This window comes from Nyctereutes procyonoides, unplaced genomic scaffold (assembly GCF_905146905.1).
Source record: "Nyctereutes procyonoides isolate TBG_1078 unplaced genomic scaffold, NYPRO_anot_genome, whole genome shotgun sequence".
Taxonomy (NCBI): domain Eukaryota; kingdom Metazoa; phylum Chordata; class Mammalia; order Carnivora; family Canidae; genus Nyctereutes; species Nyctereutes procyonoides.
Genome location: NW_026575044.1, coordinates 30,430,262 through 30,502,350, shown reverse-complemented (window position 1 = coordinate 30,502,350; position 72,089 = coordinate 30,430,262). Strand labels below are relative to the sequence as shown.

Here is a 72,089-nt window from a genome sequence, read left to right as displayed (position 1 = left end):
TGTCACCCACTCCCCCACCCCTCACTCAGGGCACACATCCATGAGTGACACTTTGTAGAGCCACTGTGCCCACGCACAGGATGTGATACACATGGAATGCGATTTTCATCCTACTTCTGAAAGTCAGAGAGCACTTTCCAGGGTGAGTCTCCGAAAATTGGTAACAGGTTTTCCTCCAGAAAATTGCAGGGCGAGTTGAACTCAATCTATTTTAAGAAAATTCCCTTAAAAGTTTCGATTCTTAAAAAAAAAAAAAAAAAAAAGTTTTGATTCTTAAAAAGCCAAAAGACTACATTTCTGGCTCTCCAAGTTATACATATCTTAAAATTATGTCCCTGAGGTCACAATATGAGATATTTTATACCATTTCTGCTTGGAAATACACATCAGAAATATGAATGAGATCATGCACAACATTGCAGTCAGTTTAGAGCTGTGAGTAACACGACGGTTCCAAAAGAAGACCTAGGTTCTCTATCAACTGGTACCAGGTAAAGCTTTTCAAATGTATTGTAGAATTGTGCAATGTGTCCTAATTCCTTCATCAGATTCTGGATTTCACATGCACTGATCAAAGGGCAAGAAGGGACATAAAATCTAATAGTTGAAATGGAATTAAAAGCTACAATATTCCAGCTAAGTGATAGTTTAGCCTCTGCTTGGTTGCCTCTAATGATCGAGTACCAAAGCGAAGATCTAATTCACATCTTAGCTTGAGCTGAAATATGCCTCCTCATGACTTCTACCCCTTGTTTTCTAGAGCAATATACCAAAAATACTATCTCCTTTTACATATGCAAAAAGAGCTAGCTACTATGTGCCCTTATAATCTGCTCTTCTCTAAACTAAAAATGTACATCTCTTTAACAGTTCCATTTCGGAAAAGTTTCTTTTCGATTTTCCCCTCACATCTCTGAAAATATTCTCATTTGTCTGGGTTGCTCTAAAAATGCACTGTTAGAATTGACTAGTGCTCCAGATGTGGTCTGGTCAGTACAAAGTACAACGCAATTATCATCTTCCATCATTTGGAGGGTTTACTTTATTTTTTACATATTTATTTTTAAAGTTTATTTTTCTTTAGTAATCTCTACCATCAACATGGGTTTCAAACTCACAACCCGGAGAACAAGAGTCATGTGCTCCTCTGACTGAGTCAGCCTCACACCCCTGGAGAGTATACTTTTTATTTATTTTTATTTATTTATTTTTTATATTTTTAATTTTTTAGAGTATACTTTTTAAATGTCATTTAACAAGTAGGAATTTTTCTAAAATTAAAATTTTATAGTGACTGTCATGTATGTGCAGGCACTCCAAAAGTATTTCTGAATGTTGTTAAAAGAATGGAGAGTATATTTTGCTTATTTTGCTTATTTTGGTTTTTTGTTTTGTTTGTGTGTGTATGTGTGTGCATGCACATATGTGTTTTAAAGAAAACCTGCAGAATATATGGTTAAAGTTTATGGGACACTTAATTTTGTGTCCACTTTCTCAGTATATTTGATATTCACTTTTAACATGGTATTACACCCTTTTTAAGGAATGGCTGCATTAACATCGGTAACCACTTTCACTTAATTTTGAGTCAGTCTATCACTGCTCAGAAGTGATTCTTGCCTGTGCAAAATTCCACTGGACAGGACTTCTTCAGAGCATGAATATAATAAAAACTGAGACCAGCTGTTGTATGGTGGCAGCACTTATAGATATTATGGGCCTTCTCCAAGGGAGCAAGGGGGATATTATTGGGGAAGCTTTCCAGATAGAAAACTAGCATGATCCATTTTCTGATGTAAATATGAGTCACAGATTTATTTATTTATTTTTGAGCAGAGCAGATGTTTCAGTAAAATGAAAAGTTTTCTGTAGTAATAATAGTGCAAATATATCCTCAGGTGCAAGAAATATCCTTCTCAAAATTCACTTGGGCCAAGATTGGACAGAGTTCAGAATCACCATTTTGTCCAAGCAGGTGATTGCTGGGAAGGAGATGTAAAAATTATTTGTTCACAATCATATCTCTAGCAGCCGATATGATGCCTGGCAAAGAGCAGACTCTCAAAAAAATTGGAAACTAAAGCAAGAAAGTAGGATGGGGGGAAAGGTTGGAGAGAAGTTTCAGGATTACTGTGAAGATTAAGAACACCAGATGAAGACCCAAATACTGGTGCAAAATGGGACCTCCAAAATCAGTGTCTAGCCTCCTTATTTTGGATATCATAACTGCAGACATAGAGGAGTTAAATCACTCATCCAAGGTTACAGTGTCTCAATCTAGTTAGTTACTACATCATTCCTAGATGCTAGGACTTGGCTCTTAAGCTAATGCTCCTTATGTAATACCAGCAAAGCTGCAAAAGAAATTATTAAGGGAAGGCCCTGGGTTCTTGCATTCTGGCCCCAGACTAGTTACTTACCATGTCTGGATTCGAGGAATCTTGAGGAGAGGTCTTAGCTCCCTTTGTAATATTCAGGGCTAGACAGAAGTAGATCAAATTCAGGGACAGGACTTAGCACTCTCAAAGAAGACAACCTCCCCACAGAAACTAGAGGCCACGACAACACAGATGAAACTGTGCTTCTCCCCCAACCAGTACTGGAGGATGTGAATGCTACCTCTGGAATACAGAGAAAAATTTCTGCAACCAATCTTTGGGAGATGTTTACAAGCTTCACTGCAAGACTTCATATACTAATGTGAGTTTTGAATCTCCAAAAAGCAAATTGGTTCTCAGACTTTTCAAATGTATTTGGCCACAAATCTCTTTTTCTTAAAATTTAATGGACTAATTGTCTGAAGGAGTACACTTGGGGAAATGGTTTTCAATTTTTTTTTCCTGTGACTTCAATGAGGGATATATTTCATGTCAGAACCCAGTACACATACACTTGTGAATGCAAAACTGAAACAAATGTTTTAGAAAACAATATTTACCTCTTCTATGATTGTACGGTGCCTATTTTCTATTCTACTTTTCTTGCATTCTGATGTATCCTGGATTTTCATGAGCTTGAAAATAAATGGGTGTCACAACCTACCTGTGGGTCACAACTTGCAGTCAAAAACTCCTGCCCTAACAGGTACTGGTGTGGGATTTAGTCATTTCTCCTCCCCTGTATCCTTTTCAGCTTCCTCTTACCTGTAAGCTGTGAAGTACTGAATCTAACTAAGATCTACCTAGGATTGATCCAAATGGGGTTAGATAATCCTCAGCCATTTCATCATGGCTATAAGGAAGCATACCTTGAGGGAAGCATAATTCAGAAAGCCTGGAAACAGAATGATCATAGTATCCAAGAGACCTCAATGTCATCTTTTGACATATGAAGTGAAAAGAGAGGATCTTAAAAAAAAAAAGAAAAGAAAAGAAAAAAGAGGATCTTTTCAATGAATAAAAGAAGACATAGAATTTTGTATATAGTATGCTCACATCTATACAGAAAGGGCTTTATACATACATCTATATGCCTGAGGTGCATAGAGTATGTTGGAGAACACCCCATAAAGTGGCCACAGTGGTATGTCATTGGTGGGTGTTAATGTGTGTGTATGGGGGGGGCCTCTCTTTTCACCGTGTGTTGTTTTGTATTGTTTTAATTTTTTTTACCATAAACATGTATTACTTTTTCAAAACTAATAATATACAACTAGTTGGATAAATAAGCATATTTTTATGAGAGATGAGAAAATCTGAAAGACCAAGAAACTTCCAGTGTTGCTTTTGTACGGCACTGCTAGCAATGGCATCTATGGGAAATAAAACGATAGCTCTAGGTTCAGATCTTAAAGGCATATGTATGTGCTGTAGTGATTGACCTTATTAACAAAAACCATCTGTGCCTAGGGTATGTGTTCTCTATTCTACTTCTTTCAAAAACATATGGCATTAAAATATATATATAGGAAGAGGGCTTTAAATATATTTCCTCAGGACAATGCAAGTTTTCTGTTTTGCCTACAACAGAGTAGAAGCACCAGTGACAGAGAAAAACCAAGAAGCTGAAGAAGAGGACTACTCTGAGAGAGCAGGCCTCCAAGAGGAGAGGGGGCTACCCATGTTTTGGGAAATGCAAGAGGGGTAACAGCAGTGGGTTTTCAAACTTTAATATCCATGCGAATCATCAGGGGAAGTCTTTAAAAAACTTTTTTAAAAAGATTTTATTTATTTATTATTAGAGAACAAGAAAGCAGGAGCAGACAGTAGAGGGAGAAGGAGAAGCAGACTCCCCACTGAACGGGGCTCAATCCCAGGACCTCAGGATCATGACCTGAGCTGAAGGCACATACTTAATTGACTGAGCCACCCAGGCACCCCTAAAATTTTTAAATTGCTAAAAAAAACACCTGCATGCAGAGATTGATATAGTGAGTCTTAGGAGTCTTGGAATCAATTCCCGTTTCTGAAGACTCTGAGATAAGGCTCAAGAAAAGGGAAGCATGACAATCCCCTTGAGAAACACACACACAACCAAGACAAAACAAAAACAAAAAAAAAAACAAAAAGATCATTTCTGCTATATATATTACTGACACATGGACTGCTTATAAAAGAAAAAGGTCTATTCTTCTCCTGAAGATTGTTAAGCTGGGAAAGTAGATTTTCTTAATTGAGTTAATACATGTAAAGAACAATGCCTGGCACAGAATATGGGTAAGTTTTTTTTAGGAAAAATAAAACAACAGTTGTTATGTAGATGAATCAACTCTATAAATGATGTACGGATGGACTACAAGATCTCATATTATGAGGAACATATTTTCATAACTTAGATTTCTAGATCTAAGAATGCTAATTTTCCAGACAATGAACCAAGCTATACGGTGTCTGAATAGCTTCTGAGGGCACCTGGGTGGCTCTGTTGGTTAAGCAGCTGCCTTGGGCTCTGGTCATGATCCCGGAATCCTGGGATGGAGCCCCACAACAGGCTCCCTGCTCAGGGGAAGTCTACTTCTCCCTCTCCTTTTGTCCCTCTCCACCGCTCCTACCCTTTCTTGTGCTTGCTATCTCTCTCTCTCTCTCTTTCACTATCTCTCGTAACAAACAAACAAACAACTTCTGATACTAATTCCACTTTGGGGCAGGGACCGGTTCACTACACCAACAAGCAAGTCTTGGGACACCAGCTGGATGTCAACTTGGTTCTGACCTATCTACAAGGAGATTGCATCAGACCCCACATGTTAAATTTTTTTTTATTTTATTTTTTTATGATAGTCTCACACACACACACACACACACGAGAGAGAGGCAGAGACATAGGCAGAGGGAGAAGCAGGCTCCATGCACCGGGAACCCGACGTGGGATTCGATCCCTGGTCTCCAGGATCGCGCCCTGGGCCAAAGGCAGGCGCCAAACCGCTGCGCCACCCAGGGTTCCCCAGACCCTACAGGTTAAAGGTTTAGTCCAACATAGACATTACTGATGAACCCAAATGGCCAGTGATGATTGATTCGACCTCCAGCTTTTCTCCCCTTCTCCAAGGTTGGGAGTGGCAACCGGCTAGCTTCCTTAGGGACTTTTCCAAGTCACTTCATTAACATAACAAAAGACACTTTAATTGCCCTCATCACTTAGAAAATCTCAAGCATTTCAGGAGCTCTGTGCAAGGGAGATAAAGACCAAATATATATTTCTTATTATAAATCACAATATTAGAGTGACCAGTTCTTTAAAATTAATGATACAGTCCTATTTAAAACAGTTGTAAAGAAAATGTGCAATTAGTTTAAAACTTGCATCTAAATTGTCATCAATGGAGGTGCCTGGGTTAAGCGTTAAGCATCTGCCTTTGGTTAAGCATCTGCCTTGGGCTTAGGCTATGATCCCAGGGTCCTGGGATCCAGGGCCTCGCATCAGGCTTCTGCTCAGTGGGAAATACGCTTGTGCCTCTCCCTCGGTCTGCCGCTCCCCCTGCTTGTGTGCTCTCTCTCTCCCTGTCAAATAAATAAATAAAATCTTAAAAACAAAATAAAAACAAATTGTCACCAATGGCACATTACAAGCAACAACAGTATTAAAAGTACATCTTCACAAACAGGCAAATGTACCTCTATGATTCTTTTCCTTAATCTCAACAGATTGTTTTCAGTTTTATTTTGTTTTCATTTGCAAAGTTGATGAATACCCAGGCACTGATCCCAGTTTGGGTTTAAACTTTGTCCTAAATGCTTGAATAATGTCCCAGATTCTGTCTCTTTTTTAAAGCAACAGCCTTTCTGCCCAGAGTCACTCCTCCAACAGATGTGAGTTTCTAAGTTGACAAAACCTGGAATAGAGCCACCAGTAGCTTCTGAATTGACAAAACCTGGAGACTCAATCAGCGATTCTAGTTTCCTTGAGAGTTTCCAAACCTGCGTAGATAATATTGACTTTTATCAAATTCTTTCCACTCCCAAGAGAAGAGGTTCATTCAGTAAATATGCCATACTCATATTTTAGAGGATGGGGAAAAAGTCGGCCTTCAAAAATGTTCAGAACGGTTCAAACTGGCCCAGCATCCTTTGGGAGTCCTTCCTTCCCTTGAGCCCTGCTCACAGATGACTTCAAAAAATATATAGGCATCTTCACCTTTATAGCACCCCTTTCAACAGGTTGTCTAGTTTAAACTTTGTTTAAAGCTAGTGAAAAGGAATTTACTACCTCACAGAACCTCTCTGTTTTTAGGAAACTTAGTAGTTAGAAGAACTTTGCTAGCATTCCTTCTAAATGTGCCCAAGGGTGCTTACCCAGGTCCATGTGTATTTTGAAGAAAACTGGAGTAAGCACATCTCCTTTCAGGTTGCAGCTTTTCAGCTTTATGGAGACAGCTGTGATATTCCTTTCTACCATCTTTGTCTTTTCGCTGGTTCCTGCAGGTGAGAAGGAATTATGTATTGGCATTTACTATAAATGTGAATCTAGTTGTACTTACTCTATACAGAGACTCAACAACCAAAAAATCTCTAGAAGACACAGAGAATTAGAATGCATTTGCCATCTAATGGGAATTTTACCTTAAAGGAGGCATGTATACGGCACCTGGGTGGCTCAGTCAGTAAAGCATCAGCCTTCGGTTCAGTTCATGATCCCAGGGTCCTGGGATGGGCCCCCAATGGGCCTCCCTGCCCAGTGGGGAGCCTGCTTCTCCCTCTCTCTCTGCTGCTCTCCCTGCTTGTACTTGTGCTCTCTCTCTCTCTCTCTCTCTCCCTATCAAATAAATAAATAAAACCCTTAAAAAAAAGAAGCTTATATAATCTGTCCATTTTCAACAGGTACCCTTGGGTGGATCATTTTTAGTGGGATTCTTTTGTTTTTCTAATAATATGTGTATATAGGTGAGCATGTGCCTGTAATTTTTTTTATGTCCCTGTAATTTTTTAATGAAATAAAAACAACACGTGGTGTGGCACCTGGAGATGGCTATTTGTTGAGCACCGACTCTTGGTTTCCATTCTTTTGATCTCAGGGTTGTGAGATGGAGCCCCATGTCAGGCTCCACACTAAGTGTGGAATCTGCTTAAGATTCTTTCTGCCGTTTCCTCACGTTCCCTCTCTCTCTCTAAAATAAATAAATCATTAAAAAAAAAAAAAACATGTGGGGGCTGAAGTTTTGGCTGAATGAGGGCAGATAATAAGTTTTATGGGATATGTAATTCTCACAAATGGTCCACCAGGTTTTGAGTTTCTTGAAGGCGAGGACTATGTCTTATTCCTCTTGGGATATGCTACTATATACCTATTATAATACCATGCACAAAGTTGTCCTCAATAAATGCTTATTGAATTGACTTTATTTGAATTTCTAGCAGTGGAGAGATCACCAAAGAGTAATACAGACCAGGAAAAGGGGACTGAACTTACTTCAAGGAACCTTGATCTTTTAACTGGACTCTTCTGATCGTATCCTCCTATTTAGCAGAAATACCCTCAAGGAGATGAAACTAAACTGATAAGCAAGCATGTCTAGGGACCACCGCCACCCCCACCTTAAAAACTCTACCTTTTGAAGTATCAGTATTCTGAGAACCCAAAAGCAATGACTTTATGTGTATCATAATTGACATTCTTCCCCTTCAAGTTAACGTGTGTTTTTAATATGGCTTTTTAGGGAAAGTGCTTTTAACTCAGGGAGGAATTACAGTGACAGGCAAAGATCTCTTGGGAAGTTTTGGGGTCAAGTGGTACCTAGAAGTAGGAGTCAGAAAAACCCAAGTTCTTAACTTGGCAGAGAGATGAGGAGACCCCCAGGAGAAGAGTTGGGGTAGGTGGGAATTTGCTTAGGAATCCCAGCCAAGGCAACACTGGTTTGCTGGACCTCCCAAAAGCATTCTGACCCAATGACCTACTTCGTGCAAGGCTGGGAGTGCTGTAGATAACAGCATACGTGGAAATGGTAGAGTTCTCTAAGTGCAAAGCACCTGCATCTATGTGCTTTTATTTGAGGACTGTTTGTACTTTAACTTGATAATTAGTTAACAGCTGCACTTGCCCTATCACATGGAAACATGACTATTTTCTCAGACTAAAACAGGTACTAATCTTGGGATGTGGCCAAACCCACTTCTCTGGGAAAGGGGTGGGAGATTCTGACTTCTGATAACTCTTATTATCAAACAAGAGTCCAGCCGGAAGGGCAAAGGACAGCGTCCTCAGGTAAGGCAATCAATGTCTGGGATATCTGTCTTTTGGTGGTGACCTCTACTCACCAACCAGCCTGGATTTCAGTGACAGACTCTTTGTCTTCAAGGAAAGAACAAACAAACAAACATAAAACAAAGTTCCAGTACCAGGAGAAGGATGGATAGTTAGTCTAGAATAGTACTGTGTGATGCCTGTTGTTTTAAGTATAAATAGCATCCTCAATAGGTTCCTACTTAGGACGATAAATCATGTCATTCTTGGCTTGGAATGCTTGGGAGGATACCAAGAAAACAACTTTTGCAACAGGAACCAAGGCAGAAGCTATCTTTAAAAATTGGGAGAAAGAGGGCCTGAAATGGGAACTGTGGCCCAGGATCACCTGTGGGGGCTTGAGATTACTGGCAATCTCAGAGTCGGTACTAATCACATCACATCAGAAGACCAATAGGGTCTTATTTACACAGAAGGAGCTTCTCTGCCCTCTCTGAACACAACATGCCTGCAATCCTTCAAAATGCATAGTCTTCTCATGTTGTGTTTATCTGTCAGCCTCATAGCTGAGAATGACTGGTATTTACTTAGCATATTAAAGTAATGCTAACTATGCCTAAAGAAGAGAAAGTTTTGCCTTGAGTATTTTTTCCACATCTATGAGCAAGACACTGTATGAACTTCATAATATGGATATCTCAAGTTGCTTATAATCTAATTGGAAAGTTAAGAAGTTATGAGTTTTAAATAGGAGTCTAAGACAGGAACAGAAGAGTTATCACAACACAGTGCCTGATTAATAGTCGAACCAGTTGTGCTAGCTGTGGTTTTGATGACAGTTCAGAGAGAGAGCAACCACTTCAGGCTGAGATGAAAGAAAACTTATGAAGGAAGTAGGACTTCCCATTTATTAAGTACTTGTCAGGCATTTTCACATATGGAATCTAATATCTCAGAACAACCTTATGAAATGGGTATTAGTACCCATAATCTATAGAGGAGGAAACCTAGGATTAGAAGGTTTAAGCAACTTGTCATGAGTCACTTGGCCAAGAAACTGAAGAGAGAGCTGAAACCCATGTGTCTGTAAAGGAAAAAAACAAAATAAAACATATTCCTTCTATGTCTCCCCTACTCTCGATTTTCAATGACAATGTTACCTCACTTATGACACCAGATGCATGGGTTTTCCATATACTAAGCAATTCTGGGACATCAGCTGGTGTCCCACAATTTTACTGAATTCTGACAGTATCGACCTGGGAAGTGTCAGATCCCAAAGGTTAGGGGCTGTCAAATAACAAAAAACAATTTAGTCACAATTTGAAGTCCAGTGCCTCCCAAACAGTGGAGCACTCTTCCCAAGGGCTGTTTGGGAAAGAGTGATTTTTATAAGATGTTAGAACAGGCAACATGGAAAGAGGGCATGATTGGCTAGGAGGTTGGGGATTTCCTTATAAGGCTAACAGGCCAATCAGAATAAGGAAAAAGTATTTGGCTTAAGTTGATTGGCTGAGGTTGCATATCTGACCTTATCTAGAACAAGGCAATAATTAGTTTCTTGGCAATTGGGGATTGCCTAGGTGGATTTATCTATAATCACCATTCTAGAAGAGCAATCATCAGGGACATGAAAACTATCTAAGTTTTAATTTGCTGGTGTGGCACCCCAGGCAGGAGCAGCTCCATCTTGGGCCTAGAGATTTATTTCAACAGGTCTCAGTTCCACAAGACTGGCCCTGACTCCCACTTCACTTGCCAATCACAAGTCCAGGTTGCTACCTTTGCTTCTATCTGACCAACTATAAATCGGAGTTTCCCACAACCCCTCCTTGGGCTTGATTCATTTGCCAGAGCAGCTCAGAGAACTCAGGAAAACAATGTATGTATTAAATTACTAGTTTATTTCAAAAAGACAGAACTCACAAAGAGCCGGATGGTGGAGATGCATAAGGCAAGGTATGTGGGAAGGGGCGCAGAGCTTCCCTGCCCTCTCTGAACACACCACTCTCTCCAATCCTCCACATGTTTACCAACCTGAAAGCTCTCCAAACCCTGTCCTTTTGGGTGGAGACTTCATGACATAGGCATGATTGATTAAATGGTTGACCACTGGCAACTGATTCAACATACAGCCCCTCTCCCCTTCCTGGAGATTGGAGGGTGAGATTAAAAGTTCCATCCCATAACCATGATTGGTTCCCCTGGCAACCATCCTTAGAGTAACATGTCTGTGTTTATGTCATCTCAGTAACATAAACTTGTGTGTGATTGAAAGGGTCTTGTTATGAATAACAAGATACTCCTTTCAGTTTTATGGCTCTGGACCTATTTCAGGAACCAAGAATGAAAGACCAAGTGCTATGACAAAAGATGCTCCCAGTGCTCGTGTCGTTTAGGAAATGCAAAGACTTTTGGAAGGTCTGTGAAATGGAAGCAAGGATGAAGACCAAATCTATATCTCCCATTATAAATCACAGCATCGTGGCTATCTTACTTCAACATTTCTATTTTTGTCCATCAAGAGAGTCACAAAATCCAATCAGAGGCCTCCAGTCAGGTTGAACAGTGTGAACAAGTGCTAGGAGACCTAATAGTGTAAGGTGTGTTTGGAGTTACAAGCAGCTAGATTTGACAGGTGTGGAGATTTCAGGAAAGTAGAAGGGTGGCATCCCAACAAAGAAGTTAAGTAAAGAGCACTTAAAAGGCCTTTAGAAAGTAAGGAATTTTTTAAAGTTTTTTTTTAAGATTTTATTTATTTATTCATGAGAGACACACAGAGAGAGGCAGAGACATAGGCAGAGGGAGAAGTAGGCTTCATGGAGGGAGCCTGATGCAGGACTTGATCCCGGGACTCTGGGATCAAGCTCTGAGCCGAAGGCAGATACTCAACTGCTGAGCCACACAAGAGTCCCAGAATTTATAAAAGTTTTCAAGTAGCAGTCAAAGAACACTGAAGAACCTTCACATTTGAGCCTGTCCCTCCATTCCTGCAGCCGATGGTGGGGCATGGAGCTCAGGGTCTTGGGTTGTCCACGCAGGTTGCAAGTCCAGGGAAAGGTATCTGCTATTGAAAGAGGAAACAGTCCAAAATTAGAAGGAACAGATAAACTGCAAACTAGAAGAGCAAAGAAGAGACACTAGTGTCATAGAGTTTAAAGAACAAGGGCTTTAGAGTTTAAAATCTTGACTCTCCCACTCATTATATAGATGACCTTGGCTGTTCACTTAACATCTCAGACTCAGTTTCCTATTTGTAAAATGTACCTACTTTACCATATGCTTTGTGGTTGACTTCCCCCAAATTCTTTTTACCTCAGCTGATCTATCTGAGATAATCATAAGAATCCCATTCTCCTTGCTAATGATAAGCCAGGGATGATGGTGAAGGAGATATGAAAGACTGTGGACTGAAATTTTGTGGGAACAAAATTCATATGTTAAAGCCCTGCCCTACAATATTTCAAACAGCATGTAGGTAGCCCCCACTACCACCAGCACTCATTCCATGTAACCAGGGAATTTAGCTTCAGAACACAGCAGACATATAAAATTGCACAGAATTGCAGAGGAATGGAAACAGAACCCTGAACAAACCTTACCTGAAGCCAGTAGTATTTTTGCACTTTTGAAAATATGAACCAATACAATTTCTTATTGTTTCAGCAGGTTTTTTTTTGAGGGTAAAAATCACATAACAAAAGTAAAGACCTTACTCCAGCATATGGTACATATAAATAATAGCTATTATTATTTTAGGCAGGCAACTGGTTTGTAAGTCCCCCAATATAGTGGTCATGCCTGGGAGATCTATCTGGATATAGAGAAATTGCTACAGAAGGGTTATGATGCACAGAACGACTATGGAAAAGGAAAGAACACTGGAATAAGAGACAGATAACTGACCTGGGATTTGCCCCTGGCAAAGCAGATTTAGATTCTGGTTGACAGTGAGGAAATCAGCAAAAGGAGCAAAATAGAACTAACATAAATGGTGAGACCTGCAGTCTCTTTCCTAATTTCCATTTTTCAGCTAGTTTTCCTATTGCCCTGGCAAATCAAACAGCCAGCTCTGCTTTAGAAATTTCCTGAAGCCTTTCTTTGCCGTCGCTGGATTTCCCTTTATTAGTTTCTATAAACTCTGCTCTGCTGTTTAAATGTTTATACAACTTACACAGGTAAAAATGGTATAAGTAAAGGAGTTCATTTAATTCTTCTTCATTTGTACTTTCCTTTAGATTCAAATGGCTTAATTACAGATTTAAAGCAAAAACAATAAAACATCTGAAAATTATTTCAAAACCACATTGTTTACTCGATGGTAAGCAGTTTCTACCCAAAACCAAAGTAGCCAGGAAGATAGTTGCTCTAGGCCACTGAACAGCTCTTCCTTGAATTGTTGTAGCTGGTAATTAAGCTGGTATACATGATCCGATTGTTAGTGTTTTCTATTTTTATCAGTTGCTCTTCTAAGTTCTGAAAGCTGTTCAGTCCTTGAACTACTTATGAAACCATTTCCTTGTTTTTAAGAAGCATGTAAAACAGATTAAATTAGCTATTATAATCCTAAAACAAAAATTAAGGAAATGTACAGGTTTGACTGCAAGGATATTCATTGCAGCATTATTTATAATAGCAAAAAAGGAAGTAACCACATATCCAGTAATAGGGGATTAGTTAAATCAATTATGGTATATGCATAAAATACCATTAAAATATGCAGTAAAACTATACAAAATCTCATGTGTCCATGAATAACAAGATGAGCAAATGAAAATATTCTATATAATTATATGCATTAATATAGAATCAGTGATGTAAACAACAGAGACGGGGTTTTTAATAAAAAAACATAAGTAAAGGGCACCTGGGTGACTAGTCAGTTATACATCTGACTCTTGATTTCGACTTAGGTCATAATCTCAGGGTCATGAGATTGAGCTCAGCATCGGGCCTAGCACTGAGCATGGAGCCTGCTTGGGATTGTCTCTCTCTCGCTCTCTCTCTCCCTCTGCCCCCTACCCACACACTAGCACATGCTCTCTCAAATTAATTAATTAATTAATTAATTAATTAATGCATGTGTAGATAAGGATACCAGACAAACAACCCTGTGTTAGAGAATTGGAGCAGCCCTGCAAGGGTATGAAGCAGCCGCCAGCAAAGATTGCAAATCTGATGAACAAGGTACTGTGAAGCAATGATAGTGCCCAGTGGGAATAGATCTGTTGCAAGCATATGTGGAAACTTCATGATAACCTCCAGAAGTACTGATGATCCTAGAGGAAGGGGTGGAAGAGCACTGATTGCACAGCTGAGAATCAGTGAAATTGTTAATATATTTCCATGTGCTTATAAACAGATAAGACTTTGGAAAACTTGACACCTTTTTACTTTTCCCATAAGGAATAGTTTTCACTACACAACACAGCTGACATATTTATATACCTTAAAAAGCAAACTATTTTCAATCACTTTCAAATAATTTAGAAGTCTTCATTTGCTTATAGAGTATATTGATGTTAATATTATCATTCCATTTCTCAAAAACTTACTGTATTCCTGCATTTTGTGCTAAGTATATAGATAGATGAGAGAAGAAAAAGTTGCATTTCAAGCAGAGCCCATTTTAAAAATATTATAGGGGCACCTGGGTGGTTCAGATGTTTAAGTAACTACCTCCGGCTCAGGTCTTGATCTCAGGGTCCTGGGATCAAGCTCTGCATCGAACCCCACATTGGGCTCCCTACTCAGCAGGAGCCTGCTTCTTCCTCTCCCTCTGCCACTCCTCCTGCTTTGTGCTCTCTCTCCCTCTCTCAAATAAATTTTCAAAATTCTAATCTTTAAAAAAATAAAAATATCAGTAAATATGGAGTACCTGTGAGTGCCTAGATACAAGGAATTTCCACTTGCTATTTAACAAACTTTCATCATGTTCTTACCATGTTTAAGACCTGCTAGATTTTAGGTCTGTAAGGTTGAATGAGATCGGGTCCCTAACTGAGAGACAGACAAGGCACTTGATAATTGCGTTTTAGCTAACCCTTGACATTAATGATTTCAAAATCAGAATTTCTGAAATGAACAATGAGCCATCATATAATAGTCATATAAGTAAGGCCAAAGAATTAATTTGCTAATTATTCCTCTCTGCTGTTGACATAATCCCCTGTTGAGCCTTACTTCAACCTTACTCAAGAATAGATCATTTCCCTTAAGCAATCTTTTTAGGCTAAAAATACAACTGTGGATTCTTGAGTGTGACTGGAGGAGATTAGCTTGCAAATTTTTCAAAATTCATTAGTGCTTTATAAATTTTGCCTCTTCAACGAGTTGATCCAGTTAAATTGCTAAGGGGCAATAACTTGGCAACTCTCCACTTCGGTTACTTCAGCTTCCCACTGGATGGCAGTCACATGCTTGAGAAACTGACGACCTACATAAGGGTATGCCCAACCTCATAAACTCTTCCCCTTCCTCAATTATTTTTTTTTAATTTTTATTTATTTATGATAGTCACACACACACACAGAGAGAGAGAGAGAGAGAGAGAGAGAGAGGCAGAGACACAGGCAGAGGGAGAAGCAGGCCCCATGCACCGGGAGCCCGACGTGGGACTCTATCCCGGTCTCCAGGATCGCGCCCTGGGCCAAAGGCAGGCGCCAAACCGCTGCGCCACCCAGGGATCCCTCTTCCTCAATTATTATTTTTTTCTTCCTCAATTATTTATTCAAGATTCCAGGCCTAAGTTATTTAGACCATTCTTACTCTAAGTCTGGATGTGACTTAATTTAAACCAATAAGGGAAGTTGGTTGTAGGACTTTTGGGGAAGTGTTTTTTAATATCTTATGACCATTCAATCTCAGGTCAAGTAATTCTATGACCTGGAAAGCCTACCATCAGGAAATAAGTGACTTAATAGATGTAGCCCTTAGGTAAGGATATCTATGCTGATGTTCACCCCAGATATGGCCAAGGAGGACATTGGATAGAAGAGATCCTCCCAGAGGACAGAAGTAGGGCTGGAAGAAGCAATAGAAAGGGCAATCTTCTTGGGGGCACAACTGCAGGCTGCCAGTGTGGTTCACCAAGGATGTCACCACTCTGCATGGCAGGGAGCTTTTGCTCTTCCTGCCCAACAGGATAGGATATATGTTTAGAAGCATGTATTGTGGGCAGCCCCGGTGGCACAGTGGTTTAGCGCTGCTTGCAGCCTGGGGTGTGATCCTGGAGACCCGAGATCAAGCCCCACATTGGGCTCCCTGCTTGGAGCCTGCTTGTGTCTCTGCATCTCTATGAATAAATAAATAAGATCTTAAAAAAAAAAAAAGAATAGAACTGTGTGTTGCTGCCCAGGCTTTGACTTTACAACTTTTCTTTTTAAAGCTTTTATTTATTTATTTATTCATGAGAGACACAGAAGCAGAGACAGAGGGAGAAGTGCGCTCCCTGCGGAAGCCCAATGCTGGACTCAATCCCACTTTTTTTTATTTTTAAAGATTTTATTATTTATTCACGAAAGACACAGAGAGAGAGGCAGAGACATAGGCAGAGGGAGAAGCAGGCTCCCTGCAGGGAGCCCAATGTGGGACTCAATCTCCAGAACTCCAGGATCACGCCCTGAGCTGAAAGCAGATGCTCAACCGCTCAACCTGAGCCACCCAGGCGTCGCTCACACCCACTTTTTAATCAGTTATCTTGTTCTTTGTATACTGGGGTGTGGGGATGATTTATCATTCAGATGCAGCCCCCCGGGGAGCTATAGCTGGAATTGATAAAGATGATAGCACAATGCCCAGATTGCTGAAGCTGGTGCTGATACCATAACCGAATGTCTTTGAGTTGACTCCTCTCTTAAGTGGGTTGCATAGAAAAGATGCATGCAGTGGGTGCTGCAGTGCCACTCAGATCTCCCCCTCTGCGACCCAAGTGCTCATTCCAGGCGTGATGTCACACCCTATGTGACACCCTATGTGACACCCTATGTGAACCTATGGGTTCATAGACAGGTCTCACCCTAGAAATTGTCCTGCTTCCATATTACATCTGTCCTCAAGGGAAGCCTGCAACCAACATTACTTATGCCCCGGGGGTGGGCAGGGTGGGTGGTAGGGAGGTGGAGTGAGGGACAGTATAAAGGCTTCAAAGAAGGACAACTCCCTGCCCCCCTCTCCCTTTGGACTCTGTTACAACTGCATCACAACTCAACTTCTCCCTCTGCCCAATCCCGTTCTCACTTGCTTTGGTTGATCCCAAAGTACTGCCTGATAACTTTACTGTACCTAAATTCCTGTCTCAGAGTCCAGTTCCTGGGAATTCAACCTCAGATAATAAATGATAATGACAATAATGTTAGGAAATACTTAGGGCTTACTTGTACCAGTCACTCTTCAAAATGATTCACATATATTAGCTCACTTAATTCTCACAACCCATCGTTAACCCTGTCTTATGGATGAAGAGAATGGGGCACAGAGAGGTTAAGCAGGCTGTCAAAGGTCATACAGCTGGTAAGTGTCCAAACTGGGATCCAAGGCGAGGCACTCTGCTTTGAGTGTTCTGTTTTGCCTCTCAACCACTCAGGTAGTACTTATTACATGCCAACCATTTCCTACCCAGTACCACTGCTGAGAAACTCAGGGCCAAGAAAAAATATCAAGTTGCTGCAAGAAGCAGATCACGCCCGATAAAGCTTGGCAGCAGGCTCAGCTTGCACATGGCTAAAAGGATTACCCACTCTGGGAGCTCCCTGGCTCCTCCCTGGCCTCCCTGGCTGTCTCAGAAGGGGCGGTCATCAGCTATATCAAGGGCACTCAGTGCAGACCGAAGATTCCAGGGCTTTCTTTAAGCAAAGAATGTGACAGGGGCAGCTGCTGCTGAAGACAGGAAGAAGACTCAAAGGGAAACCAGAAATCTGAAAACTCTCAGGCAGTCTGGCTCTACAGCCAGTGCTGTTCACATCCATCACTTCTTAGCAGGGAAGAGGAAGGCACCTGCTTAAGGATGCTAGTGAGCCCAAGGGACCTTGAACAGACAATGGGGAAGAAACTCTATCATCTGTCCCACCCCTGCCCTACAGTAGCAGACAGAGTCTTCATAGTCTCCATCCTGCATCCAACATTCCAGATGTTGGTTCAGGAACTCCGTCTTCACCTGAGCACGTGCCTCTGCCCTGGCCATAGGCATCAGTAGCATGACCTGAGGACCCTGAAAAAGCACCGGAGACAGTAGGAAAGCCTCCTTGAAGTCATAGGTGGCAGTTATCTTGCTATTTGCCTAAGAAGAAGATGGGCATGACGGGAGCAAGACAAAAGGAAAGGGTGCTGCTGCCTCTGGATTAACTCACCCCAGCAGCCCACACTTGCTCTGGGCTTGTAGCTACAGGAGCCGGCATGACTCCTTCCCGGTTCAGGTTCAGTGGGTGTGAGTCAGATTGTCCTTGCTCACAGCAGATCACAGGGGCATCTGCACACTGCACGCCCACCCGCTCCCCTCCAGACCTATTGACGTGTTCATGAGACAAACAGCTGGGGAGATGCTTGGAGCATTTATATATATATATAATATATATATAAAATATTAGTTCAGACACTGTGGCAAGTGACAGGAGCCAACCGTAGCTCCCTTAAGCAGAAGAGAGACCTTTTGGGAAAGTCGACACAGTTCACAGAACCCAGGGACAGAGAGTCACAGCTGGGCCTCAGGAATAAAATAAAGCTGGGGAGAGTCCAAGGGGCCTCAATCTCCATCTCTCTCCCATGCTTCTGCCTTTTTCTCACCACCCTGAGGCTTTCCTCTCTGTCCTGCAGCCACAATGAGGAACAGGAGTTCCTGAGGCTCCTGAGTCTCACATGCTCTAGCTGAAGCAGAGAGAAGTGCATTCATTTCCTCTCCTCCCTCTTTTCCTCCCTCCATCTCGAGCTTTTGAAATCTCTCTGCCCAAACTTCAAAATTCCTCAAGGGGCAAACTTCTGAGCCCAGCTTGGGTCAGGTGGCCACCCTTGAACTAATAAACAGTGGCTGGTGGCTGGAGGGAGGTGTGTTGGGTACAAGGTCACCTCTTAGGAAAGTAGTTATTCTTGCTGAACTGAAAGGAGAGGGTGGGTGGGGCAATAATAAATGGAAAAGAATTTTGCAGCGATATTCACAGGAACCACAAAGGAAGGGAATACGAGAAAATGAAAACAGCTTTACCAGGGCTATGGGATGATTTACAACATTATTCTTCTCAATTTTGCATTTTAGGACAGAATATATAGTGCCCTACAAGCACATGTCTGCACTCCAGCTCCACTACTTACAGGCCGCGTGACCTCGTGCCAGTTACTTAACTTAAAATGGAGAAAATAATACCTGTCCAAGGGCGAAGGATGAATGAGTTACAATAACAAGAGAATAAACAATCCAACTTTAAAAATGGGTAGAAGATTTAAATAGACATTTTTCCAGAGGAGGTATCCAGATGGCGAACAGACACATGAAAAATGCACAACAGACACATGAAAAATGCTCAACATCAGTCATTGGAGGACTGCAAATCAAAACCACAATGAGATATCATCTCAGACCTGTCAGAATGGCTATTATCAAAGAGACAAGAAGTAACAAGTGTTGGTGAGGATGCAGAGGAAAAGGAACCTTTGTGCCCTGCTAGTGGGAATGCAAACTGATGCAGCCACAATGGAACAGGATTGAAGTTCCAGAAAAAATTAAAAATAGAACTACTATAAGATCTAGCAATTCCACTTCTGAGTATGTATCCAAAGAAAATTAAAACACCTATTTGAAAAGATATATGCACCTCTATGTTCATTGGCATTATTCACAGTGGCCAAGATATGGAAACAACCTCAGTGTCTGTCCACGGATGGATGAATGGATAAAGAAGGTGTCATTGGGGCACCTGGGTGGCTCAGTCAGTTAAGTGTCTGACTCTTCAGCCCAGTCTTGATCTCAGGGTTGGGAGTTCAAGCCCTGCATTGGGCTCCACACTGGGGGTGGAGCCTACTTAAAAAAAAATGTCACACACACACACTGGTATAACTAGTCAGCCATTGGAAAAAAAAAAAAAGAAATCTTGCCATCTGCAGCAACATAAATGGACTCAGAGGGTAATTTGCTAAGTGAAATAAGTCAGAGAAGACAACAACTGCATGATTTCATTTATGAGTGTGCAATCTAAAATAAACAAAACAAATGAACAAACAAAACCCATAGATACAGAGAATAGATCGGTTGTTGTGGGAGAGGGGGCATGAAATGGGTGAAGGAGATCAAGAGGTATAAACTTCCAGGCATAAAATAAATAAGTCATGTATAGCATGGGGACTATAGTCAACGATAAAGTATTGCAAATTTGAAAGTTGCTAAGAGGGGCATCTGGCTGGCTCAGTCAGTAAAACATGTGACTTGTGATCTCAGGGTTGTGAATTCAACCCCCATGTTGGGCATTGACAAGAAAGAAAGAAAGAAAGAAAGAAAGAAAGAAAGAAAGAAAGAAAGAAAGAAAGAAAGAAAGAAAGAAAAAGAAAGAAAGAAAGAAAGAAAAAGAAAGAAAGAGAATGAAGGAAAGGAGGGAGGGAGGGAGGGAGGAAAATGCTAAGAAAACAAATCCTAAAAGTTCTGTCTCAAGAAAAAACATTTTTGGGGATCCCTGGGTGGCGCAGCGGTTTGGCGCCTGCCTTTGGCCCGGGGCGCGATCCTGGAGACCCGGGATCGAATCCCACGTCAGGCTCCCGGTGCATGGAGACTGCTTCTCCCTCTGCCTGTGTCTCTGCCTCTCTCTCTCTCTCTCTGTGTGACTATCATAAATAAATAATAATTAAAAAAAAGAAAAAAAAAAGAAAAAAATTTTGAGACTGTGTATGGTGACAGAAAATGTCTATTGTGGTGATTATTCCAGAATGTATACAAATGTCAAATCATTATATCATACATCTGAAACTAATAAGTTGTTGTATGTCAATTATACTTCAATAAAAAAAAGTAATGAACTTCGCATTTTACTGGCACAGAGTAAGTGCCTAAGGTTAAGTAGTAACCTTAAGTTAACCATAAGTTAACCATAAGTAGTACCTAAGGTTATTTATAAATTTTATTTAAGTGGTTAAAATACTATTCCAAAAACTAAGAAGTGAAAGGGGGAAATTTTCTGTGCTTTTTCTAAACCAAGTCATAAATCATGGGCACTGTGAGAAACGGTCTTTGCTAGGCCTGTAGGGATGAGATCAAGTAGGATGCTTTTCTTTACTGTGGAAGTCGTGGTTCACAAGACTTGAGGCTCACAGTGCTGCATTGCTGTATTGATTAACTGTGAAGGAATTTTTTTCACAGAAGACTTGACAGTAGCAAAACCATTAGCAGCGTCTCCTTGAAAGCCATCTGGTATTGATTTTTCCACTGTCTCCTGAAAGAGGATTCTCCAGAGCCTTAAAGTAAAGAAAATAATGATTTTTTTCCCTTACCTCTGCAATTGCTGACCTACAGTTATCTGATTTTCTGGATTCACTTTGATAACACAGAGAACAGCTAGGTACAGGGTACTGCTCTGCAGTATAAAAGGGGATTATTACTGAGTTATTAAGCCTTATATGGGCCAGGGGCAAGGTGGTTCATTATAAATGTTTTGTTTAGTTTTTATTCCAACAATTTTGTGTTTAGGGTAGAGTTAATCTTTGATTAATGTTAATTTTATGTTACTCTAACAGACACATCATTCCATTTAAAGTCCTCTTGTCCTTTGCACTACTGCTCCTCTACAGATCACTATTAATAACTTCAGGTTTTGGCCAACCTTTTGGATATTCATTCTCATTCGGCAGTGGAGCTCCAGATAATTCTCTAAAATAAATCTAATAAAGCAATATTGTCATTAAGTCTTCTGACTTTGTTAGTTTATGTATTATGGTTAGCAATTGTGCATAAAGGTTAAATATAAGGCAAACTTAGAGCTGCTTATTTTTCTTTAAGTGGAATGTCTGTGATTAGACTCATATGTAAATTATATAACTTAATAACTTCCAATTTGACAGACCGTAATGATGTGTTTCTGATCATGAAATTGTTCACCATACACATGTTGACATTTTAATAGCAGCCAGTTTCATATGTTGAATGGTAGGCAGCCAGTTTTATGATGGAATCAATAGAAAAAGAAAATAGGCCAATACAATTCATTAGAGCTATATACATATATTAAAAAATAATCATGGCAAATTCTTAACATGCTGTATCCAATTGCCCAGTGCCATGAAGAAGGATTTATGGATTTAAGTTAATTCTCTTTGTATGACCTTTTCTATAATCTTGGATATTGTGCTTTTAATAAACTCTTATTACCAGTGATGACATGTTGTTTTGGTATATTGTACGGAGATTGGAGAAATTCTACTCTTTTAGTAATCCCAGTTAAAGTCGTAAAATTAATAAACTTAATCCAATGTCCATTAATTCACAACATCTGTTCCTTCAACAGCTTTTGCTCATTGTAAAGAGACAGAGTGTCTCCATCCAGCCATCACCCCACCTGACCCAGCGGAGCACCAGCTGTGAGAAAGGTTTATGCACCTCTGGAGGGTTCCCTCACTGCATGTCACCATCCCGTCTGGTCCATGGGTTTGCACCTACTTTCGCCTGCGGCCCCAAATTCCCACGTAGACAATGTCTCTCCACCCTGCCCCACTTTTCCAACTGTTTAAACAAAGACCAAATATAAACAGGGAGCGGGGTTGGGGGGGAAGGAACACAAACAACACACATAATGAATTTGCTTTAACACTTTCTTATAGGCAATTTGTGGTTGACGTCAACATCTGAGGACACCGTAATTCTTTCGCATGGTACAACTGATGTGGGTTTTTTTTTTTATTTTTATTTATTTATTCATGAGAAACACAGAGAGAGAGAGGCAGAGACCTAGGCAGAAGGAGAAGCAGGCTCCCTCCTGGGAGCCTGATATGGGACTCAATCCCAGGACCCTGGGATCATGACCTGAGTCAAAGGCAGAGGCTCAACCACTGAGTCACCCAGGCGCCCCTGCATTTTGATATAATGTCAAAAAATGATGCCCATAACTCTTACCACTATGCTATTTTTAAAGAGAAGTTGATCTTTTAGTTTAAGTCACAGAAGAATAGCTCTTACCACTAAGCTTCCCAGAAATCTCTGCATAAAGTCTATACACTAATTGTCCACTCCAGATCATTGGAGTTAAACCTCTAGTATAATTTCTGTATGTTTATTTTTCAAATGACCTATGTTTCCAATTTTGAGGGCATTGGCTAGAACTAAACGGTATGTTAGGCCTCTTTATATGCTTGAGTTTTCTATTTGTAAAATCAGTATCATAAGATTTGCAGCTGCTTTATTCCAGGGATATCTTCAATATTATGAGATACTTTAAGTTACCTATATTGTGCCTTAAAAAATCAAGTCTGCCAATTTTCACCATATCCTATGTTATTTTCTGGGATTTCGGAATTCAGAATGTTAAACTTTTAACACATTTTAAAAAACAAGCAGCATAAACAGAACAGACTCAGTCCTACCTATATATCTGATCGTAGGATGGAAAAACTTGGTACCATGTTTGTATAGTGGTCAGAAGCAAAGACTTTTAGGAGGCTGAAACAACATGGTTTCAAATTCTGTTTCTCCTGTGTAAAGAGTGTTTGGCTTTGGGCAAGTTTCTCTCTGAGCTTAAATTTTGAAAAGAGGATAAGAAAAAAAATGTCATAAACATTAAACTATATACACACATATGTACATAAATACGCATGTATATATATGTGGTTCAATTGTTACATTATCAACACATATGTACTCGACCATATACATATTCTAGCATTAAACATTGTGTATGACCCATAGTAATCAATCAAAATAGTATCTGTTATTCTTTTATTTATTATCTGTAAGCTTAAAGAAATCTTCCATGATAGAATCATATCCTACATACACTCCTATATACTGATAAAATATATTTTCACCACCTCCCTAAGTGAAAAAACATCTTTTATCTATATTATTTGCTTATAGTGGTAGCATGGGAAGCAATCACGTTTTTTGGAATAACACTGAAGCATAAACTTTCTCCTGTGATAAAAGATGGCTAGTTGTATAGATAATAGAAGGATGTCCAATGGCAAACTATTTATATAATTATTGGTGTTGTGCAAAATCACAAAAAAGATCATATATTTGTATGCGATTAATCACAAACTATTTTGCTATATTGCTTCTAATTTTGTTTTATTTTTATTTTTTAAAAGATTTTACTTCTATATTTTTTTGAGAGAGAGATAAAGCGCAAGTGTGAGAGGCAGGGGGAGAAGCAGACTCCCTGCCGAGCCTGACATAGGGCTCCATCCTGGAACCCCAGGATCATGACTTGAGCCAAAGGCAGACGCTTAACTGCCTGTGCCACCCAGGCATCCCTCTAATTTTGTTTTAAACTGCTAGTTAGGGACACCTGGGTGGCTCAATCAGTTAAGCATCTGCCTTCAGCTTGGGTCATGATCCCAGGATCCGGGCATGGACCCCCGCATAGGGCTCCCTGCTCAGTGGGGAGTCTGCTTCTCCCTTTCTCTTTGCTGCTCTCCCTGCTTGTGCTTTCACCTGCTTTCTCCGTCAAATAAATAAATAAAATCTTAAAAACAACAACAACAACAACAATAAAACAAACTGCTATTTGAATAGGGGCACCTGGCTGGCTCAATCCATAGAGCAGATGACTCTTGATCTCCAGATCATGAGTTCAAGCCCCACAATGGGTGTAGCGATTACTTTTTAAATTTTTTTTAAATTTTTTTATTTAGTTATGATAGTCACAGAGAGAGAGAGAGGCAGAGACACAGGCAGAGGGAGAAGCAGGCTCCATGCACCGGAAGCCCGACGTGGGATTCGATCCCGGGTTTCCAGGATCGCGCCCTGGGCCAAAGGCAGGCACCAAACTGCTGCGCCACCGAGGGATCCCTACTTTTTAAATTTTTAATAAAAACATAAACTATTGTTTAAATCATTTATTGTTACTTTTTTTTTCACCCTTTGTGATCTCATCTCCCTAAATAGCTTACATCTTTCCAAGTACTTAGTGATGTAATTTTTCTTTCAAATGTGTCCATTTGAAATGCTGAAGGATGCAATTTGAATGCTTTCACCTCGTTGGGAATGTTTACTTATCTGCAAGATGAGAGGACTAGGTCAGATGCCTTCTGTGACCCTTTCCTGTTGTAAGCATGCCATGACTTCGCCGTCATTGAAGTAAATCACTCTAAATGCGGATTTGGTTCAATCATCACACAGTCATGCTGCCCACTAAAGGTCACAGAAGTATTCCCTGAGTCATTCCTGGAGTAATCCAGATGCTTGGAAGATATGCTGCAGTGGGACTGTTCACGACTCCAGAAAACTGCAATGCGAAGAATGAAATGGGGGTAGCAGTCCCCCAAATGCTATCTGGGAAACCTGCGATGACTAGGAGTGAGACCAGCTAGAGAAAAACTGAGGACAATATTCACATTTGAAAAACCAATTATACTGAAACCAAGGCAGAAGATCCAGGCACTTGACTGGTTCCTCTGATTGAACTCCTGGGTCTTATATTCAATAGGGTTTCATTTATGATGATGTCCCTCTCCCCTTAAGAAGAGACTAGTGCCTCATTATATTATCAAACAGCAGATGGTGGACATGTGCTAAGTAAGCACTATTAGAGATCACTTCTTGGATATTTATATTTCTGTAGAACACTATGAATCTTTGTTACTCTCCATAGGTTAATGAATAGGAAGTTTTTAATGGTCTTGGTAAATTCAGAAGCATATGTGTTTCCGTGCCAGGGTATTAACCAGGGTAATAATGTCTCCAGTATTGAGGAGGCATGGTCATGATGGTGAACAGATGACATTAGGAATGAATGTAACTCTCTCCTCCTACCTGATATCTCTGCTCTTGTCAGAGTAACCCGAAGCATCTGCTGCTTGCCCATTGTGTAAAATCACATTTCTCAAAGAATGGCTCATTGGCTTCGGAATCAGAATCAACTGAGAGACTTAAAAATGCAGCTTCAAAAAAAAAAAAAAATGCAGCTCCTGGGCTGGATCAGTCTGTAGAGCATATGATTCTTGATCTCAGGGTTGTGAGTTTGAGCCCCACATGGGGCATGGAGCCTACTTTTTAAAAAAAAAAATGCAGGTTCTGTAGCTTATCCCAGCCCACTGAATTAAAATATTGGAATGGGGTCATTTTAACAAGGTACTCTGGTGATTCTGATGCTAGATTAAGTTAGAGAACTCTTGACATAAACAGAGTGACTTGTCAGAATTGCAGACACTGCCATGTCATTCTTCTAGCTAGCCCCTAATTGGCTCCATCACATCACAAAGCAAGCTGAAAAAGTTTAACCTGCATACAGCTTTCATAAAAAATTGTAACCTGTATACAACTTTCACCTCTGCTCAGGACTCTGGTTCTTTTTCTCCCCATCTTAAAATTCCAGCAACAAGGAAATGTTTGTAGGCTCTTCAGACAGAGCATACTGCTTCTTTCCTTCTTGTCTGTGTTCACTAAGTCCCCTCTTTCTAGAATGCTCTGCCTTTCTCTCCTTCATTCCCCTAATCTGTAATGTTCTTTGTTTCCCCTCTTCCTTTGTTATATCTCCCCTGGGATAAGTCAGCACCATTGCTCTTTCTCTGTCTACACATGTGTTTTATCAAATTATAAATAAATGTAATGCCACTTTTCCGTCCATCTTACCTACTAGACTACGGAAGTCCTTGAGGACACAGGAGAAATATGTCCTCAAGAAAAAATTATAAATTTTGAATAAGTTAATCAAGAAAAAAGGAGGTATTGGTAAGATGCTGCATAGCTTGAAGAGAAAAAGGACATGTGTCAACTACATTTAGGAAGGACAGACACCAGGGAAGCTGCAGATGACAGCAACAGGGACTCTCACCCGTGCCAGGGGAGTGCCCATGAGAGGTAAAAAGCAGGCCCTGTGATGGGCAGCCCCACCAGGGTCATGTGGCAGGATGAAAGGAAAATTTCTCCAAAGAAAGAGTGTGTGGTGCTGTCACAGAAGAAGAGGAGAGGCTTGGCAGACAAAAAACAACAGCTGTCCACCTCACTGAGTCTTGCGCCTGATTATGCCCCCAGTGTCTCCGGCAAAACTTGCCACAGAGCAGGTTCTCACTGCATCTGGAGAATAAATGACATCAGAGAGAGAACTAATACTACCTGCCAGGCAATGAGCAAAGGGTTTAGGTGTTATTGCAGTCAAACTCTCACCAATCTACAAGTAAACATTACCTGTGTTTTTCAACTGAAGAAACTAAAACCAAAGCAGTAACATGCCAAGGTCACTCAGTGATCCTAGAAAAAGTTAGGATCCTGAAAATATACTGTACTGCCTTCCTTCAGTGAGAAATATATCATGGTTTTTCTCCATGAGAAATACACCTTATATTAATTTTTGTTTTGTTTAATAACATCTCTTTCTTCATCAGCATCCTTTTTTTAGTGACAGTGTCTTAGAGATACCTCCATGTTATCCACAATAGAGGAAGGCCAGTACTGCACGAAGTTCAAAGACATTAAGAATCCAATTTCCTGGGTTGGACTTCCAGCTAAAATCAGGATTTTAGTTATGTATGTCCTAGGGATATTATGAGGATTAAATTAGTTAACACATATAAAGCCCTTAGACTAATATCTAATATACAGTTAAGTGCTAAAAATTTTTTACTTGTTCTTTTTGACTATTACATTGCCTTCCACAGCATATATGTACTACAATATATTTAATCGATTATTCCTCTGTGAAAGGAAATTTTGTTGTTTGCAAATATATGGTGTTTATAGATATTGCTACAAAGAACATTCTTGATTATGCCTCCTTGTGCGCTTTGTCCACTCAATGGTTTGAGGAGTAGAATTGTTGAGTTAAAGGACATATGTACATAAAAATTACAAATTTATATCCATTGCAAATGGCTATACACAGTACAAATGTCAAAATGAGCTAAAGATTATATAATAAAAGTCTTTCCTCCCACTCCATGTGATATCAGAGATGTTGATCATAAGGTTTTGAAATTTCCTTTACACTAATATATACTTCTAATGCTTTCTAGTACCTAGAATCTGGATTGTGAATTTATTTCTGGCTGATACCATCATCACCATCATCATTATTGTCACCTTCATAAGTTGATTAAGAGTCTTATATATAATATCAGATGCTTAATTTTTACCTAGCTTTCCTTATTCCATTATCCTGTTTTATTTTATTTAATTTTGTCTTATTCTTTTCCATGATTCTTAGTACTTCCTATCTCTACACAAGCTCCGTAGTGAAAAGCACATGGGTTTTATTGACTTACTCTTTTGAAAAGATTTACTTATTTATTTTAGAGACAGCGAGCATGAACATGCACATGCATGCGCGCACAGTTGCAAGCAAGGGGAGCAGAATGAGACAGAGTAGACTCCCTGCTGAGCGGGGAGCCCTGTCCCACCACCCTGAGAGCACAACCTGAGCCAAAAGCAAGAGTGAGATGCTTAACTGACTGACCGACCCAGGCATTCCAAATACATGGATTTTACAATAAAAGAAGATCTAGAATTAAAATATTGTGCTACTTACTTGCTATGTGACCTTTGCTAAGTTCAATTCCCTGAGCCTTTAAAATGGGAACAATAACATATACCTTGCGAGATTAGTATTGAGTTACATATATAAATGTATGTGCCAGCTCCTACACATCAGGTACTTTATATCTATTATCTCTAACTCTTGAAGTAGTCACCAGCAAGATAAAGAGGAAGGCAAACGCAGCAGGTGATGAGAAAATCAAGGAAATAATATGAAATGGATGTGGTGTACATAATCACCAAACCTAGACCTGAACTTTGAGTTGGAGGAAGTTGAGAGTGGAGGGTATTGACAGGAAGTGTTCAAGCAAAGCAGAAAAGCCTGTGCAAAGGCCCTGAGGTCAGAGAGAACTTAGTTACTCAAGGAATTGAAAGAAGTAGAGAAATATAGGATCATGGAGAATAAAGGAGAGAGTGATAGCAGGTGAGGAAAAAATGGTTATTTTGGAAGGCCCTGTTGTCAGCCTAGCCAATCGCCTTGTCCTCATCTTTCTTGGTAAAAGAACCCCCAGGTGTATTGTTCAGATAGCACTTCATCTTTTGCTAGTGATTGGTTTAAGGATGGTCATGGGACTCAATATGGACCAATGAGATATAAGGGGAAATCTGCAAAAAAAAAGGTCTCCAGGTCAGGGCTCATTCCATTAAGCATCTGCCTTCAGCTCAGGTCCTGATCCCAGGGTCCTGAGATGGATTCCTGCCATCGTGCTCCCTGCTCAGTGGGAAACCAGCTTCTCCCTCTCCCTCTGCCTGCTGCTCTACCTGCTTGTGCTCTATCTCTCTCTGTCAAATAAATAAATAAAATCTTTTTTAAGAAGGGAAGATCTCTAGGAAACATTTGCCTCCCATAAAAAGATAGAAGGAGAAGCCCCATCTTTCCTTTCTGGTCTTGGAGATTGTTTTATATAGATGTGATTGTTGCAGCTGTTCTTGCCACAAAGGAAGACAGTGCTGACACATGGGATGGCAAGAGGCTAGACACTTGAGGATATCACTGAACTACTGAATCAACTCTGGACATGCTCACTTCTGGACTAATTCGCTTATTAGATAATAAATAACCTTTTTTTCAGATTTTGTTTATTTATTTGACAGAGAGCGAGCCAGAGAGCAGGAGAGCAGCAGAGCAAACAGGAGAAGCAGGGAGCCCAATGTGGGATTCAATCCCAAGACCTCAGGATCATGACTTTTTTTTTTCCAATGGCATTTTATTTTTTCTTTTCAACATCCTGTTCTGCAGCTTCCTTGGCCCTTTTTTCCCCGGATGCCAGAGAGCCAGACATCGGCACGGGTCATGCGGAGGCTGGTGAACACGCCTTGAAGTTCTTCTCCTCTGTGATGACTCTGGCCGTCTCCTTCTTATATGGGCATGACTGGTCCTGTCAGCTGTGTCGCCAGTTGAGCTGAACCAACTGAGCCACCCAGGTGCCCCGATAATAAATATCCTTATGATTAAGGCAGATTTAATTGAACTTCCCTATGACCGAAGGCATCCTAACTGATTATATTTATTGAAAGAGAAGGATCACACAAGACATTGTAGATCATATCAAAGATCTGGAATTTAATTCTAAGGGTTATGGGGATCCATTAAAAGCTTTAAGCATGGGGTGAATTTTGCTTTTCAAAAGATTTACAGTGTTGATAATAGATTGGACAAAAGCAAGAGTGGAAGCAAGTATAGCAGATAGAAACTATTACAAGTCACAGAAAGAATGTAATGATTTAAAATATGTGGTGACCATTGGAATAGAGAAAAATGAATCTATCCGAGAGTTACTGAAAGATACACTGGAGGCAGAATTGTGATTATGATTGTGATCAATTCAATGTGAATAAGGAAGGGGAGGAAATCAAGATGGCTTCCAGGCATCTGGATTGAGCCACCAGCTAGACCGTAGCGCCATTTACTAAGAGTAGGATAAACAACTGGAGGAAGTAGAACAGGTGGGAGATTACTATAACATTCAACTGTAATGTTGAAATGAAGGTGCCTGAAGCAACCAGGTGGTTATGTCAAGTAAGCAGTTGGGCATTTGAGTGGCCCAGAGTAGAGATAAAGACTTAGAAGTCTTTGGAATCAAGATGGTAACAGAATCCATATAAGTTTTGAGATTTTTAGGGAGGGAACAAGGAATGAGAAAATGTCCTAAGACAGAATCCTAGGACCTCCAGAACTTAGCTTCTCCGTAACGAAGAAGAGGCCAGTGAAGGAGACAGAGAAGAATTGCCAGAAAGAAAGAGGGAATGCCAAAGAATTTTTACAAGGAGGGAGTGCTCAATACCAACAAATGCAGTTGAGAGGTCAAGGAAGAAAAAGACTTAAAAAGATTCTATCAGATTTAGCCACATGAAGGCCACTGATAAACACTGGTGATGAAGCCAGATGGAAGTGGATTGGTCAATTCAGAACCCAGGTTGGACTGGGTAAAGAGAGCATAATTAAGAAACGGAGACATAGATGGCAGAGAAGCAGGTCAAGAAATCTGGCCTTTAAGAGGACATGGGCAGGAGCTGAGTTTGTTTGTTTTTTGTTTTCTTTTTTTAAGGATTTTATTTATTTATTTTCTAGAGCAAGAGACCGCATGTGAACGTGTGCACATGTGAGTGTGGGGGGAGGGGCAGAGGGAAAGAGAATCTTAAGCAGGCTCCATGCCCAGCATGAAGCCCAATGCAGGGCTTGGACTCATGAGCCTGAGATCATGACCTGAGCCAACACCAAGAGTTGGACGCTTGACCGACTGAGCCACCTAGGCTCCCCACCATCCCTATCTTTAAAAGAAAAACAGGGGCATCTCCGTCCCCCACTCACACATGCACTTTCCTTCTCTCTCAAATAAGTAAATAAAATCTTTAAAGATAGAGATGGCTATCTTTCCTTCACCTCTATATCCAATTCATTTGCAAAAGCCCCTTTGGGTCTTTCCCTTAAATGTATCCCAAATCTGTCCATCTCACCTTCCACCCAGATAACTCCCTGGTTTGAGCCATCATCCTCCTTTGGGCTCAGTCCTCTCCAAGTGGTTTCTCTGCTTCCATTCCTCTTTTGTTCTTGTCTTTTTGAAACCAGTGAACAGTCATAATACATGAAATCATGGTTTTGAAGTAAAATCCAAACTGGCCTATGAGATCAAATAGAATCAGGCCCTTCTCCTATTTAAGGCACCCTGTGCTACCCTGCTGGTTCCCCTTGTTCTGTCTCCAAAAAGAGTCTCTTTCTGTTCTTTGTTCCTTGCACACTCACTGGTCCCAGTGCTTAGCAAGCTTTTTCCTGCATCTTTGAATGGCTGACTCCCTTTCATTATTTATGACTGCTCAGATGTTGCCTCATCCCAAAAGTCTTCTCAGACCCTCTTACCCTCCCCACTCCTATCGTCAGTCCCTGTCTTGCCTTTTCCATGGTTCTTATCAACTGAAATGATCTTGCTCATTTACTCGTTGATTATTTACATCTTCTAATTAAAAGCAAAGTCTGGGGGAAACTGGGTTAAGTTTATGGGATTATTATGTATTACATGTATTGTTGTGTGATGGGTTGTGTGGATCATATATTACTAGGTGTTACTTATAAATAAATGATAAGCATGTTGGGGCAGCCCTGGTCGCTCAGCGGTTTAGCGCCGCCTTCAGCCCAGGGCCTGTTCCTGGAGACCCGGGATCGAGTCCCACGTCGGGCTCCCTGCATGGAGCCTGCTTCTCCCTCTGCCTGTGTCTCTGCCTCTCTCTCTCTCTCTCTCTCTCTCTCTCTCTCTGTGTGTGTGTGTGTGTGCGTGTCTTATGAATAAATGAATGAAATCTTAAAAAAAAGATATTAAGAAAATGATAAGCATGTGAATCTGTAATTATCTCAACAAAAGTCAACATTTTTGGTTTTGTTTTTTTAAAGTAAGTTCTGTGGGAACGGGGATTTTGTCTCCTGGTCAGAGTTGTGTTCCCATCACCGGAACAAAGTCTGCTATGCAGTGGGCACTAAAGAAGTCTTATTAAATGTGTGGCTTTTTTTTTTTTAAATAAGATTTTATTTATTATTTGAGAGAGAGAGTGCACAAGCAGAGGGGAAAGGGCAGAGGAGGCAGAGAGAGAAGCAGCAGGGAGTCCGCGGTGGGGCTTGATCCCAGGACCCTGAGATCATGGCCAAGCAGAAGGCAGATGCTTAACCGACTGGGCCTCCCAGGCGCCCAGGTATGACTCATTAAATGATGTATTTGGTCACGTCTAAAAGAGGGAGGGGCAGGGAGTAGGGGCAACAGTGGGACACCCTGCGCCCAGGAAACTGAGGTAGTAGAATTTGTAGCACTAGAACCCTTATCATCGTGAGTTGGGATTCGAACCCGGGTCTCAGGACCTTCTGCGCGCCGCGAGCGACCTCTCCACCCGAGGGCCGCCGACTGCTGCCCGAGCGCAGGTGGGCGCGGTCTCGGGAGCCGCTCGGTCCCAGCCCGCGGCGCTGCCCGCTGGGGTCGCAGCGGCGCGGCGCGGCGCGGACGCGAGCATCACCGCCCGCTGGGCCTCTGCGTCCCGGCCAGCGTGGCCAGCCCCACCCTCTCTGGAGCTCGCCAGACCCGGGTAAGGACGGACGCGACAGCCCGACAGCCGCGCCGCCGCCGGCTCCGGGCTCTGCGGGGGAGGTTTCAGGTTTCAGTGCTCGCAGGAGCCCGGGCCGTGGCAGCGCGCCCCGTGCGGCCGCCCCCGCCTCCGCGTCTCGGCCGCGGCCGCGCGCTCGTCGGCCCTGGACGGAGGTTGGGCGCCGGGCCGCGGCCGCCGCCGGGCTGCTGTCGCCGGGCGCGCGGGGAGGCGGCGGTCGCCGCTGGGCCGGGACTTCCTTCCTCTGCCGCAGGACAGCAAAACAGCCCGGCCGCAGGCGCGGAGCTGCCGGCAGCTGTCTGGGCGGGAGGCGCCGCGATGGGCTCCGTGCTGAGCAGCGACAGCGCCAAAGCCGCCCCCGCCTCGGCCGCCTCCCGGGCCCTGGAGCGCAGGGGCGACCCCGAGCTGCCCGTCACGTCCTTCGACTGCTCCGTGTGCCTCGAGGTGCTGCACCAGCCGGTCCGGACCCGCTGTGGCCACGTGTGAGTGCGGGGGGAGCTCGGCTGGCGCGCCCGCTTCTGGGGAGGGCGAGGCCGGGGGAGCCCGCGCGTGGGAACGGAGCTCCTGCGGGGGTCACACCTGGACCCGGCGAGCCCGGGCCACGGCGAAGGCGACCCGTCGGACGGTGACCCAGGCATTCAGGAGGCGAAAACAGAAACGGGCGGGCGCCGCGGCGCCTCCCCGCCAGGCCCCGAGGCGCTGCTTGCCCGCGAAGCCCAGGTGCGGAGCCCCAGACCGGGTGCCCAGGCGCAGGAGCCGCCGGCGGCCGGGGTCGTCCGCTGGGGAGCGTGCCCTGGGCTGGACGGCCGGCACCCGCTCGGACACAGGGCAGTGGGCTTCTGCAGAGCAGTCACCCCGCCGAGCTCAATCGGTCGGGAGGCGCTTCCCCCCCCCCACCCCCGCCGCCCCGCAGGCCCGTTTTGTTTTGCTGGCTCTGCACGTGTTCCAGGACGCCCACTGGGGCAGCCTCTTGAGCAAACAAAGGTCTGTGCAAACGGTCCTTCCACCTCCACCTCCCCATCCTAATGCACACACTCAGGCCCTTCAAAGATCAGCTCAACAGGCCGAGTGACCTCGTAGCCCTCAGACTTTAAGTGCCTGTCCGGGTGGGGCCGGGACCTGAGAACCTTAGCACCAGGCCCTTGAGTGTAGCCCTTTAAGATCTAACCACAGAGTGACAGGAGGTTGCAGACTGCCTGCCTCACGCGGCGCTTCCCTAAAATCGATGGAAAGTGGAGATAAAGATTAGTCGTTTCTAAAAAGAGTTTGAAAACAAAATCCCTATATAAAATTGGCCCGTCCTTAATGCGTGCTGGAGCCACCAGTGATGGGAGTTGGACCTGTGGTTTCGTGTTCTGTTTCCGCAGAAGCTTGCTTTCCGCGGCTGCCTGGGCGTGTGAGTGAGTGTGTGCCTGTTGGGGGTGGGTGGGGTGCGGGGAGTCGCACAGAGTGAGAACGGAAGCCCACTTAATAATGTCTTCTTTGGCTGACTAGAGTTTGATGAAGCGCCAGGGCAATGCCGCAATGGCTAGTAAGTGCTTCTGGCTCATCAAGGGGGGGAAAAAAACCATATTATAAATGCAAGTGCACAAAATGTTTTCAAAAAGACTTAGATGGTTCTTGACACCTATAGACTAGTGACTGAGAAGCACCATGAAAACCTCGGTGGTGAGCCAAGAAGGAAAAATGCAGCCCACATAGTGTTTAAATAGAGTGCCCTGGGCATTATTTTGCGGCTATGTTTTCAAGGCCTGTTGTTTCAGCGTCGTACTTTAAACTCAAGCCTAATTGGCCTCCTGACTGATTACTGATGTTGTTTCCCAGCTGTCCAGATGTAGCTCATGATATGAAATCCCAAGGCCAAGATGGAAGCCGAGATAGCAATGTGTAACAGTATAATATATTGATTAGTTCGGACAGTAATCATCTCCGGGTAGCTATGGGTAAATTTAGGCCGTGCATTAAAACTTTAAAGTTGCTCCAGGAATGCGCAGTGGGCATCAAGTCTTGAAAGTTCCTTCAGTAGAACTGAGTTGGATGGCTTTGATACTGGAGGTTGTTATCTGATTGAGGATTGTTTTCCCTGGTTTGGATTTTTATTTTTTTATTTATTTATTTTTTTAAAGATTTTTATTTATTTATTCATGATAGTTACACACACAGAGAGAGAGAGGCAGAGACACAGGCAGAGGGAGAAGCAGGCTCCATGCACTGTGAGCCCGACGTGGGACTCGATCCCGGGTCTCCAGGATCGCGCCCTGGGCCAAAGGCACGCGCCAAACCGCTGCGCCACCCAGGGATCCCCCCTGGTTTGGATTTTTAAAAAATATTTTATTTATTTATTCACGAGAGACACAGAGAGAGGCAGAGGGAGAAGCAGGCTCCATGCAAGGAGCCCGATGTGGGACTCGATGTGGGACTCGATCCCAGACTCCAGGATCACGCCCTGGGCCCAAGGCAGGTGCTAAACCACTGAGCCACCCAGGGTTCCCACCTGGTTTGCATTTTGAATGCCATAACTTACTGTTTGTAGTGTTTTTGCTTCTGCTAAAGGATAATTTAAATGTGTAAAAAGTTAAATCTTTTGTTTAATCTTTTTCTTTGTTAGAGTTTGAATAGGAAACCAGCAACTGGAAAAAATAGTCATGAAGTAGCACAAGGGCTGGATGAATTGCCTTCCCTCACTTTACTGTTCTTTGTTTTGACAAATCTATGTCCATTGTTCTGGCTGTGGGCAGAATTTCCATATTCCTCCTTTTGGCAAATTTACTTGGGCCCCTTCCACTTTATAAATGTTAACTAGAGTTCCTTCTCCACTGGGAATGGTGAGTGCTGTTAACACCATTTGTGTACTTCCTAAATAAATTACTCTCTTCCATTGACCCTAAATTGGAAAATGGAGAAATGCAAATGAAATCTCTGTATGTTATCTCCTATTGAAGCTAATTTCCAAACTTGTTGAACTCGTTTGTTTATGCTGATTTCTGCTCATAAACCTATTTCGAGTCAATCAAGTACTTAATAATGACAAAAATACATTGAATGAGTATGTATATAGCACTCTATAAATTGTAGAAACAGTGGGACTGAGAGAGAGCAGTATTTGAAATTCAGCCCTGCCACTGACCGGTTGTGTGACCACCATGGGGCTATCTCTTTGACTGCTTCTTCATTTGTACAATAGGGTGAATAATGGAATTTTTATGAGTATTTTAAAAATGTAAAAGTGGCCCATCATAAAGCCTCAACACTTAATTTCTATCTCCCTTAAAGACATTCCACAAAGCAAAAACCCAGGAATGGGTATTATTTCTTATCTGTATTTCTTTTGGAATAAAACTGGGCCACAAAAGATAGATCTATGACATTTCTAAGATGTCGCAGATTATCTTCCTTTTGGCTGAGTTCTTTTTCCTTTGGTGGCCTTTAATTTAAGATATTCTATTTTAATGTGCTGTCATTTCAAATTGACATTGCTCATACGTCTATATCAGTTGTTAAAACAGCTTTTGGGGAAAGGCTTCCTACCTCTGCCTTATCTTCTGTTATGGGGGTGGGGAGTGGATAAGTTGAAGCTGTGTGAATGAAACTGAAAGGGAATCAGAATCTGATTTATATTTAAAATAAGTATTTATAATGAAATTTGTTGACCAGTTGAGTATGACAGATAAAGGGGGGAGAAAGGGGTGGAAGGCAACTCCCTAACAGGTGACAGAGATAAAGGGGGGCAGAGTTCAGCTCCAGAGGTAATGTAGTGAACTTGTAATGGGGCTTGTCAAGTATACAGTAGTCTGATAGGGAGATATCCAAAGGGAAATATCCCAAAGGTACTGGGAGAACGGGTTTGGGGAAAGGTCAGAGCCAGAGCTAAGGGAGTTATCTAAAAGAATCAAGAGGTGCAGAATAGATCTAACAGAACTAGTAGGTACAGACTGGAGCATGCTAGAAGGCACAAAGAGCTACATCTTCATCGAACTGAGTTGGGTTAAATAGCTCTAAATCACAGAATTTGCCTAATTTTGAAAATGGAACTGTTGAGGATAATTCTGAAGTGCTTTCAGGTAAGTGGATTAAAACTTTCCATTTGTGGTCAAGTATGAATGGTACAGCCTGCATCAAATTAGTGGTTCTCTGAGAGTTTCCTGATGAGTTTTAAACTGACCCAGAAATATACATCAGTGCTTTTACTCTTTTTTTTTTTTAACATTTAATATATTTTATTTTTTATTTAAAAATTTTTATTAAGGTATAATTGACATATGTTAGTTTCAGGTGTTCAACATAATGATTCAATCTTTATATAAATTGGAAAACGAACACCATGAAGAGTCTAGTTAACATCTGTCAGCATACATAGTTACACAGTTTTTTCTTATATTGAGAACTTTTTAAGATCTATTGTTTTGGGGCACCTGGGTGGCTCAGTTGGTTAAGCATCTGCCTTTGGCTCAGGTCATGGTCCTGGGATCCTGGGATCAAGCCCTGCATCTGGCTCCTTGCTCAACAGTGCCTACTTCTCCCTCTCCCTCTGCCTGCCACTCCCCCTGCTTGTGCTCTCTCTTTATCAAAAAGAAATAAAATCTTGGAAAAACAAAAAGATCTATTGTCTTAGCAACTTTCAAATATATACTACAGTACTATACATATAGTGTTAACTGTAGCCACCATGTTGTACATAGAGCCTTGTGATTTATTTATTTTTAACTGGAAGTTCATACCTTTTGACCCCCTTTCAGCCATTTTGCTGCCCATTCATTCTTAACAGAAGTTGTGCAATCCCAAAGAATTCTTCTTTAACATAAGATTAAAGCTATTTGCCTTATTGATTATTACAGATATTTATTATCTCCTTGTATATTATCTACTAGTGAGGGTTCTCCTGAGAAACAACCAATAGTGTGTGTGTGTGTGTGTGTGTGTGTGTGTAAAAAGACTGATTTTAAGGAATTTCTTCACATCATTGAGGATAATCGCTTTCTTAAAGTCAACTGATTATAGATGTTAACTACTTCTGCAAAATACCTGCACAGCAACACCTAGGTAAGTGTTTGATTAGATAACTGAGTACTATAGCCTATCCAAGTCGACACATAAAACTAACCATCACATCTATCAACTGAGTTTTTAAGGGTTATTAAAATCTGGTATCAAAAACAAAAATTAGATCATTGTCAGGCTTTACTATAGACGGTTCAGCATTCTACTAAAAAATCTGGCTGTCAGGCAACCATGTACACACCTACATGCTGCTCAAGCAGACAGTGGGAATCCACACAGTTTTCTTTAAAATAAAATCATTGTTCATTTTCTTCATCATGTTCATTTTGGTTTATTATGAGTTGTTTGGTTAGATCTGCTTTTGCATGGAATACTTTCATTTATTGATCAAGCAAATATCCCCTGTCCTGTGCTGAGCACATAGACACAGATATCTATCCTCCTGGAGCTTGCATTCTCTCTGGCAGGTGCACAATAAACAAAATACCGGCATTAAATATGTCACTTGTTTATATAGTGATGGGTGTTAAAGAGAAAAAAAAATAAGCCAGGAAATAGAATAGGAAGTATGTGGGGGAGTTGCAATTTTAAGATATTTAGAGCAATGCTTCTCAAATTACCTGCTGTAAAGAACCAGTGAGGTTTTGTTTTGTTGTGCTTTTAGCCCATCACTGATCAATAATCTGAGAAAATAAAAAATGAATTATTGAAAAAAATTGAATTTAAAAATACCAAAGATCTACAAAATACAAGCCTTCATTTTAAAAAGTAATAATTACATTCAACAGACATAAAATTATTCTGGCGGATATCTATACAAGACTGAGAGATGACCACTGGTTTTATTAATATGGAGGCTATTGGTGATCTCCAGAAGAGCAGTTTCAGTGGAATGCTGGGCACCAAAGCCTACCTGGAGTGGGTTCCTGAGTGATCACAGGAGTCAGAGACAGAGAGGCCCTGTCATGGAGTGGGGAGGCAAAGCAAAGGAGAGAAATTGGGACAATAGCTGGAAGGAGAAGTGGGATCAAGAGAGTTTTCTTTTAAAAAGATATTTTTGTGATGCCTGGGTGGCTCAGTGGTTGAGCATCTGCCTTCAGCTCATGTCTTGATCCCTGGGGTCCTGGGATCGAGTCTCACATGGGGCTCTCCACGGGGAGCCTGCTTCTCCCTCTGCCTGTGTCTCTCTGCCTCTCTCTGCATGTCTCTCATGAATAAATAAATAACATCTTAAAAAATAAAATAGAATAAAAAATTTTTAAAATATTTTTTTCTTTTAAGAGAGGAAAAGTGGAATATTCTGTATGGTTATGGAAATGAACCTGTAGTGAGGGGGGAACTGATACACAGGAGGAAAGAGAATTTTAAGAGCAATGGCCTTGAGTAGGAGAGGAGCTGGGATTTACAGTGAGTCTTGGGGCCCAGGGGAGGCTTGGCCATAGCAGGAGACTGAATGGTTCATCCATTTCATAGGATATTGGGCGTTAAATGGGCACAGATGCTGGGAGTCGAAGTGGAATATTGTGGAAGTTCCCATCTGATTACCAGTTATCATTGACATATTTTTTGACCTGTGATTTGACTTTAAGACAAACTTTGAAATTTAAATATGAACATCCAGGCCCCTGATGCTAAAACAAATGTATTTAGAATGCTTTCTCCTTCCAGTGTGCTTGGGTAAGCATCACTTAAAATAGGATGGTTAGAGCCTTTGGTACCATCAAGATCCAAAAACTCTGGAGAGCCTTTGCTCTAGTATAGAAATGCTACACTGCCACCCCTTAAAGATCTGGTGCTTAGTAGGTGTTCAATATGAGTTGAGTTAATGGATGATTCTAAAATACAATGCAGTGTGAATACTTTGGTGAATGCCCCTCAAGTGGGGACAACTACCCTATAGCGCCAGCCAACGGCTGCTATGTAGTCAAGTAACAGGAGTCTCATGATAGTTTCTGAACTCTATTATTTTTATGGGGTTACTCATCTGTCCCTGTATTTCTGAGAATTTCAGAAAGATTTAATTAAGCTGGCCTGAAATTTGCCTCCTCTGGTGTTTGGACTGCTCTGTGTTTACTTAGTAACATTAATATTGTCACAAGCAAATTAAATATTAGTGATCTATTAAATTATGTATTCTCTAACAAACAGAACCTAAATAATGTAGCAGACTGAGTTTTATGCCCAGATTTTCCTTAGGATTTGGCCACTGGCCTGTGGACTAGCAGCACTGCAGGATCTTGGGCCCCATCTCATAGCCACTGAATCAGGATCTGCATTTTAATAGGAAGTTGAGGTGATTTATATTCACTTTAAAGTGTGAAGCACAGCTTTACTAAAACCTATTTAACTGACAATAAAATACAGCAAGTTGAGGACAGTTTTGGAGGTTTTAGAAAGGCACCCTGCTAAGATTTTAAGTTAAAGGAAATAACATTTTCTTTGCGGGTTAAATTTTGAATCAACAAATAACCCGGTATAGAGGTATTCAGAATCAGATTTTGGAGGCTGAATGATTCCCAGGATGAACTTGGAGTGGGACCTAATTGAATACAGAAATAACATCAAAGGAAATCTCAGGGGTAGTGAGTGGCTGGAGGGCTTTGCTCTAAGAATAGCTGCACTCGGGCCTGTCTGGCTCATCTGTGTAGGTGAGGAGGGAGTACGGTGTGTGTGTGTGTGTGTGTGTGTGTGTGTGTGTGTGTGTGTGTCTTTATTACATTGAAATATTTTAGCCTGAGACTCTTATCATGATTTTGAATAACAATAACAACTCCCTTTTTTCCATTTCCATTTTCAAGCTCACCAAGCCAGCTCAAGATTTTCATTCAGCTTCCTATTCGCATCCCCACAGTGAGGCAGCCTAGTGTTGAGAACAAATAGAATGTTAGATCGGCCTCATGTTGCCAATGGGTCTTACAGAGTCCTATTTGGGGGCCATGTGTGAATACTTATTTTGCCTGTCTAGCCTTGGACCCTATGGAGTCCCTAATGCATCCCTTCCCTCCTTAAATCTATGATGCCTCTAGTGTTCAGTTTTACCTCTTTAAGATTGGGTACCTAATTTTACCCAGTGTCCTCAGCAAGCCTTTCCTCATTTTTCTACAAATGCTTTGCTGATCTCTTCATTACAAGGGTTTTATTGATAATCACTTAATTTAGGGAAACAGAAAGGGGTTAATAAAATTATCAATGGGAGCAAGGTATTTAAGTTTCCATCTGGTTTCAAGGCTCTTAGTTCCTAATCGATGTCTTTAGGAGCTGCAGACTGCAAGTGATATCAATGAATGGGGAGGGTGAGTACTCACTCCACAGGGTAGGGGTGCCAGCCCATGTGACCATATGGGAATTAAGTCCAGAGTTGGAGGAGACCAGCTTTTCAAGAGAAGCCAGAAATTTGGGTTTAGTTGTAAAATATGATTTAAAAAAAGAAAAATTAGGGGGAGGGGCAGAGGGAGAAGGAGAGAGAGAATCTTAAGCAGGCTCCAAGGGCCAGCACAGAGCCTGACTGAGCCACCGGGGCACCTCCTATAAAATTGGATGTTAAAGCAAGAGCAACTCGCTCCGAATTTTTGAAAACATTGAACTGGTCTAAAAAAAATGTAATTGACTTCTATACTTAGCTTCTGCCTTTCATCTAATTTCTCATTCTGATTGTATCTTTATTGAATCATCATTCTTAACCACCTTATGAAGTGGGGATGGGGCAGACAAATAAGAATCCTTTATCTCAGGGTTTGTGTTTACTTATTTATTTATTTTTTAATTTATTTATTTGAGAGACACAAAGAGACATCGAGAGAGAGCACAAATGGAGGAAAGGGCAGAGAGAGAGAAGCAGGCTCCCCAGTGAGCAGAGAGCCCAATGCAGGGCTTGATCCCAGGGCCCCAGGATCACGACCTAAGCTGAAGGCAGCTGCTCAACTGACTGAGCCACTCAGGTGCCCTGGTTTGTGTTCATTTTTATCCCTTGGGTTCTTTCAGAAGGATCTAACACTCTGCCTTATTAATGGGAATGTTGGGCCTGGCCCAGAAGATTCTTTGTTCGGTTCCTCGTAACGAATTTTGTTATTTCAGTTTACTGAGTAACTACTACTCAGTAGTTACTGGGGTGGTGTAGGCAGGAGGCCTGCAAGATTCGGAATGGTTTATGTATTTCTGTGATCTTCTTCATGCAATGTTGTTTCTGGCCTGTTGTCACTGGGGCATTTTTGTTTTGTTGTGTTGTTTTTCAGCTTTGTTGAGGTGGTACAGTGCAATTCACACAGAGTGTACAAGTTGATGAATTTTGGTGATTATAGAACTACCTCCACGAACGAGATCTAGAACAATTAATTCCATTACCCTAAAAAGGTCCGTTCCCTCCCCCAAGCCCCTGGCTCCAACAACCCCATCTGCTTTCTGTCACTAAGTTTTGGAATCATACAGAAAGTAGTCTTTTGTGTTTGACCTCTCTCACTTAGTATAACAGGGCGTATATTTGTTGTCATTTGGTATGTTGTAAGTCCCTTTGCCTCACTTCCAAAATAAATCCTAACACTGCCTCCTGTTACTTTGCTTGTCTGAGCCATCATTCTCTCTTGAACTGACTCTTGCAATGGCTTAAACCTGAGCTTCTCGCTGCCGTGGCTCTTGTACCTCTGTAATCTATCCTTCACACATGAACCAGAGTGATCTATGTAATATAAATCAAATTGTGTTACCCTCCTGCTTAAAGCCCTCCAGCACCTTCCCATCACCCTGAGTTATGGCTTGATGATCTGTCTCCTGACCTCTTTACTCCCCCGTCTCACATCTCCAGTTACTCTCCCTGGGATGCCCTGCCTTTCAAGCGGGTTGGCTTTCTATACCTCAGCAAGATGCTCCCTATCTTTTGTACCCTTTGTTTTCAGTTTGGAAAACCATTCCCAGATCTTCCTTAGAGTGGTGCCTTCAAATATCTCAGGGACCACCCATTTAAATACTCCCTCTGCCCCACTCACTCTGTTTTTATCGTCAACTATTTGTTTCCTCTCAAAGCATTTATCATCTGACCAGCCTATTTGTTTACCTGCTTATTGCTCACCCGCCCCCCCTTTCCAGAACTCTGAGAGCAGGGACTTTAGACACTGCCACAATTTCATCCCTGGCATGTCAAACACTAGCTGGCAATAATTAGCTATTGCTAAAAATTTCACCAGTGCATGAATGCTTATATGGGTGGATCTAGGGAGGTTTGTGCAGATTTACGCATTCTCTAATAAAGTCTTTTCTGTAACTAACTATTCTTGCTAATAGCTTCACATAATTAGTTCTAGAAGATTTGTATTTTCTCTATTCAGCCTTTTATTATATTCCAAATTGTTCTGTGTTCTTTAAGTTTCTTTAAATAATCATAAATGCAATGTAATCTTTTCCTCACACTGAATTTGGGTGCCCTTAAAAATACATTTTTAAAAATATTTTTCTCGGAGGGAGACAGAACATAAAGACTCCTAACTCTGGGAAATGAACTAGGGGTGGTGGAAGGGGAGGAGGGCGGGGGGTGGGGGTGAATGGGTGACAGGCACTGAGGGGGGCACTTGACGGGATGAGCACTGGGTGTTATTCTATTCTGTATGTTGGCAAATTGAACACCAATAAAAAATAAATTTATTATTAAAAAAATAAAATAAAATATTAAAAAAATATATTTTTCTCAGGATGCCTGGGTGGCTCAACGTTTGGGCGGCTGCCTTCGGCTCAGGTCATGATCCCGGAATCTGGGATCGAGTCTCGCATCAGGGTCCCTGCATGGAGCCTGCTACTCTCTCTGCCTGTGTCTCTGCCTCTCTCTCTCAGTCAGTGTCTCTCATGAATAAATAAATAAATCTTTAAAAAATAAATAAATAAAATAAAAATGTTTTTCTCTTCATGTTCCATTAAAAATATCAGGTCTCTTCATCCTCCAAACACTTCCTCTCCTAATTTTATGGTTACAATTTTTCTCAGGAATAAAGAAAATTTAAGTCATAGTAAGGTGGTTAATTTTCTCTAACATTTTTTCCCATCGTATTTTTTTTTAAGATTTTTGTTTATTTGACAGAGAGAGAGACAGAGAGAGGATGTGCAGGCACAAGCAGGAGGAGAGGCAGCAGGAGAGGGAGAAGCCCTCAGATCATGACCTGAGCCAAGGCAGACCCTTAACCGACTGAGCCACCCAGGTGCCCCTCCCACACATACTATTTTGAAACATTTCAACCATAGAGCTAAGTTGAAAGAAATGTATAGTGAATACCTGTATATCCACTACCTAGATTTTACAATTATTAATTTTGCTATATTGCTTTTTATCTCTCATTTTATCACATACCTATCCATCATCCATCTGTCTTCTTTTTGGATGCATTTCAGAGTAGGTTACAATGATCAGCACACTCTGTTCCTTCTTATATCAAGAGGCATAGTATTAACCAGACTTTAGTATTTATGTTTTTTTTAAAGGTAAATTACACATGTAGTGAAATGAATACATTCTAGGCATAACCCCTATTGAGATACAGAATACTTTCAGTTAGTTTTCTCATGTCCTTTGCCAGCCAGTGCTTGTCCATGTACCCCTACAGGAAATCATTACTGTGATTTTTTTTTTCTCTACCATAGACCAGGTTTGCCTGTTCCAGGACTTCATATAAGCAAAATTATACAGGATGTGCTCTATTATGTCTGGCTTCTTTAACTCAGTATGCCTTTGAGGTTCATCAATGTTGATGTGTATATTAGTAATTTGTTATTTTTTATTGCTGTGTGGTATTCCATTGTAGGAATATGCCACAGTTGGTTTATTCATTGTCTTGGGTTTTTTTTTTAAGAGTATATTTATTAATTCATGAGACATGAGACAGAGACAGAGACACAGGCAGAGGGAGAAGCAGACTCCCTGCCGGGAGCCTGATGAGAGACTCGGTCCCAGGAACCCCAGGATCATGACCTGAGCCAAAGGCAGACACTCAACCACTGAGCCACACGGGTGCTACTATTCATTTTCTTGTTGATGGACATCTTGGTAACTTCCAATTTGGGGCTGCTATGAATACATTTCTTATTAATATTCTCGTACCAATAGGTATACATTTTCATTTCTCTTTAATAAATACATGGGCTTGTTATTGCAGGACCAAAGGTACCTATATATTTTGTTTTATAAAATGACCAGGCCATTTATTTCAAACAATTAGAGGTGATTAACTTTTTTAAAGAATCATTTATTGTGTAGATACTATCATAAGATTCAAACTTGAAATTTGACAATGAAAATACTCACCTCTTCTTCTTAGTTCCCATTTCTCCAAAAGGTAGGTAAGTGTTCTTTTTTTATCCTTTTAGATGTTTTTATACATCTACAAGGCTATGAATAGCTCATATTATATACATAGCCTACACTTTGGTTTCCTTTTTTTGGTTTTAAATTCAAGTTAGTTAACATATAGTATATTATTAATTTTGGGGTAGAATTTAGTGATTCATCAGTTGCATATAACACCCGGTGCTCATCATATCACATGCCCTCCTTAACACCTATCACCCAATTACCCCATCTCCCCACCCACCAAATCCTCCAGCAACCCTCAGTTCATTTCTTATAGTTAAGAGTCTCTTATGGTTTGTCTCCTTCTCTGTTTTATCCTATTTCTTTCTTCCCTTCTCCAATGTTCATCAGTTTTGTTTCTTAAATTACACATATAGTGAAATCATATGGTATTTGTCTTTCTCTGACTGAATGATTTTGCTAGTTCCTCTAGCTCCATCCACGTCATTGCAAATGGCAAGATTTCATTCTTTTGATGGCTGAGTAATATTCCATTGTGTATATATGTGGTATATACACACACACACACACACCATATATATATGTGTATATGTATGTATGTTTATATATATAGGTATATGTATACACACACACATGCATACACACCACATCTTGCACATCTTCTTTATCCTTTCGTCTGTTGATGGACGTCTGGGCTCTTTCCATAGTTTGGCTATTTGTACATTGCTTCTATAAACATTGGGGTGCAGGTGCCCCTTCCAATCACTGTTTTAGTATCCTTTGAACAAATACCTAGTAGTTCAATTGTTGGCTCATAGGGTAACTCAGTTTTTAACTTTTTGAGAAACCTCCATACAGTTTTCCAGAGTAGCTGAGCCAGTTTGCATTCTCACCAACTACACTTTGCTTTCTAAGAGGTTTTATTTTTGAGTTATCTTGTTTTTGTGCCTTGTTATATAGCTTACGTACACACACATACAATTACATAATTACTTAAATCTGGATTCTAATTACACAACTTGTTTAATGCTTGATCACTTACATACTTTTTATGCTAATATACTAGAGTAAAGATGTTAAATTCTCCGGTTCACAATACTTGAATTTGATAACTGTATCTGTAAGGGGAGACTTTTAACTTCAGATTTTTTTTGAACTAAGCGGTTCTGCAATCTTATTTCTACACCCCCAAAAGCAAGACTTGAGGTGTGATGGCATCCATTCCTCTCCTTATTGGTAACACTTTAAAAAGTCATGGTTTTTATGAACTCATAACCAGCACTTTCGGTCTGTCCCAAAACACCTTGGTCTTGTTGTGTTTTCTCCATTTAATAATCACTTTTGTTAAAAGGGGTACAGTTAGTTGACTGACCTATGGGATTTGCAACTAATAATCTCATAGAATGCAATAGTGTCTATCTAATCTCATTTGAGAGTTTTACGCCACATGTAACACCACTGTGTAGTCATAAAGGCTTAGAACCTTGATTTTTTAAAATTCCTTAAGTATACTACTTTTCATGACTATCTACTAGATATTTCTGTAGTTGTAGTGATGAGTTTTTTTTCCAGTAGTGATCAGTTTTAGTTACAAAAATATGTACAAAAGCATTTACACAATGACAGTAGAAACGTACTCCAACAAGCCCGCTGGTTTATACGGGTACATCCACAGTCTAACAGTTTTGCTGCTTCTGCTTGTCACTGGGAGGAATCGAGGTGACTTAAAAAGAACTACAGACCTTTCTTGCCTCACAGTGGGGTTCTGTCCCGATAAACCCATCCTAAGTTAAAGTAAGTTGAAAATGCATTTAATCACCTAACCTGCCAAACATCATAGCTTAGCCTAATCTACCCTAAATATGCTTAGAACATTTACATTAGCCCACAATTGGGCAAAATCATCTAACACAAGCCTATTTCATAATAAAAGTGTTGAATATTTTGTGTAATTCATTGAATAGTGTACTGAAAGTGCAAAACAGAGTGCTTGTCTGGGTGTAGAATGGTTGTAAGTGTATCAGTTGTTTATCTGCATGGCGGACTGGGAGCTGCTCAGCATTGCAAGAATATTTACTGAATACCAGGAGTAGACCAAAATTCAAAATTTGAAGTACAGTTTCTACTGAATGAGTATCGCTTTTGTGTCATTGTAAAGTCAAAAAATCCTAAGTGGAACCAGTTAATTTGGGGACCTTCCACACATACTTTCAAGCCCCTTTCAAAACTGAAGTTCAAAGTACTCCCGTCTTCAGGCTGTATAAACTTGGCAAGTTGTTACACTTCTGTGGTTTTTTGTTTTGTTTTGTTTAGAGATTTTTATGTATTTATTTGACAGAGAGAGAGTGAAAGAGCTCAAGCAGGGGGAAGCAGAAGAGGGAAGGGAGAAGCAGGTTCCCTGTTGAGCAGAGAACCCGATGCGGGGCTGGGTCCAGGACTCTGGGATCAAGCCCTGAGCCAAAGGCAGCCACTTCACTGACTGAGCCACCCATGTGGCCCTGTTGTTACACCTCTCAGAATCTCTGTTTGCCACCAGTCAAGTGATGAGAAAGCAAAGCAGCATTGTAGGATTACTCTGAGAGCTAAATGAGATTGTGTCTATGGGTGCCCACTGCAGGGCTCGACACCAATATTAGTCTTCTGTTTGTATGGGTATAAAACTCAAGTAAGTTGTGAGGATCCTGACGTGGGGCTCAATCACAAGACCCGAGATCACGACCTGAGCCGAAACCAAGAATCAGATGCCTAACCAACTGTGCCACCCAGGCACCCCCCAGAGGGGTTTGTTAAAGTCAAATGAATTAGGGTATGTTTTAATATTTGTTAAAAATAAAAAACAACAAACCACAGCATACCAAGTTTGAAATCATATCAAATAAAAGGTTACTAAGACAACGGTAAAAATAAAAACACCTAGAAAAAAAAAGGTAAGAATCCAGGTAGACCTGGGATTCTAAATAAAGAGCAGCATCCCATCATGTTGTTGCTGAATCAGTCCTTATGTCAGTCTGTTTTGCACTCATCATCCAGAGAGAGGGTTTACTTGGTCTGGCCCACTGCGGGACTCTTGTCTTCAGCAATTGGACACCTTGGACAATTGGACACCTTGGTGAGGGCCCAGCAGATTGTAAGGGCCCGCCTTGGTGAGGGCCCAGCAGATTGTATCTCACGTAAGACATATGGTTCCTGCAGAGCAAAATCAGGGTGCTGTTGCAAGAAAAAGAGGAAATGGATGCTGAACAAGCATAGATATCAAGCAGATGCCTCAAGAACAATGCAAATGGGGATGCCTGGGTGACTTAGCGGTTGAGCACCTGCCCCTGGCTCAGGGTGTGATCTGCGATCTGAGGACCAAGTCCCACATCAGGCTTCCTGCCTGGAGACTGCTTCTCCCTCTGCCTACATCTCTGCCTTTCTCTCTGTGTGTCTTTCATAAATAAATAATCTTAAAAAAAAAGAACAATGCAAATGTCAGCATCCTCTGTGTGTGTATAAGAATTTTATAACAGATGCAGAAGAGAGTTCTTTTAGGCATCAGTCATGGCTAATACAATTGGGGGTTCAGTCTGGGAAATTTCAGTGAACTATATACCTATGATATGTGAACCTTTCAATATATATATAGTATATCTAAATTTTAAAAAAGCTTAACTTTGCCATAATATTAATACTCCCAGATAGATGGTATATGGCAAGTACTTTAGCGGTGCTTATCAGGTCACGCTAATGTATGTAATTTATCTAAAGGTCATTTTAACTTTGGTGTGCACGTGGCCTTCAACAGCTCCTATAAATAGGGCAAGATTTTCTGTGAGTTCTGCTGATTATGTTAAGATTTTATTACGATTATCTTTAAGTAAGCCAGGGAATAAATGTCTTGACTTGGAGAACATTTCCTAGTAGTGGTAACTTTAATTAGATCATTTTCTGTACCTGGGAATAACATTAAAATCATTTTATAAGCCTGATAATGCACATGGTGTTTCTCCTCCTTGACTTCTTGCTGTGTTTTTTTCTAATATACAAAAGCCCACAGAGCCAAGACCTCTTCCTGCCCTCCCCCACCCCAATCCCAATTTGGAGTAAAATAGGATTAAAGAAAAGAAAGAACACATTGGCTACCCTTTGGGTTATAGTTTTAATTCCGTTTATAAGAATGCTCTTTTCACCACTTTGTGCTCTTCTGTCCAAATGCAAGCAGCAAATGTGGTGAGAATGTGCGACCCTCCCAGGCCGTCTGCCGGGAAGGTAAGAGACTGTGCCAAGGTATAGGCTGCAAGCACACCTTTAGCTTGGCAATACAGCTCCTGGTATGTAAGGGGTCATGAAAACACACTTTACACAAATGAACACATAGTGGTGGCTCCCTTACACTTTTTTTTAAAAAGATTTTATTTATTTATTCATGAGAGACACAGAGAGAGAGAGAGAGAGAGGCAGAGACACAGGCAGAGGGAAAAGCAGGCTCCATGCCGGGAGCCCGACGTGGGACTCGATCCCGGGTCTCCAGGATCATGCCCTGGCCTGAAGGCGGCACTAAACCACTGAGCCACCCGGGCTGCTGTCCCTTACACCTTTTAAGGGAAATGATGGATGATGTGTGCTTTCGTTTCTTTCAGATTCTGTCGTTCCTGTATCGCTACCAGTCTGAAGAACAATAGGTGGACCTGTCCTTATTGCCGGGCGTATCTTCCCTCAGAAGGAGTTCCAGCCACTGATGTAGCCAAGAGAATGAAGTCAGAGTACCAGAACTGCACTGAGTGTGACACACTGGTATGTGACAAGAGCGTAAAGTATCAGATGTACCTCCCAGGTTTCTGACATGCGTAGGTGTAGGTGAAGGTGCTGATAGGAGGAGCAGATTTGGAGAAAAATCCACGAAGTCTTAAATATGTCATGTTTGAACTGCCAAGGGAAGATACTATCATAGGGAATCTTGAGATCAAAAGAGAAATCATATGCTAAGGGCCTGAATTTTTTTAGAGCACCTTTCTTGATTGTTCATCGACATTGTCGCCTGTTATACTTTCTGAGCACCTTGTGCTTTCTCTCTGTACTATTTACCACCATTTAGAATTATGCTTTTGTGATTTTTTAAAATTTATGTCAGACCAGATTTAAAGTTCTGTGAGGATAAGGACCATGTCCGTTTTATTGGTGACTGTGTGTGTACCCAGCACTTTGAAAAGTGACTGGCACATAGTTAGTGCTTCATATATTGTTTTGAATATTTATCTGAGACTCAATAACTTATTCTTGGGTGTCTGACTATAGAACTTATATATGGTCTTTGGAGTCAGACTTCCTGGGATCAAATGTGAATTCTGTCACTCATTAATTGTGATTTGGGGACATTATTATTTAAGTTTTCATCTTTTGTAAAATGAGGAAAAAGGTAGCATTCATGTCATGGAATGATGCATAGTTGCAAAGGAAAATGATAAAATATATATGGCTTTCAGCACTGTCTGGAACATGGTACAATGCTCAAATTCATTAGCTTTTTCCATTCATAATAATAATCACTTATTTTTATTTTGATATTTTTTGTCATCACATGACAATCAACATGCGCAGAAGTATCTTCCTTCTTCCTTTGTATTCTTAAACAACAAAGATAAGCATTTTTGATACAAATGAGAAATCTTTTAAGAAAAGTAATAAAGAGATGTGAGAGATTTGATGGTCAAAATTGGAATGTGAAAACTTGGAAAATAGTGTGTTTTTAAGACCTCTACCTCAACAAGTCCCAGGTGGATATTTGTGAAACACGGATTTGTTCTCACTTTTCCACTCGCTTTTATTTTTGTCTTTTGTGAAGCAATTTGTCTTTAGTGAAGCAATTATAACAGTTTCCTTGACAGGGTAGATTTCATGCTTGAGGTTTAACTTCCGGCTCTGGAGCAAAATGAAGCAAGATGGGTCGACCACCTTACCACAGCTCTACAAAGCTTCCTTTAGCACAAGATCTTATCAGAGTTTCTAATGAAACATTTAGTAGAAGATGTGTTTTTTAGCCACAGATCCCTCATGGTTAGGATCTTTGAATGTATATCTGGAAGAACAAGGGCTCTTTATTCTGTCTTGGTAAAAATGGACTTGTAAGAGCTGTCTTTTATGTTTGCTCTTAATGGGGCCATTAAGTATACTGTGTATTGTGAATTCATGTAATACTGCTGGATATATTATAAAACCATGGTATTTATATCTTTCTCTGAGGCACAGGATTTCCTTTTACTTACTATGGGCATCTTTAAAATTAAAATCCATCTATTGGTTCTTTTTATCTCTCTTTGTTTTCTTTTCCCTCTGTCTCTTCTCATTTTTTTTCTTTCCTCCATCTTGCTTGCTCTCTTTCCCCTCTCTCCTTTTTCTTTCTCACTTCTTATTATCATAGGTTAGGTAATGGTATGTCTTTCCACTTTAAAAAACATATGCTTTCTGGGGATGCCTGGGTGGCTCAGTTGGTTAAGCATCTGACTCTTGATTTTGGCTCAGGTCATGGTCTCAGGGTCCTGGGATCAAGCCCTGCATCAGACTCTGTGCTTAGTGTGGAGTCTACTTAAGGATTCTCTCTCCCTCTCCCTTAACCCCTCCCCCTCACTTCTACAAATACACATGTGTGCACAGGTGCTCACTCTCTCTCTCAAATAAATAAATAAATATTTTAAAAATAAGAATAAGAAAACATGTGCCTTCTAGGAGAACCAAACTCAAGAACTCAACATTTGGATCTTCTGAGTATTAGAGGTATTTTTAAAGTGTTATTCTTGGTAATGCCTTAACTTTGTTGTACTCTTGTCATGAATAATGCATCCTTTGAATCCACCGACCCACACTATGAACTTATTTGCAATAATGAAAGTAATAAAGCTGGATCACAGAAGACTTTACTGAGCCCCTTTTCAACAGGGACTTTATTTTGAATTTGCTTTTATATAGGTTTGCCTCAGCGAAATGAGGGCACACATAAGATCTTGTCAGAAGTATATAGATAAATACGGACCACTGCAGGAACTTGGGGAGACGGCAACCAGGTTTGTTTCAACACAATGTAGTTGAATGTTAAATTTGATATGCCTATAAAGAAGTTCATAGGCTGGAAAGGTTAACCTTCTTATGGTGAAAATATGTATGGAGTTGTGTTTAGCCTCTGAACCCTAACACCTACTATTGGTAATCATTTGTTAATGGCAATAATTATGAAAGAGTTTTGCTTTCTTTACTCAAAAAACTTTGCATGAGGGGAGCCAACCGAGTACTGGAGAGATTGAGAGAACTTCCTCAGACGATTGTGTATTCAGGAAGATCCAAAAATAGAATGTGGAACTGCAGAGGTTCTGCAAGGCTCTGTTTTCTAACTAATGGGTTCAAGTAGATCCTGGTTCAGAGCCTATTCATTTTCACTCTTCCACTGCCACTGCTCAGTGCCCCAGCTCATTTCCTCTCAGTTTTGCTGGTTTGGCTTTAGAAGGTAGGAAGTGGCATCTCAGTATATAGTCTAACAAGGAAGAACAGGCCTAGGGCAGGCATCCTGAACTGAGACCTTTTTGGTGGGTAATCTTTTATGGGGCCAGAGGAGGGATGGAGGGGGTTAGTAGGCTCAATGACAAATATTGATCATTATTTGTTTTTCTTTTAAAGAAAAAGAAAAGATATAAATCTGGGCCATTACTACCCTGATGGTGAGAGTAATTACAAAGGTTGGAGTCTCTCTCTACCAACAAAATGAGGAAATGATTTATGTTTCCCTGTCTAGGCTGATAACTTGGAAGCCATTAAGTCTACTTACAAGTTCAGTTACCAATAGTGGTATTCAGTAAGAGTGTGATTTTTTTTTTCTTTTTCCTGAGGAAAATGTTACTCTTATTTTAAGAAAATATACTCAAAGCTTAGATCTTCTAACCCGAAAGTCTAAATGATTACCCCCCCTTCTTTTTGTTTTACTAGATATTGCTTTGCAAATGTATCCAGTATTGTAGGATTAGTCCTAAACCATGATGTTACAAATTTGAAATGAGCATTTTGGCTCAAAGCAGAGTATGAATTCGGTTAGATTGGCTGCAAGGACCAAAAGGAAGGAAGATAAGTGGATTAAGAAAATGCATGGATTTGATTTCAAGGTTTATAGGCTTTATGAAAATTTAAAAATACATGCAAGCTAACTTAAATCCTAATTTCTTCTGCTGGTTAGAATTAAATAATAAAGAATTAAAATAACAAAATGAGGAGGGTTGTTGATTAATCAATCTTACGGGATATATTAATATTTGCATTTAAGATAGAAATCTTTGCTTTATAAAAGAACTTACTACTACATAATTCAAATTATAAAAATTCTTATACAAGGTGCTTTTACAGAGTACAAGTGTTAGGGAACAGGAAGTTGTATCTATGATAGAAAGTGAGCAAAAAATTCCAAGCCTCCATATTGTCCCTGTGAGTTGAAGGCAGCAGTGTCCACTAGAACACATAGGTAATTTTATATTTTCTGGTAGCCACATTTAAAAAAGTAAAAAGAAACAGTGAAATTAATTTTTAGTGTATTTTATTTAACTGAAGTTGGCTTAAATATTATCATTTGAACATGTAATCAATATAAACATTATTGAGATATTTTACTTTTTTTTTAATATAAAGTCTTTGAAACTCAGTATGCATTTTGTACTTCCAGCATAACTCAATTTCAATAGCCAGGTTTAAAGTGCCAGTAGACATATATGACTAATAGTTCCTGTAGTGGACAGCATACATGTAAGGGACAAATATTCCTTATATACACCTGTAGTCACATATGCTGGTAGAGCTGGAGAACAAATAACACCCAGTTATGTTACCTGAATTAGGAACGGGAGGAAGAAAAAGAAACAAAAAGTTTCTGGGTGATGTGATCCCAGTTTTTCAGTTAATGGGCGCTCTGACTGCACTTTTCTCCCAAAGAGAAGAAAGGGCTTCATGTTCACTATAACTGTTTCTCTACTGTGCCCTTGTGAGGATACTTACTTTTTTTATGAGGAAAAAAATGTAGATATCTGACCATTATCAGGATGGAAAAATAATGTTAAATCAGGAAGAATAAGGGCTGGAAACTAGATCCACCTACATTCTATTTTTTATCTCTAGTTAAATGCCAACAATTTTAGTAATTTCTGTATTGTATGCAATTTCCAGGTGTGTATGTCCGTTTTGTCAGAGGGAATTGGATGAAGACAGTTTGCTGGATCACTGTATTACTCATCACAGATCAGAAAGGAGATCTGTGGTAAGGAATTTCGTTACTATATTTCTGCAATGTCTGAATTCAATATACATTAGAAATCCATTTAATAGGCTTCTATTTATAAATATAAAGGATAGTTTATGTCAAGGTTGTGCTGATCCTGTGACTTAATATGTGAAAGTGTTAATTTGAAAGTGGTAAGAATTACTAATGCACAGTCATTCTCTCATTTATGAAATTTGACATTATATCTCACAGATAATTATGGGCATAATCAACTAAGAAGATAAAAAATACACAGCTAAGATCCAACTTTAGTATACTGTGGTCATATCCTAAGTAAAAAACATTTTTTAATAATGCAGAGAGGGTCATCATGGAAAGTTATTCGTCTTATCCAGTCTTTTATTTCATAGTCTTAACTATTTATACATATGCTTACACATTAAATATATATATATTGCTCATCATTTCCTGGGTTCATTGTGATGCTTCCTTTTTTTTTCTTTTCAGCCTGGCATTTTTGTCCTACTTTTCTGTGTGGCTTTGATAATTTTCATTTTTATATAGTTGTGAGGGAAAGCAGGGTAGTACTGGGTACGTCCTCATTTACTTAGCCATTTTACTGTTTTTGTACACTTGTTAACCAATTTTAAGATTTTAATTCATACTGTACTTTTGAACTTTTCCCTCTATTGGATTTTTTCCTAAAAGGAAATTCCTTAGGTTTATCTTTCTGGGACCAAGAAAGTACAAACTTTTTAATAGCTCTTGAAATAGACTTCTAAATGCATTCCAAAAAGATTGAGTCAGTTTATATTCGTGTTAGCAATTTAGGGGTAAACCACTTTCACCTTAACCTGGTTAATATTGGGTACATTTAGTTTAAAATTAAAATAAAAGGCTTTGCTGAAATAAAATGATACCTTGAAGATTATTTTGAATTTTGTTTTAGTTTAATTTTATAAATATATATGTGTATATCTGTATATATGTATGTGCATGTGTATATCTACATACACAGGCATATAAGTGTATGTGTGTCATTTATAGAGATATGAGTTTTGCTTTGTGTTTTTTTTTTTTTTTAGTTTTAAGGGGCTTATTTTTCTGTGAAATCCTCTTGAAAAGTGATGAGATTGAACCATAGTTATATTAGAAAGATAGATAATTTACAAACAAGGATAGTTCTCACAACAATCCTAGAAGATAGGTGTGATTACCTCCATTTTACAAATGATAAGTTGAGGCTCAGGGGGGTTAACTATGTCCTGTAAGGTCACATAGCTAGCTGATAAGTAGCTGAGCCACAATCTGAACATGATAGTCTAGCTCCAGAATATAGTGAACCCCTGTGCTCTACTAGCAAGTTCACAAGAAAAGCCACACAGTAAAGTCAAAGATACTTGTTATTGATCCTAATAGTTTAGAGGTTTTAGCTCTTGGAATGGCTTGGTATGTGTTGGGAGAGCAGGGGAGATTATCCTGGGCTTTTACTGCTCAAGTTTCTCTGTGGAAGGAACCCGACTATGGAGCTGTTTTATGATAGGTCCCCGGGAGCTAGAGGATGTTAGAAGAAAGTGTTAGGATGGTATAATAATAGCAACCATATACTGATTTCTAAGTGCTTCTTTGTCTTCTAGCAACCCAAAGGTGGCATTATCCACGCAACCTGAGCCCTAACCACTAGAATCCAGGTGCTGCTCTGGCTGGAGGAACACCAGGTGCTTTGGACCATGGTCTTGGGCTCTATTACAGCAGCAGTCTGGGGCAGGTCTATCCATTGGTACTGTGTGCGTGCTCCAGCAGAAATCTAGCCCCTGTGCTGCTCAGTTTGGCCATCAGAGTGAAGGTGGCTCGTGGAAGCTAGGTCTTCCTTGATTCAGAGGTGATAGAAGTCGTTGAGGAAAGTTGGGCAGAAATAAACCAGGAATGGTGGAATCAGATTGCCCGTAGAATTTTATAGTTAAAAGCCTAGGCTTTGGAGGAGATAAACTTTGGTGCCAATCTCAGCAAATTCCACTAATGTCTTTGCCTCTGTTTCATCATTTGTAAAATGGAGGTGATAATGATGCCCTTTTCACAGGGTAGCAGTAAATGAGTCAGGTGATAATGGTGGGCTACTACCACTTGCGCAACTACATGAAACCAAGGCTAGTGGCGATTTCGAAGAAGCCATGTACTCTCACAGTTGGGGAACCCAAGCTGGAAGAGGTAGGGGAAGTGTTAGTAAATTTCAAAAGACCAGGATGCTATTGTGACCTTGAGGCAGGAGCACATTGTTCACAAAATCTGTGGTTCTGTAATGTACGAGGGCTGTCTAGAAGTGGTCACTAGAACAGAAGACGTTTAGGGTTCCTGTTAATGTTTTGTGCTTGAGTAGAAACTCAAGCTACATGTCACTCTGAAGGATCTAGAGCCCCTAGAATTCAGGATATACACTTTGGTTATGAAAACGCTGGAAGTAGATAATGTGGCATAACTGGGGTTTGCATTCACATGCCTGGGGATCCCTAATGGGGGGACATAGGTGAAAACACCCTGGGAGAAGTCCTAAGTCCAAGACTGGTTCTGGATTGGTGTGGAAGTCAGCAAGGAATTAGTGCTTTGATGGGCTGGGTTGTTGAGTTTGCTTACAGATAAGATCATTGACATCATCTGACTTAATCTGATGTAAGAAGTTTCATGGCAGTTAGAGATTTGAGCAAATGATTCTGCCTTTGAGATAAAATTAGATAATTCAGACATCAAACCAGGAGCAACTAATCTTTTCTCTCTGAGTTGCTCAACACTTGGGTAGTAGGTTAAGGACATCAAGGAATTTTGACGTACGTGCATTTTTAAGAACCAACAGCTCCCTTTTGTCACATAGTGATTATAATTCTACCACGTTTTGTTTTTTTTTTAAGATTTATTTATTTATTTGAAAAAAGAGGGGGGGAGAGAGAGAGAGAGAGAGAGAGAGAGAGTGTGTGTGTGTGTGTGTGTGTAAGCAGGAGGGAGAGGCAGACGGAGAGGCAGAGAAGCAGACGTCCTCCCTGAGCTCAGAGCCAACACCAGCTCTACCCCAGGATCTCAGGGTCATGACCTGAGCTGAAACCAGGCATCGGAGGCTTAACCAACTAAGCCACCTAGGCATGCCTGCCATGCTTTATTTTTTGAAAATTTGTATCTGTGGAATATCAAACTCAGAGGAGGCCGATTATGTAAGCAGCATGCGTCAGATTGAATTGTTAGTCCACTTTTGAGGAAAATTTGGTATTTTGTCCTGTGAAGGAAAGATGTTTCAGCAGGAGCCATACTTTCTGGCTCTTCTCTCTGCCCAGAGTGCCCTTTCTTTCAGTGGTTGGCTCATAAAAGTATCCTTTAGAACTCTGCTTGCATCTCACTTCCTCAGGGAAGCCCTCCCTGACATCCAAATTACTTTCGGCTCCTGCTTCTCTCCTCTTTCTTTCTTTCTTTCTCTTTCTTTCTTTCTTTCTTTCTTTCTTTCTTTCTATTTATTACAATTTGTAATTGTGTTTTTGTTTCACATCTGTCTTTCCCTGTAAGTTATCAGGTTCACGAAGTCATGGAACTTGACTTCTTTGTTGCCTGCCCACCTGTTGGCAGAGAGCCTTGTGCATAGGAGGATATAGTGATTATGAAAAATAAGATGTTAAAGGGAAAGCATAATTCCATTCACCCAATTTCAAAGGTGCCAGTAGTCTCTTATTTTCTGCCTTGCTCCTGAGATTTATTCCTTAAGGGAAGAGATAAGATTTTTATTGGTTTGGAATATAAACTATGGTGACTGAAGCCTGAGCCACATGCCCCAACAGTGGTTTATTTCTGTGGGTATTTAGAATATCTGTGACTCGACGGGGCGGTGGGAGTATGTGTGCATAAATGTTTTGGAAGAAAGAAAAATTTCTATTAAATTTGCTTATAGACTTGCTAAATTAGATGTGCAATCTGGTACCTTAATCTTGGTTACATATTTGCCTGCAATTATTTTCAGTGTACGTCTCTTTTCTCTTTTTTTGGATTCAGGAATTTTAAATTTCTTCCCCAAATGGCACTTTCCATCAGATGGTTGCTGTGGAAGTTAATCTAAACCACAGATAGAGCTGGGTGTCCCTTGTAATAGATACTCTGAAGGATTAAAGTCGGTGGTAGCTTCTGATATGGTGGCTGTTTTTCACCCGCAGAGTTCACCATCAGATAAAGTCAATACTGAGATGAGGCCAGCATCTTTTGAATGTATACGGTGCATTGATTGATTCCTAATATGAGTATCATGGCCTCGGAGCATTGAGTTGAGGCGCATAATAAAGGATAAGCTGATGTTAGCAAATTGACAACGTTTGGGAGAGTTTAGGTGAACACCTAGGTACTTGGTGATGATTAGTCAGTCTCTTACCACTTCTTTCTCCTTCCTGTGCTTACCCTCTCTTCCCTCAGATTAGATCCCTCAATTTAAGACACAAATCTTGAGAATAGAATAGATGTTCACCTGTTCTTTTTCATTGTCCTGGAAGAAATCTCTTGAGTTACACAACTAAATTTTATGTATGGCAGAAGACCAAAGTCGCTACTAGCTCCTATTAACATCAGACTAAAAACCAAAACTACTTTGCTTAAAGTTCCAGGTTTTTTGTATCTTTCTCCTTCACTAGATGTTGAAGGTCCTTAATGTTAGGCCAGCGCTTAGCATCTCTGTACCTCTGACTCTTGACACGGGGGCATACAGAAACCACAATAGGTGCTCAAATATCTATTGAGCAAAACTGGTTCCAACTTAGCCTTCCAAAATCATCTTCTACTGCTTGCCCCAACATGCCTTACTTTCACCTTTCCAAAGCTTTTCCCATTCCCTAAGCAGGCCTGTCCATTAAGGGTCTCTTGACTTTTCCCAAATTGATTTCTCTGCCTGTGATGCTCCTCACTCTGGCATCGCTGGCTCATTCTTCCAGACAAATTTCAGTACCAGCAGCTTGGCTAAAGCCTTTCCTGATTACCTGGGCAAAATTAATGATTCCTTTTTTAGGTCTCAAACTGTCTTTCTGAGTATAACACTTGAATATATAATAATGTCACATCTTGGGTATAGCACTTGCTGTGCAGTATTGAAAAGTATCTGCTCATGAGACAACAATAGCAACCATTTAGTATTTGTGCCAGGGACCAAGCTAATATAATGACTGAGCTTCCTAATGTTAAGTGACATCTTTTAAATATACAAACAGCTCTGCAAAGCAGAAATAATTCTCATTTTGCAGGATAAGATTAATTACTTCCAAGGTTAAGTCCATGAGAGGCAGAGATGAAGTTGGAAACTATTTTCCAGGTACTGGGAATGCTGGAGTGAACAGGATACATGGAGTTTCTTCCCTCACAAAACTCCAACTCTTCAAGAACAAGGATCAAATAGTAGGAAATATATGGTGTTTCTTAAATGCCTTGTATGTACCTGGCACATTGAGCACATTATCTCTAAACATCATACCTACTCTACAAGTTAGGTGGTGGTATTTGCACTTCACAGAAGAGGGATATTCATGTGCTGAAGGTCAGTCACACAGCTAATAAGAGCTGGTGCTGGGATTTGAGGGCTCTCTGACTTCACAGGCCACACAACACAACGGTATCTTTTTTTTTTTTTAAGACTGATTTTATTTATTTATTTATTTATTTATTTATTTATTTATTTATTTATTCATTCATTCATGAGAGACACAGAGAGAGAGAAGCAGAGACACAGGCAGAGGGAGAAGCAGGCTCCATGCAGGCTCCATAGGGAGCCTGATGTGGGACTTGATCCCAGATCTCCAGGATCATACCCCTGGGTGAAGGCGGTGCTAAACCACTGAGCCACCCGGGCTGCCCCACAACAGTATCTTTACTGGTTTCCATATTCCAGGCGCCTAGCTCATAGTAGAGGCACAATAAAGAGTACTGAGTGAGCAAATTTCCATAGTTTGTTTTCCTTCTTTCACATCACAAAAAAACTAATGTTGCTTTTTTGTTAAAATTTCTTGGTCTCAGCTGTGTTCTCATTACTACATAGGGGTCTCAGGGTAGATTAAGTGCTATCTTGGGATAGCCAGTCTTGCCAAATAACCAAAATAGCTACAGCATTAGAAAATCATGAATGACCATAAAGCAGTAATAACTTAAATGATGTCATTTTATTACAAAATATATTGATGGATTAGAGCAAAATTCAGAAGTAGCACTATGTATAGATATTGAACATACTGAAACTGAGAACCCCGTAAAACAATAAGAATTACATTAAGACCTCATTTAAATTTAAAGGAAGATGTTATCAATCAAACAGATAAATTTAAGCACTGTTATAATATGAAAAAAATGTCGAATGGTTTATCAGGAGGCCTCATCCCAGTTCTGATACTTATAATGGTGTAAATTTAAGGTAATTTTGTTTTTCTTTCTGAAATTGAGTTCATGAAAGAAATAGGATAATAATTAATTCATGAGGTTCTTGTGAGGATCAAATAAGAATACCACCTAATTTAATGCCTAATATGTACCTGGCACTCAGTACCATATTTTAAAAAATGAGAATGGTGAAGAAATAGAACTTAAAAAAAAACCCTAGGTTAAAATGTAATAAAGCAGTAATAAAATAGTATATGGTAAAGAAAGAAGGCGCATGGGTGGCTCAGTCCATTAAGCTTCTGACTTTGGTTCAGGTCTTGATCTCAGGGTCCTGGGATGGAACCCTACCTCCTGCTTCAGGATTATGTCTCTCCCTTTGCCCCTTCCCTGCTCACTTGCATGCATACTCTCTCTCTCTCTCTTTCTAAAATAAATAAATCTTAAAACAAAAGAGTCATTTATACTAGCTGTTAGGGATGTGCAAATTAAAACCATAATGAAATATCACTGCACGCCTATCAAAATGACTGAAATAAAAAAATAGAGAGACAATATCAAATGCTGGCTATAATTCAATTGCTGGTGGGAATGTAAAATGGTACAGCCACTCTGGAAGAGAGTTTGCAGTTTTTTACAGAGTTAACCATAAAACTCACCATATGACTTAGCAGTCACACTCCTGGAAACTTATTCTAGAGAGATGAAAACATGTTTATGCAAACATCTGTAGACCAATGTTCATTGCATCTTTATTTCTAACAGCCAAAAACAAAGCAACAAATGTCCCTCAGAAAGTAAATGGATAAACTGGCATATCCATACTGTGGAATCCTACTCAGCAATAAATAAAAAGGAACTTTTGATGCATGTAACCACCTGGATGAGGGACACCTGGGTGGCTCAGTGGTTGAGCGTCTGCCTTCTGCTCAGGGCGTGATCCCAGAGTCCTGGGATCAAGTCCCACATCAGGCTCCCCACAGGGAGTCTGCTTCTCCCTCTGCCTCTGTCTCTGCCTCTCTCTTTGTGTCTCTCATGAATAAATAAATAAAATCTTAAAAAAAAACCAACCTGGATGAATCTCAGGTCCATTATGCTCAGTGAAAAAGGCCAATCTCAAAAGATCAAATATTGTATAGTTCTATTTATATAACATTTTCAAAATGTTGAAATTTTAGATGTGGAGAACAGATCAGTGGATACCAGGGTTTAGGGAGAGAAGACAAAGAGGTAGCATAAAGGGGTTCTTTTATAGCAACACAGCAGTTCTGTACCTTGATTGTGTTTGTGGTTACATAAATCTATCATGTGGGGGGACCTGAGTGGCTCAGTAGGTTAAGCATCCAACTTGTGATTTCAGCTTAGGTCATGATCTCAGGGTTGTGAGATGGAGCTCTGCATCAGGCTCTTCCCTTAGCATGGAGTCTGCTTAAGAGTCTTTCTCTCCCTCTGCCCTCTGCTCATACACGCTCTCTTTCTAAAATAATAAATAAAATCTTTAAATCTATACACGTAATAAAATTTCACAGAACTAGGTACATATACCCCAAAAACTGAGTTCATGGAAAAGCTGGTGAAATCCAAGTAAGGTTTGTAGTCTAGTTAATTGCCAGTTTCCTGGTTTTGATAATGTACTGCAGTTTATAAGATATTACTATTGGGGAAGTTGGATGATAGAATTGTAGGACCTCTTGCATTATCTTTGTAATTTCTCATGAGTTTAGGAATACTTGAAAATGAAAAAGGGTATTTTTTAAAGCCATTAAGTATTTCAAGAGGGAGGCAACTAATTAGGTATATTATAATACACCTACTAACTGCACTAATAGATTGATAAATATGAAATAAATAGCTATACTGTTAAGTACAGGAAATGCATATGAAGAAAGAAATGCAATTTTATTTGGTTAGTATTATTAATATTTATGCAGTTTTAAAACATTATGCTGAAGAATGGCCAATAGATTCATAAAGTTAAAATTCACTTTGTTGAATGGTTAATTAATTTTTAAATTGTGAGACTGGTTATTTTAAATTCTTTCTTGAACTCTTGATTTTCTTTACTTCCAGTTCTGTCCACTTTGCCGTTTACTACCTAATGAGAATCCAGGCAGCTTTAGTGGCAGTTTAATAAGACATTTGCAAGTCAACCACACTTTGTTTTATGATGATTTCATAGTAAGTATATTTTTTTACTTTTACATTATGTTTCTGTGTGGTGTGTGTTAAGCTTATCTTTTTAAATCCAAGCAAATAAAATTATAGCAGAAAAAAATATGTACAAACCTGAGGTTAAGTATTAGCATTATGTAGAAATTACAAAATACAGTGTTCATAAACTATATCTGCCTTAGACAAAATTATTTCCTTTTTCATCTAGATAATTAGTCATTGTATAAGGTACTATATTTCACTTTCAAATTATTTTAATTTTTACTCTAGTCCCCTCTGTAGATATCGTCTTAATTTTTATGAAGTTGAAAATTTATGTAGCTGAGATGAGAATCACATCAGTAATGAAATGGCTCAGAATTTGTTTTGCATCTGGTTGCTATTACAGTACATTAAATTGCTAATAACAGATATGGCATCATCAGTGTAGTAAGACAGATAGGCCTCATTTTTTATTTAAATTCCATTAAACACAAAACTCATGTTGATGAACTTTTGTAAACTGAAAAAAATTTATTATGAAAAGTTATAAACATATACAAAAGCAGACAAAATAGTACCATGAATCCCCATATATCAGTAACTACCCATCAATAACTACCCACTAATGGCCAATGTAAAAAATTAAGAATTTTTTCTTTCCATTTTATTGAGAAATAATTGAAATGTAGCACTATGTAGGTTTAAGGTATACAGTCTAGTGACTTGACTTACATAGTGTGACATGATCACCACAATAATTTTAGTTAACATCCATCATCTCAAATAGATACCGAAAATTTTTTTTTCCTTGTGATGAGAACTTTTAGGATTTATTCTCGTATCACCTTTTTAAAAAAAATTGTATTTATTTATTCATGAGAGACACACACACACAGAGAGAGAGAGAGAGAGAGGCAGAGACACAGGCAGAGGGAGAAGCAGGCTCCATGCTGGGAGCCCAACATGGGACTCAATCCCAGGTCTCCAGGATCAGGCCCTGGGCTGAAGGCGGCGCTAAACCACTGAGCCACCCGGGCTGCCCCCCCTTTTATTAAAATTTTAATTACTTACTCATCAGCTTTAAAATTTTTTTATTTATTCATGAGAGACACAGAGAGAGAGGCAGAGACATAGGCAGAGGGAGAAGAAGCAGGCTCCCTGCAGGGGCCTCGATGTGGGACTCGATCCCAGGACCCCAGGATCATGACCTGAACCAAAGGCAGACGCTCAACCACTGAGCCACCCAGCTGCCCCCTCTTATCAGCTTTCAAATATACCGTACATTAGTGTTAACTATAGTCTTCATGTTGTATATTACATTCCCAGTATTTATTTGTAAGTGGAAGTGTGTATCTTCGGACCCTCCCTTCCTCCAAATCCCCCTTCCCCATCCTGAGAATTTTTTTTAGAAGAAAAGTTAGATGTAGTATGAATAGTTCTAACTTATGACTGTATTTCCCATGATCAGGAATGAGAATAACAAGCAAAAAGTTAATGTCGCCTTTGTTCTACTTTGCTCTGTGTTGCCATGTGAGGGTAATGTGTTATCTTCTGAGTCCCTCTCAGCAAAGGGGTGTTGCCTGTTACGGAAGGAAAATCCCTCAAACCCATGTTGTGAAATAGTGTATTTTATTATTACTACATGAAATGTTAAGGGCTAAATTTTACTTTGCATATAATTTTCACATGATTTTGATCACTGTCTTTTCATGCAATTTTAAGATAAAATGTAGTCATTGTTGAAGATCATCCCTTGAAAATGCGCTCCCTGCTTTCTGATCTGCCCACTGTGGTTATCCAGATGCAACATAAGGAGCTTGGGTTCTGACCTGGGTTTGAGTAACAGCTCTGTCTCTGTCACAATTCTGTGACCACGGGCAAGGGGCAAAGTATTTCACCACTGAGCCTGTCTGTTCATTTGTTAAGTGAGGAGAGTAAAAACACTTCTTTGAAAGCTCTTGTGAGGATTAAAGGTGATAGTGCATGTAAAGTGATTTGCCCAGTTTGGGCAAGGCTGTTTGGCCAGCTGGATATGGGGAAGAGGGTAAACGGAAGTGCTAGGACCACTTGAAGAATTGAACTGAAACAGAGGCTCCAGTGCTCAAATTATGTCTTTCCTGGCCCTCTGAAGCACCCGGGGCCTTTGACAGAGGCTAGTTCTGGTCTATATGTTCTCATTTCTTACAACACATAGGGCTTCCTCTTTACCTTAGCTCCATGAGATGTTCTAAAATCAAATTGATTTCGTGTCTCCTCTGGCTATTCATATTCAGCCCATCCTTCTCAAGATTCTCCAAAGTATGATCTAGGGCTGGTCAGGAGGAAGCTATTTTGATGAGAGCACTTTCAACCCACTCAAAACAGTATTTTTGGATGTGGAAGTGAGGTGGAAGCAGTATTATTTGTTTTGATTTTTTGGTTTCCCAAGCTACCAGCCACTATACTATGCACTTTAAGTGTATTATCTCATGTTATTCCTTACAGCAACTTTGGTGAAGTAAATATTGTGTTACTATCCTCGCTGAGCTGTGAAACATCTGAAGCTCAAAGATTAATAAATTGCCTAGGAAAAAGCCAGGATTCAGTCCAGATCTTGTGTTCCTCTAGACTATATGGCTTTTCTTTGGATGTTGTTGATTTGCCTTTATGCTCTTATGTTTTAGAATGGATTTCCAATAGATTTTTCTTTTTCTTTCTTTTTTTTTGATTTATTGCAGAAGAAGAGATTGATTGCAGAGAATAGGGCTCTTAATAGTTTTTGTTTAATTTACAGCATGTGCTGACCTAATGTTTTGAAAGCCATTTTGACCATAGGGAGGCAAGGAAAAAAGAGCTTTGCACTCAACATATTTTTCAGAAATAGAGATTTAGTATTACTACTGGGATTGGTGAATTCTAGGAGAATGTCTTAATTTTACTCCATATTACATGTTTATTTGGAACATGGCACCCTGACCATGATTTATAATGTTGACTAAAAATTACTAATTTAAATTCCAAATCAAGACTGTGATAATAATAATAACAATAACTAGTTAATTACTAGGTAGTAAAATGAAGTAGAAAATGCACTAGCCCCAAAAAAAAGTCCTGGGGTTTATGACAGTTTTTGTGGAAACTTGGACAGGTCACTAAATTCAGGGCTCTATTTTCCTGCAAAATGAGGCATTGCCTTGACTCTTATCCTCCAGGTGCTGAAAACTATCATCTCTGATTGTATGTTTCTAATTATTTTTCTTTGTTGTAGGATTTTAATATAATTGAGGAAGCTCTTATCCGAAGGGTCTTAGACCGGTCACTTCTGGAATATGTGAATCACTCAAACACCACATAATTTTATTAAAAGGAAAGGGAAGGAGACCGTACAGTTGCACCATGTGTTCAGATGCTGCTTGAACAATTGGAGGGAAATCGTCAATGTTCAGTGGGCAAAAATGTACAACACAGTTATATGTTTGTTCATGTTTATAATTATATTGCATTTTAAGATTGCTTTCATTTTGATGGCTTAAATCTGTTTTACATTCTTGAGTTTTTTAGACACTTAACAACAAAAAATAGCCTCTATCAGCCATTAATATGTGGAAGAGAACATAAGGCAGGATATGTGGGTGAAGGATCTTTTTTTGCAAATTGGATGATACTGTGTGTAATGCTATATATTAGTAACTACTGTCATGATTGGGCAAGATAACTAATCTTTGTTCTATATAAAAAGATGCGGGGTGAAACCAAGTACAGATATTCTGTTCTAGTGCTTATCTAATCTCTAATAAAATAATATGAGTAGCCTTGTATTGGAGTAGGAGAGGAAAATTTTGCAGGTCAACAAAGTCCACTTAACCAAATTATAAAACATAATACTGTAACAAAATAAATTTTGTGTTAGGAATGTATACTTAATTCTTTGACTTTTTGTAACTATGCACAATAAGAATTTAATATTATATTTTTCAAATATTTGTAGCTTATCATTTAGAAATATTTCTATAATATAGGCAATTTCTTAAGAACCTTCGGCTGATATTTATAGTAGAAGTGTTCACATCTATAATTTTTAGTGGAAAACCCTAAGGGCTTTGATTTTTTTTTTTTACTTTTATTCTTTAGAAAAAACATAAAATATAAATACTTTAAACCAAACAAAATGTAGCTTTTTACATCATTCTAAGGAAACACTGTTTTAGAATTCTGCCAGCCATTCTGTCTTCTGTGTGTCCAGTTGCAGTTATCAACCATCTTCTCAAACTCCACAGAAGTAACCACTACAGTGATAGCCATTGTAATCACTTCCTTGGATTTCTTTATTATTACCCAAGTGTGTATCTCTACACACTATATTTCAATCTTATCCATTTAAAATTGTTTTATTGGCTATATCTTTTACATCTTTTTAATCCATAAGTTCTCCTTTTCTTTTCCTTGGAGTTTCCTGAAGAACTTGATCTTATGACCTATAGAGTTTCCCACAATCTGTATTTTGCTGATTGCATACTCATGGTGCAACTCAGCATGTTCCTCTTTCCTCTGGATATTGACACATGGATCCAGATGTTTGAATACACTCAGGTTCAATCCTATTTGGCAAACTATAGTTGATGGTGTGTTCTTTCATCAGAGGGTACACTGTGTCTGGTTCTCTCTTTCTGTGATGTCAGCTGAAATTGATACTTATTGTCTGGATCCATTGATTTATTGTGAGTTGGAGGATATTCTATCATTTCTCTTTCATTTATTAGCTGGAACATTTTTATAAAGAAATGTTTCCTCACATCTATTATTTGGTTAACCAGTGGTTAAGTTTGTATAGGAAAAAAAAAAGTTTGTATAGGAAAGGGAAAGTAATTATTTGTATTTTCCCTTCATTTACTGATTTTCAAGATAATAAACTTGATTCCTGTTACCTTCCAGAGATCACTTCTTTTTTCAGCGTTACGAACTCATGGATTCAAACATATTTGATAGGCTTCAACCAATTCAAATATTACCTTATTGGAGTTCAAATTGTCCCATCTTTGGCCATTGGGTGCCTCATCAAGTTTTCTCTGAATCATTTTGACACTACATGAGCTGTCTTTATTAGCTTCTTTGCTATCTTGGAAGACAAGATATTCCAGGCTCAACTTAGAAGCTTCATGCCCCAGACCTAGAATGAGCCATTTCTCTAGGAAGCCTGGTTACTTTCAGTGAGAAATGGTATTTCAAAACCATAATTAAGGTTCAAAGAATGCTCATTGCTATTGGATTGGCCATTGATTCTAGGAGAAAGCTAGGAAATCCCTATTTTTTCTAAGATAAAACACTTTGTGAGTTTATTGTGAAACTTCCAAATTAAATTGAGTACAAGCTTTTACTTAATCCTTTCTACTACAACTATAAGAATCCTGGTTTTCAAGGACATGGGGCATGATAGAGTTAGAATATCCCACAGTTATTCATTTCCTTTATTTACCTTACACATGCAGCAGCCTCAGAATAACAATGCTAATACAACCACCACCAGTATGATAACTGAAACAAAACCTTTTCAGTTGCTCTTCCCATTCTCTATTTTTAAAAGTCATACTTTGGCAGCATTTGCAGAACATATTGGTGTAACATATTATACTCTCTCCCTTCTATTCTCCATTTAGTCTTACTTCTTCAAATAACTGTGTATTCAGTGCTTGCCACTAGTAGTTATCTGATGGTCCTATTTTTCATATCTGGCTCTTCAATGACGAATCCAGGATGTAGAATGACGTCTCTGTATTGTAAGCAAGCAAAGGAAGCTATGAAGAGTACTGATAACAATTGAGGATAAACTATTTGGCTGTAGTTAGCTTTCTAATTGTCATCATTTATAAACTTTGTTCCTTACACATAAACGTAGTCATAATCATGGTGCCTCCAATTTTTTTATAATAAATTGTCCATTCCTTCTTTAAAGCTTGCTTATTACTATTCTGCTATCTACTGTGAGGTAATTAGAAAAATGTAAAAACCAGCCAAAATCTAGAGGGCCTATTCCCTCCCTTTTAGATATAGACTTCAAGCTTGCTTTTCATGGCTGCAGACAAGTAAGAACAGATTTTTAGTTTCACAAGCTCTTGTCCTGCAATTTGGATAGATCATCCGATAAAGCAAAACCCGCTGGACAACAAATGTAAAAAGAGAGGAATTTTTCAGAGATAATCAGGCTGGAAATCTAGTCCCTAAAAAATAAAACTATATTTCTGAGCATTAGTACCGATGGTCCAGAAAATAAATCTTTTCTGTCCAGAAAATAAATCTTTGTTAGTTCAGAGCAACATAAAAGGCATCTTTAAATCTGTAAAACTTGAACCTGAAAAAACTTCAAAATCTTAAAACCTAGATTTTAAGAAAAGCTTTAAAAAGTCATCTACCACCATTAACTTCAGTGCAGCAATTATACAGCCTGTTCCTGGGTTCCTCTTGGGATAATTTTGCCACCTACAGGACAAATGAGGTGCTGGCCACCTGAATTAGTTTGCTTTCTGAATTATTTTGAGTTCTAAAATGATGAAGTGCAAATATTCGTTGTTTCACTGTGCCTTTAACCTTTTATAAAAAGGAATTTATAATTAATTGTTTTAAAAAATGAAAATCATTAATCAAACCATCATACTGTACACCTTAAACCTTATATACTGATCTATGTCAATTATTTCTTAATAAAATGGGGGGGAGCAGGATGAAAACTAATATTTGAAGCTGTTGACTACTAACAAAAAAGTTTCATTCACTTTGTAGCCCCTCAGAGGCATTTTTTCCAAGGCTTTATAAGGAAAAAAACTGATCGACATGTTATTCTTTAAAAACTAACATCTTCTAACCCAGCAAAAAGCTATGGAGATTTTCCTTCATATACTTTTTCACCCAAGTTTCTAAAACGTAGGTTTAAAAATTGGATTATGAATCTGTGATGAACAGAGCTTCAGATCAGAACTCCTAAGAGATCCTGTCTCCAGTGATGTTGCTTCATTTCTTTTACTGGTGCTAGGTATCTTTCATTTTGAAGTGAGCTTACCCAGTTATTGCAAGTTTATGATATTATCATTTGTATCTTTAAACACTGAAGTTGTTTTAAAAAGTCACTAAGAGATTTGTTCTTTTATTATTCAATTGCAACAACAAATCTGTATGATGATTAGAATTTTAAATGTACAATTCTTTTCCTTCTGTAAATATGTATTATTGTTAGAAATAAAGAATGGCAGGACCATTGCTTTCATTAAAATGTCTACTGTGTCTGTTCTTAAATATGAATCTTGATAATTTTTTACAAATTTGATTAGCTTTTTAAATTGTTATCATTTGGCAATATCTATCACAAACATATACCTTCATTTTAGGCCAGTAGTTCTCACCTGGGGGCAATTTTGCCTCCCAGAGGACATTGGCAATGTCTAGATACATTTTTGGTTGTCATAACTGGGGTGTGCTATTGGCAGGGATGTGGGTAGAGGCCATGGATGCTGTTCAACATCTATAATGCATAGGATAACTCTCCACAGCAAAGAATTACCCTGCCCAAATGTCAATAATGCTAAGGTTTAGAAACCCAGATTTAGGCCAGGGTAGTGCTAAGCATCATCAAGTTAGTACTTGTTCTGTTTCCAAGGGGCTTCATTGAAATTTAAAAGATAAGATGTAAATGGACTCTATAAATCCAACTCCTGGTTAAGTGCATATGAAATTTTGGGTGGCAATAGCTATCATATGTACCCCAGATCAGAATATGTTCAAACATATGAAAGCTTTTTGGATTTTTCACAAGAAGAGGTACAGGCCAGAACTCCGGTGTTATGGACATGACCTCTGATGACTGTTTACTGAAAGTAAAAGAGGCAACCCAGAATGGGTTAAGAAGACTTACCTCTATCCCCTAGATTATCTTTATTGAAGATAAGACAAAATATTGCAGAAGGACATGCATGTTTGAGATCCTTGAGGCTAAGAAATATTTATTTATTTTTAAAGATTTTATTTATTAATGAGAGACACAGAGAGAGAGGGAGAGGCAGAGACATGGGCAGAGGGAGAAGCAGGCTCCATGTAAGGAGCCCGATGTGGGACTTGATCCCGGGACTCCAGGATCACGCCCCAGGCCAAAGGCAGGCGCTAAACCCCTGAGCCACCCAGGGATCCCCTAAGAAATATTTAAATTTCTACCTTATAACTAGAAAACCATCTGGTATTTTAATCATGGAGGTTTCAGAGAAGGCTACACATGGGTCTTGATTAAGGCTAATCATTGCTGCAAAGCAGCCATATGAGAGCCCAGTGAAGGTGAACCACGGGGAGAGATTGGTCAAGATAGATTAGGTCATGCTGCGATTACAAACAACCCCAAACCCTAATGCTCACGCAAAGTCAACTGTGGATCCTGGCTATTCTCCCCCTGTTCTCCAGCCTCAGAATCCCAGATTGTTTTGGTCTCGGGGCATTTGTATATTACCATGTGCTTCCCCAGTCACGCCATACCACAGTGGGCTGGAGATTTGGTTACACAGGGCATTTCCATTCACATTTCATTTGCCAAGGCAAGTCATGGCCATATGTAATTTCAAGGCATAGAGGGAAATGCAATCTTCTGGGTAGAAGAGAATTGGATGGTGGAATAAAATAGTAATGCCAACCATGGAAGTAGAAAGCCAGGAAGGGCTGGCAGAGACCAGGAGGTCCACAGGAAAAAGGGATTAAAAACACATGTGGAGGGACACCTGGCTGGTTCAGTTGGTAAAGCATGATCTTGGGGGTCATGAATTCAAGCCAGGAGAGGCAAAAAGTCAAAAAGAGACTAGCTTATTAGAGACAGGAACTCATATTCATTTTGCCATTGTAATATTTTGCTTAATTTTACTCAAAGTTTGGGATCATTTTACCAAATGAAAGATCTTTGAGTTTCTCAAACATAAAACAATAATTTTGTCTTTTGAGTCACTTTTTCCTTTTCATTAAAAAAAAAAAAAGCCAAGTGTGTTCTCAGTCCCTTACACATGTATTTTCTCCATAACTTACTGTGTACTTTCATCAGAACCACTTGGGTTACTTGTTACTGTGTTTTTCTGGGCCCTCCCCAGATGGACAGAATTAGAATATCTGAATTCTAATGAATATGTCAGCAAGTTGTCAAAATGTAATCAGATCCATCCATTTCTCACCATCTCTGTGATTACAGTTTTAATCAAACC

General features: G+C 39.9%; 1 protein-coding gene across 2 annotated transcripts; it reads left to right on the top strand.

Annotated features, from left to right (window-relative positions):
• The first annotated feature begins 32,843 nt into the window (after window positions 1–32,843).
• On the top strand, window positions 32,844–67,795 carry RNF125 (ring finger protein 125). Of its 2 annotated transcripts, XM_055324288.1 has the most exons (6): window positions 32,844–33,336; window positions 49,757–49,910; window positions 52,080–52,174; window positions 54,309–54,399; window positions 62,809–62,916; window positions 66,140–67,795. In XM_055324288.1, exons 1-6 carry the CDS (start codon window positions 33,173–33,175, stop codon window positions 66,224–66,226), a joined length of 699 nt encoding a protein of 232 aa, XP_055180263.1. In that variant the 5' UTR covers window positions 32,844–33,172; the 3' UTR covers window positions 66,227–67,795. The 2 variants fall into 2 exon arrangements, with proteins under 2 accessions (XP_055180263.1, XP_055180264.1); XM_055324289.1 differs by lacking the exon at window positions 62,809–62,916.
• Window positions 67,796–72,089: the final 4,294 nt, after the last annotated feature.

What these genes read in the sequence shown, in the direction of transcription:
- RNF125 (XM_055324288.1), top strand. Translation starts at nt 33,173, where the DNA reads ATGGGCTCCGTGCTGAGCAGCGACAGCGCCAAAGCCGCCCCCGCCTCG. An exon ending in GATCAGAAAGGAGATCTGTG is followed by an intron (nt 54,400 to 62,808) that starts GTAAGGAATTTC and finishes CTTTACTTCCAG; the next exon opens with TTCTGTCCACTTTGCCGTTT. An exon ending in TGTTTTATGATGATTTCATA is followed by an intron (nt 62,917 to 66,139) that starts GTAAGTATATTT and finishes TCTTTGTTGTAG; the next exon opens with GATTTTAATATAATTGAGGA.